Source organism: Salvia miltiorrhiza, chromosome 7, assembly GCF_028751815.1.
Source record: "Salvia miltiorrhiza cultivar Shanhuang (shh) chromosome 7, IMPLAD_Smil_shh, whole genome shotgun sequence".
Lineage (NCBI taxonomy): Eukaryota > Viridiplantae > Streptophyta > Magnoliopsida > Lamiales > Lamiaceae > Salvia > Salvia miltiorrhiza.
Window position 1 is genome coordinate 23000957 of NC_080393.1, and position 70223 is coordinate 23071179.

The 70223-nt window shown below is 39.1% G+C and overlaps 9 protein-coding genes and 1 long non-coding RNA gene across 10 annotated transcripts; 5 read left to right on the top strand and 5 right to left on the bottom strand.

The window, feature by feature from the left end:
• Nucleotides 1-11280: 11280 nt before the first annotated feature.
• Nucleotides 11281-12558, top strand: LOC130993978 (uncharacterized mitochondrial protein AtMg00860-like). Its single transcript, XM_057919016.1, has 2 exons — nucleotides 11281-11452; nucleotides 12125-12558. The coding sequence occupies exons 1-2, from the start codon at nucleotides 11281-11283 to the stop codon at nucleotides 12556-12558; spliced, it is 606 nt and encodes a 201-aa protein (XP_057774999.1).
• Nucleotides 12559-24962: 12404 nt separating this feature from the next.
• LOC130993527 (stamen-specific protein FIL1-like) lies at nucleotides 24963-25596 on the top strand. Its single transcript, XM_057918453.1, has 2 exons — nucleotides 24963-25285; nucleotides 25377-25596. Exons 1-2 carry the CDS (start codon nucleotides 25036-25038, stop codon nucleotides 25382-25384), a joined length of 258 nt encoding a protein of 85 aa, XP_057774436.1. The 5' UTR covers nucleotides 24963-25035; the 3' UTR covers nucleotides 25385-25596.
• Nucleotides 25597-29968: 4372 nt separating this feature from the next.
• On the bottom strand, nucleotides 29969-30997 carry LOC130993979 (uncharacterized). Its single transcript, XM_057919018.1, has one exon. The coding sequence runs from the start codon at nucleotides 30995-30997 to the stop codon at nucleotides 29969-29971; it is 1029 nt and encodes a 342-aa protein (XP_057775001.1).
• A 5463-nt stretch (nucleotides 30998-36460) lies between these two features.
• Nucleotides 36461-38923, top strand: LOC130993980 (zinc finger BED domain-containing protein RICESLEEPER 2-like). Its single transcript, XM_057919019.1, has 3 exons — nucleotides 36461-37236; nucleotides 37325-38628; nucleotides 38744-38923. The coding sequence occupies exons 1-3, from the start codon at nucleotides 36468-36470 to the stop codon at nucleotides 38783-38785; spliced, it is 2115 nt and encodes a 704-aa protein (XP_057775002.1). The 5' UTR covers nucleotides 36461-36467; the 3' UTR covers nucleotides 38786-38923.
• A 6831-nt stretch (nucleotides 38924-45754) lies between these two features.
• On the top strand, nucleotides 45755-49257 carry LOC130993981 (uncharacterized). Its single transcript, XM_057919020.1, has 5 exons — nucleotides 45755-46082; nucleotides 46822-47661; nucleotides 47742-48680; nucleotides 48769-49065; nucleotides 49138-49257. The coding sequence occupies exons 1-5, from the start codon at nucleotides 46062-46064 to the stop codon at nucleotides 49255-49257; spliced, it is 2217 nt and encodes a 738-aa protein (XP_057775003.1). The 5' UTR covers nucleotides 45755-46061.
• Nucleotides 49258-49424: 167 nt separating this feature from the next.
• LOC130993529 (uncharacterized) lies at nucleotides 49425-50083 on the top strand. Its single transcript, XM_057918454.1, has 2 exons — nucleotides 49425-49514; nucleotides 49598-50083. The coding sequence occupies exons 1-2, from the start codon at nucleotides 49452-49454 to the stop codon at nucleotides 50030-50032; spliced, it is 498 nt and encodes a 165-aa protein (XP_057774437.1). The 5' UTR covers nucleotides 49425-49451; the 3' UTR covers nucleotides 50033-50083.
• A 651-nt stretch (nucleotides 50084-50734) lies between these two features.
• Nucleotides 50735-54213, bottom strand: LOC130993530 (uncharacterized). The gene is made up of 3 exons (XM_057918455.1): nucleotides 53753-54213; nucleotides 51173-53397; nucleotides 50735-51100 (listed from the first exon to the last, which is right to left on the bottom strand). The coding sequence occupies exons 2-3, from the start codon at nucleotides 53395-53397 to the stop codon at nucleotides 50761-50763; spliced, it is 2565 nt and encodes an 854-aa protein (XP_057774438.1). The 5' UTR covers nucleotides 53753-54213; the 3' UTR covers nucleotides 50735-50760.
• Nucleotides 54214-59947: 5734 nt separating this feature from the next.
• On the bottom strand, nucleotides 59948-60830 carry LOC130993532 (uncharacterized). The gene is made up of 3 exons (XM_057918457.1): nucleotides 60677-60830; nucleotides 60481-60588; nucleotides 59948-60402 (listed from the first exon to the last, which is right to left on the bottom strand). Exons 1-3 carry the CDS (start codon nucleotides 60758-60760, stop codon nucleotides 60019-60021), a joined length of 576 nt encoding a protein of 191 aa, XP_057774440.1. The 5' UTR covers nucleotides 60761-60830; the 3' UTR covers nucleotides 59948-60018.
• A 34-nt stretch (nucleotides 60831-60864) lies between these two features.
• Nucleotides 60865-64855, bottom strand: LOC130993531 (uncharacterized). The gene is made up of 6 exons (XM_057918456.1): nucleotides 62632-64855; nucleotides 62448-62547; nucleotides 61650-62362; nucleotides 61287-61530; nucleotides 61088-61217; nucleotides 60865-61000 (listed from the first exon to the last, which is right to left on the bottom strand). The coding sequence occupies exons 1-3, from the start codon at nucleotides 64794-64796 to the stop codon at nucleotides 62006-62008; spliced, it is 2622 nt and encodes an 873-aa protein (XP_057774439.1). The 5' UTR covers nucleotides 64797-64855; the 3' UTR covers nucleotides 60865-61000; nucleotides 61088-61217; nucleotides 61287-61530; nucleotides 61650-62005.
• Nucleotides 64856-64927: 72 nt separating this feature from the next.
• Nucleotides 64928-66512, bottom strand: LOC130993533 (uncharacterized). Its single transcript, XR_009091695.1, has 3 exons — nucleotides 66091-66512; nucleotides 65899-65952; nucleotides 64928-65212 (listed from the first exon to the last, which is right to left on the bottom strand). It is a non-coding gene; the product is annotated as an uncharacterized LOC130993533 (long non-coding RNA).
• Nucleotides 66513-70223: the final 3711 nt, after the last annotated feature.

The window sequence follows — 70223 nt, forward strand, 5'->3', positions numbered from 1 at the left end:
CCGCCTGACGCACGTCACATCAAATGATAGTTGTCAGCCCCTACACCCCCAAAAAACCCTAAAAACCTCTACCCACGACGTCACACCCTAACTATCCAACTTCCCATAATCACCAACCCCTTTCTCGGCCTTTCGTATACAAAACCACCACCAGCCACCATGGTCTCCACCAGACCCAAAAACAAACTCCGAGGAATACCCCAAGGAACAGAAATTGATCTCACCGGAGAAAGCCCCCCACCGTCAAAACCAAAAGCTTCGAAAAAGAACCCACGCAAAAAACCACTTCCGATGGACACTACACCTACCCCCTCATCCAGAACCCTACCGCAAACCGAGAGCCCCTCGCCGGTGGATGAACATGCCATTGAGCAACTCACGACGGAGATAGACGTCCCTACTCTCGGCGCCAGAGACCAGCATGCAGCTGAAGGAGAAGGCAAGGCGACACCGGAAAAGGCGAAGGAAGGCGAGGAAGAGCTATCCAAAAAGAAGCGCACCCCCACTGCTCCGAAGAGGAAGAAATCGGCGGCCGAGAAATCAGCCACGCCGGCTGAAGGATCATCCAACGAAAGAAACGAACCCTCTGGTTCGGAGATGCAGAGCGAGCAAGGGGAGTCCGGCGAAGAGCAAGAGGAAACTCCGACGAAGAAGAGGAAGAAAGTGATCAACCTGACCCCGATCCGAATGATAAAGGGAGAGCCGGCATCAACATCGAGGAGCAAGAAGAAGACAGCGAAGAGAGGGATCGCTGTGCCCAAGGTCCCAGACATGGACGCATTGAAACTCTTGGGCATAGTAGACAAGGTGAAAGAGTACTTCAAGAACATTGGCTGGAAGGCGTTTCTGGAGTGGCCAGGGCACACATACGAGGAGGTGGTCAGGGAGGTGTTTGAATCGGTACAGGTGGACATCAATCAAGCCTGCGGACCTTTGGGCATGAGCTTTTCCATGAAGAGAGAAGTCAGAGATATGTCCGTAAATGAACTCAACCTCAACTTGGGAATGGCGGAACTGAAAGACCTGCAAAAGAAGGAATACAAGGACGCGAAGAGAGGAATCCCCACCTTTACTGCACAAGAGTGGGATGTGATGTGGGCAGAGATCGGCGATGGAGGCCAATTCAGAACCCAGAAGGTAAAAGGGCATAGGATTCGCGACTCAGCCCTGAGGGTTTGCCATCGCATTCTCTCGTACTCCTTCTTTGGCAAAATTGACAGCGGAAATGCTATGTCCAAAAAGGATCTCTACATCCTTTGGGCAATGCACAGCGGGGTGAGGCTCAACTTTGGAGCCTTTCTGATCGAGCACATCGATTCCATCATCAGCAAGCCTAATCAGAGGCTTTCCTGCATTCAGTTCACCACCGCTTTCGCCAAGGCGAATGAGATTGAGATCGAGGAGGGGAACACCAAGATTGAGGTAGAGAAGCTAAACATCGAAGCCCTGATCCGCATGAAGGATGTCAGAATGGATCGGGGTGTGCCCAAATTTATCAATCCAGATGAGAGGGAATTTTCAGCGGCCGAAGGCCAAAGCCCCGCTGTGGGCAAAGGAAAAGAAAAGGTGGAGGAGTCAGAGTCAGAGGAGGAAGAGGAGAGTCAGCTGGACAGAATCGAGTCCCTGATTGTGGAGACCCAGAAAGCATTGGCAGCGACCCAGAAGGCCCTTCTGGCCTTCTTCAAGTATCAAGGGTTCAGGTACCCACCTGCACCTGCCCCTTGAATTTAACCCTCCCTAGGATGTTAGTTTTTAGTTTGTTTTGTTGCGTCTTTATGTTTTTTGTTCTGTTTGTTTGTTTGTTCTGTTTGCGTTTTCCTTGACCCCCTCTACACACCCACTTTGCCCAAAGCAAAGTGTGTGTGTGTGGGGGGCCAGGACCTCTGTTGTTACTTTACCGGGTAATCCTTGTTCTCACACCCTTTGCCTTAAGGCAAAGTGTGTGAGTGGGAGGGAAGACCCGGTATCTTTTTATGTTTTTAAAAGTTTGGTGTCAAGCATGTTGTACAATCGATGTTACTCAGTTGTGACGATTTGAAAGTGCAATTTTGTGAGTGAGATTATGCAAACTTTGTGTCGTATGTAGTTGAGGACGATGGATAGGGAATTGGGCATACCTTGTGAGGATTTGAGATTTTAAAATTGCTTTATGCCCAAAACAATTCTTTCTTTCATTGTGTGAATTTCGACATCTTGATTTAGGGGTGATGCTAGAACTTGCCTTGATTCTTAGTCGAACCCTGTGTACATAGTCTAGGTGTGTTAAATGATTTAGGCAAATTCTTTCTTTAGCCCACTGAGCCAAACTGACCAACCCTACATCTATCACTTGCAACCCATTTTGAGCTTAATAATTCTTTTGAATTCACTTATAAATTTGCCTAGATTTGAGCCGTCCCGGTCAAAACTGAACTTAAGGGCAAAAGAAAGGGAGATAGGGTAGTGGATCCTAATGGGCAGGACTAGTGCAAAGAAATTGCAAAAATGAGACGTCTAATCCCGAAATAGAAAAAAGTCCATAAAAAGAAAAAGAAATAAAAAAAGAGAAGGAGAAAAAAAAAGAGAGGAAGAATAAAGGGAAGAATGTGCTTAAGCCCACAAGAATATGCAAGGATAAAAAGAATCTGGGAAGTCTGTTGCCCAGAATGAAGTTCAGAATGACCTTAGCCTCGTACCAAAAATTCTCACCTTATGCCTTAAGCCACATTACAACCCATGAAAGACCTAATGAGATGCACCTAGGGCTTTGACTAAAGGGGAAGACAATAGAAGATAGGCAAGCCTATGGTCAGAACCCCATCAAGATGTTCGGAGTGTAAACACGAGCCTAAACACTTGAGAGAAAGAGTGAAAGGGGAGGAACATCCTAATGCCCAGAACCCGATCTTGACTCAACTGATGGCATTTTTGATTGTTTGATCATGCTACTTTTTGTTTCTTTTGATCTTCATTTTACTGTTGGACTGAGAGAGTATAACATGCTGTGTGTTTTTGTTTTTCTTTTATGTTTACATGTTTGTTTCGTCCGTGTCTGTACTTGGGCAAAATATGCATGCACGCTTGAGGACAATCGTGTTTAAAGTGTGTGCGTGTGATGAGCCCAGGTTTGTGCTCTGTTTTTGTGTTTGTTTTAAGTCTAGATCGAGTCTTTTTCCTTGTGTTTGTGTCGTTTGGTCGCCTGGGAGGGCGTAATTCAATGGCGGGACCAGCTTGTGGGAAAGAGGCCAAAATGCCAGAGAAGCGGAGTGCCAGAGGATTCAAAAGGGCCAGAGGAATCAAAGTCGCCAGCGGATTCAAAAGGGCCAGAGGAATCAAAGCCGCCAGAGGATTCAAAATGCCAGACGAATCAAAGCCGCCAGCGGATTCAAAGGGCCAGAGAAATCAAGCTGCCAGAGGATTCAAAGTACCAGAGCAGCGGAGTCGGCTTTGCCAGAGAAATCAAGCTGCCAACGAAATCAAGCTAGAGCAGCGCAGTCGGCTTTGCCAGAGGAATCATCCGAGCAGCGGAATCAGCTAAGCAGAAGAATCCTCCGAGCACTCCAGGGGTCGATAGTGCTGTCACCTCTCGTGAAAGAGGTATGTGCCGGAAGCAAAGGGATTTTGGAGGCAAAACCATCCCTTATGCCCATAAGTACCGCACGAGAGCTGGCAGGCAAGAGAAGGAAGGAAGGCAAGAGAAGGAAGAAAGGCAAGAGAAGACGGAGGCACAACAGACGGGCGAGGAAGGAATGCAAGTGGGAGTCCGAGAAAGGCGGAAGGCGGCAGCTATCCAAAAGAGACCGATAAGGCCAAACCAACACCTTATCCAAAAGGAAACATATCTTCATGAAGATTAGGTCTGAAAAGGGATAAGCATCTCCATGCTTGCATGGATCCGGCCACACCTAATGGGCTGGGCCTTCGTACCCTAATGACTCCTATAAATACCCGACGAGCTTCACAAGTCAAGGGTGCTGAAATTCTGTTCTGTTGTGCATTATTTGAGAGTTGAAGCTAGCCCAGGCTATGGGCATAATCTCGTACTTTTCTGTTTATGATTTGCACGGCACTTTCGGCCGTAGGTACTTCGATTTGCGTTTAAGTAATTTCAATTCCAGTTATGTTTTCCTTTATATCTTTTGCTTGTGTTATTTACGTTATGGTTGGCTAAGTTTATATTCTGATTTGGGGAAGATGATCTAAGCATGAATGAATAAACTCGAGAGGTCTAATTTGAGCATAACAACTATATGAGTATACTCCCGATACACTAGGTTTGATTCCAAAAAGGTTGTAACAACTTGGTTAATTAATTGATCACTAGTTAACTAGGAAGTTCTAACCACAAGTAATACTTCGGGCATAAGGCGAGTTGCCATCGACCTCCAAAATAGTACAACTGGTGTTGGAGCCGTGACTGCTGTGAAATATCGGCGTAAGAGTCAAGTGGGTCTATCTAATTCTTAAAGCATTCTGGGCAAAGCACAACTAGCGATAGGCCATCGCAGAGAGCGTGGATGTTGCCTGGGGTAGTTGATTTCCATTAGCTGACCCTTCTAAGGGATCATAAACTGAAAGGATAGATTGGGAAAGGGGTTTGTTGTGTGCGTGACGAGTGACAATAGGGGCACAATAATTCTTATGCCTATAACCACTGGTATGCGAATATAGTGATTAATCTTTGCACCAATGATCGAGTGTTAATTCATGTTTAGTGATTCAAACCCAAGTCAGAATTGTTTTGTTATTTGATTTATCTCCTTTGTTATTCCAGTTTAGGTTGGATACCCGTTCTGCCCATAACCACGTTTTGGTCAGAACACTGCAGAAAACAAAACCCTTTTAGTGACACCCTTTGCAGGAGAAGTTACTGCTCAGTTCCCTGTGGATTCGACTCTGGACTTACCACTAGCTAGTCTAGTTGTGGGCACAGGATTATTTATTTGCACAAAGCTCAAACGACAGCTCCGTCAACCTCACCAACAGTTAAGGTTAATTCAGACTCCTTTTATTTCTAGAGAACTCGTGAACTTAGTACTCACAGACTCACAGTAGACTATGTTTCATTAAAATCAATCTGCAAACTCCTAGTCTAAACTTTTTTGGCATAATCTGACCTTCCCAACTCATAATAAATCATGAACAAACCACAAGAACAGAGACACACACACGGACTCATGTTTTTAATAAAATAAAAAACAACTCAAAAATCAAGTTTTTATTTCAAATCTGCAAAGTCTTTTACTTATCTTTATTTGGGAGTGTGGTGAGAGGTCAGTTCACCAACGTCCTAAAACTAGTGGATTAATGGAAGATAGAAACCTGAAGAGCAAGAGATGGATGCGTCAACGTTCTCCAATGGAATAGTTCTTCAAGGATACAAAATATATGTTGGTAAAACTTAGAATTCGGTCCCCTATTCTATTACAGATGCGTTATTTATAAGGGACAAAGATGGAGGGGTAGAGTTGTCTTTTTTCCTCATGGCACATGCTCAGTGCGTCCTTGATGTCGTTGTCACCGGTAACTGTCCTTCCTCCAACGGCTTTGCAGCTTTTGCCTCCTTCAGAGAGTAGTTGGGAAGCTCTTGCCCGTGCTAGCATTTTCGGGCATTCACCTTGAGATAAGCCTGCGCTGTCTTCTTGGCTACGCTGATGTCTGCGCTGCCTTGTTAACTATGCTGGTGTCTGCGCTGCCTTGTTGACTATGCTGGCGTCTGCGCTGCCTTGTTGACTACGCTGATGTCTGCGCTGCCTTGTTGACTATGTTGGCGTCTGCGCAGCCTTCTCGGCTACGTTGGCGTCTGCGCAGCCTTCTCGGCTACGTTGGCGTCTGCGCTGTCTTTAAGTCAGCGCTGGGGTCTTTACTCTTTATCCTGCACTGTTAGTTTCCTAATTTGTACAATAATGATTAATGCTATCAGAGTATGGAGTATGAATCAGGTGCTGCGCTGGTGAGGGCCTTATCCCTCATCAGAGTGAGTCGAAGAGAGGGGGGAAGGATATCCTCTATGTTTTGGGGTTGCATGCCAGTTGGGGAAAGCGGTGGCTCCGGGTGGCACGACGGATGGCTGGCGAAGGCGAAGCCGCATAGACGCCGGTGGCGATGAGAAGCGAAGCAGGCGTTCGAGGAGCGAAGGCAGCAGCCTCTCTCCTTGACCGCTGCTGCCTAGACCGTGAGGAGGAGAGAGAGATCAAGACACCGCCGAACGGGACGATGTGGCCAAAGGCAAGGCGCCGCTGGTCACAGCCGAGGGCGGAGCAGCTGCGGCGGCGGTTCCCTATGGGCGCCTGCGGTCCAATTTACGCGAAAGAAGGGGGCGATTTTTCCAGAGAGGAAGTCGAGGGGAGGGAAAGTCAGAGAGAGGGAGACGGGAGTGCTAGACTTGGGCGGCGGCACCACCACGAGGTGACGGGCCGAGAGAGGGAGAAATGGGCGGCTGCATGTGTGAGAGAGAGAGTTTTTCCTTTTTTAAGTGATTATAGTTTAATTAGGGCTCCTTATAATCTGTGTTGGACTCTCATTTTTTTTAAATCAGTTGGGCCTTCTTTTTAAACTAATGGGCCGATTTATTTTCTTTAAAGTTGTTAGACAGATGGGCCTTTATTTGTTATATGGGACATTTTAATAAACAAGCCTATTGATTATATTTTCTTGGGCTCTATTATTTCCAAAGGTGATCCAATTAGTCCAATGAATCCTTCGGATTAATCTTATATTTTAATTAAATTCATATTATATATATTTGATAATTATTTTATAAGTTCTGGATTATTTATGAAGTTATTAATTATTTTTGGAATTATTATTATTATTATTATTATTATTATTATTGTTGTTGTTGTTGTTGTTGTTGTTGTTGTTGTTGTTGTTGTTGTTATCTTTAATTAATGATTTATACTTATTTCTTAATACGGGCAAAGTGTATCAATAATTAGAAATTTCCTATTCTTTAGAGCTTAGAACAATACCTCGAGACCTATTTAAGAATAGATTTCGTGTAGGTTCGAGTAACCAAGCGCATTGAAGTTTCAAGCGAGCCTAGGATCGAATCTCCACTCTGAGGTGGGCTTTATTTTGCTAAAATCTATCTTGAGTTATATAAGCTCTGATATTTTATGAAAATGTCTGTTTATCCAATATAAATGTTTTTATGTTCGTTCTGTATTGTTTAATGCTCGCATAAGCATCGATCGAGATTTTCATTTGGCCTAACGCATTAGATGAGGATTGTGTACACAAGGTTAGTAGCTCGGTGGGTTGATCACCATCGTGCACTAACAAAGCTAAGCAGGTGATATAAGGGTGCTCCTGGACACGTTCCAAGCACAGATGATGATGAGTTTCGTCTGGGTAACGTCCCGGGTTCACTTAAGCGGCGGTAAGCGATCCGACGGTGGTGAAAGGCATCATAAGCAGGGAGTAACAATCGAACGTTACATGGGGCCCTCAACGTGAAAAATGTTTTGTCATGCTTAGAAGTGGATTTCTATTTTTGAAACCTTATAAGTTATGATTATGATATTGGATAAACTGCTCTATTTAATTATTTCATAAAATATCTTGTAAACTCCTGTTCACTGAGTACACTAGTACTCAGGCCAAATTCTTTTCAAATATTTTCAGGGTAGGCGGTTGGCGTGCACAGTTCTGAGCTGGGGAGTACTTCTTGATTCAACCTACCATCTATTTCTTAGTTATTCCATCCAGTATTCCTAATTAATGAATTGTCTGTCTATGATGAGCCGAGACTCACTTAATCTATTCCGTTGTTTATGTTTAATGATATGTATTGGAGCCGCGAAACTAAACCTTCTGAATTCCTTGGGATTTTCGTAATGCTATTCTCCTTATTTTATTATTAATCCCTTTTACCAAAATAATTCCCTTTTATTATTATCATTATTACTATTTTTCCAAAGTCAAGCTGTTACATAATGGTATCAGAGCGTAGGTTTTCTTTCGTATCTCTGATAACCTTGAATTCCTTGAAACTGAGTTTAGAATTGTACCTCTAGACTCCTAAAATGTCGTTAAAACTCACAGCTCTCCGTCATACAACTGCGTCAAGGTACGTTTTCATTTGATAGAATTTAAAGGTAGTTACAAAAATTTCAATAGCATTTTTAAAAAGCATTTTTAAAGAAATGAGGTGCCCCCAAAGAAAAGAAGTATTATAACAATGTTGATTCTCTATCAATTACTCAAGCAAATGACGTTTTGGGACATACCGAGCCCTCAACGACCCAACAAGAAATGTTTGTCAAGAAGATTTTCCCGAGTCCCCTTGACCCAACGAGAACTATAACAGGGTGGGATACCACGTATCCACTGCTGATAAAGAAAGCTTTTAAAAGAATGAAATAACCAAGAACCCCATAGATTATTACTTTAGTATAAGGAGCTAGAAATACCTAGGAAATAGCTATAAGACTCCCTAGGTAGGGCTAGCAGAGCCTTGAGGATCACATAGGGTGCTGAAAACATAGAAGTTGGACTCTAGGAGCTGTTTAAGTTTATTTACTCGCTTTCGCTTTACTACTAGTATTTGATATAGAACCTATCTTTTCATATGGAGCCACCACACCCACCTCCACACTTCTCCATCCTCGGGAGTATAATAGAGCAGTTGACATACACACACGAGATGGAGGAGAGACTCAGGCGATTTTAGCAGTTCTAGGACGGTATGTAGATGTTTGGCATACTACACGGACAGTAGGTGTTACTGATTATGAGGCTGGACAGCAGCTCGTCTGACTCCTACCACCAGACTGGCGGATTTAGGCAGACGAGCAGTTAGAGGTTTCATCTTTTGCGCAGTTGAGCACTTCCAGGTCGCTTGGGAACTTTCACATATTTGTCACGAGGATTTTTAGCTGATGGGCTGATTAGGGGCTCCTGACCCCACTACTTGCACCACCGAGTGGAGTTCCTTTTTCACTTCACCAGTTGTTTCCACTGATACAGCATACAGGAGCAGTATCCCCTACCTTGCCTTTATGCAGGAGTAGGGAAGAGTATGAGGGAGGACTACCTTTAAGCCCGATCGTTGGTATACCAACGCCCCCACTTGTACCACAACAGCGAGAGCCGTCCGACAGGGCTTCACAGACTGGGGGATAGGTTGTTGAGCCCCATGTGCCTAGATGCCAACGCATCCGTTTAGAGGACTACGGATAACCATTTGCTTTACCACCGACAGACGTGGTGGGCTTGAAGATCCACCTGGGGGATCCACCCGCTCCCCAGCTGCCCCAGCACTCGATGAGGCCGTTGTTCCAGTTATAGAAGTGGAGGAAGAGGAGGAGGAGGATCATGAAGAGGATCCCAAGGAATACTTCATAGAGCATCACCCAGAGCCACCCCATGAGGCAGCTGAGGACCCAGCACCGGTAGAGAATGGCTGGCTCACGAGATCGCCCTAGATGATATTTAGTATACTTTTTATGTTTATGCTAGATCAGGTGTCTGGGTTTTGGTTTGCTTGTGAAGTCGGCATTAGCTAGCCGTACTTTGCCTCGACACCATATCTCTAGCAGTTTATTTTGTATCACGACTGTACATTGATCCCACTACTGATACATATATATTATCATGTGTTATTTGTTTATTGTTTTGCACTTACAAGTGAATGGATGTTTATGCAATAGCAGGAGAGATATATATATATTTTGTATGCTAATTAGTTTTTACCTGATATAAATTGACGAAACACAGATTACAGAATGGGGGACAACGATTACGAATTCGAGGCTGAGATCCACGAAGATGACTTTATCATTGGTGGACGCGGACGCGGACATTTACTTGGTCGCGGACGTGGACGCGGTCGAGGCCGAGGACACGGAGGCCAAGAACAAGGTAGAGGATATGTCCATAAAAACCATGTACCCCCTGCAGTTCCTGATCGCACCACGGCAGAGAGGTTCCGAAAAGAGAAACCCCCGACTATTGATGGTATGGGCGGACCAGAAGATGCCGAGAAATGGATAAGGGCCATCGAACGTATTTTTCATTACATACGCTGTGAAGAAAACGAGAAAGTCAAATGCGCTGCATACCAACTAGTAGACGAAGCAGACTTTTGGTGGGAATCAGTGAAAAATATGATGGCAGAGGAACAGCTGGAAGACCTGACTTGGGAAGATTTCAAGGCCAAATTGTTTGAAAAATACATAACAGAGTGCTACAGGCAGAAAAAGCAGAATGAATTCTGGAATTTGAGACAGAGAAACATGACACTCACAGAATATGACCGGGCTTTCAATCAGCTGCTTCGATATACACGACATCTGGTGGATACAAATGAAGAACGAGCAGAAAAGTTTCGCAATGGGTTGTGCCATGAAATCTCAATATCTCTTGCTAGTCAAGGAGGACTCACTTATGCCCAAACTCTGAACAGGGCACTCACCATTGAATCATTGTTGCCTAAAGAGAAAGCAAAAACCTCTGCTCAGTTTGTTCATCCACAACAGTTTGGCCAGATATCTCACTCAGATACGGGAAAAGGAAAGAGAAAGTGGAATGAAGGAGGGAACTACGGACATGGGAAGAAACCATGGACTGGAAACCAGGGATAAAACTCTAATCAATAGTAGCAAGCTCAGCCAAAGCGACCGTGCCCAAGGTACAACAAGTTTCACTTGGGAGAATGCCTAAAGGGGGTGAATGTATGCTTCAATTGTGGTGAACAATGACACTATGCCAACAATTGTCCCAAGAAGAATAGGGGGACCCCACAGCAGTACAATCAAGGCTACCAGAAGATAAGCTTCGGAAACCCTCCGAGAAACCCGGGAAACCAGCCACGGAACCCAATTAATCAGCCAAGGCAGAACCAGGGTCCGGGAGAAAATCAAAGGCCACCATAAAATGCAAGGGCTTACTCCCTTAATCAACAGCAGGCAGCACAGGGGCAAGGAAATTTAGCAGGTATGATAAGCATACTTGAAACACCTATTATGGCTTTGTTTGATATGAGAGCATCCCACTCCTTCATTGCACATGCTACTTGCAAAATATTGAATCTAGTACCCGGAATTATCTAAAGAATCTTTGGAGATTAGTACCCCTGGAGGCGGGAGAATGACAACTAAGCACATCATTTCAAACCTAGAATTGGATATAGGTGCTGAAAAACTTAAGGCAGATTTGTATGTTATCTCTATGATAGAGTTTGACATAATCCTAGGAATGGACTAGCTCACTAGAACTGGTGCTACAATCCGTTGCAACGAAAGAAAATTCTCATTTCAAACACCAGAAAAAGGCGAATCAGATTTTCATGGAATCAAGATGGGTGCCATAGTACCGATAATCTCTGCTATGGAAGCCACCAGAATACGAAGAAATGGAAACTGTCAGGCTTATCTAGTTCACCTGACAGGGCTGCCCGGAGAAGAAAAGACGATTGATGAAGTTCCAATTGCTCGAGATTACCCAGATGTCTTTCCAGAAGTGCTACCTGGCATACCACCAGATCGATAATTAGAATTCACAATCGACCTGGAACCCGGAGCTGCTCCTGTGTCTTAAAGTACCATATAGGATGGCCCCACCAGAACTGCAAGAACTGAAAGTGCAATTGCAAGAGTTATTAGACCTAGGTTTTATACAACCTAGCGTGTCACCATGGGGAGCACCCGTCTTGTTCCTCAAAAAGAAAGACGGCTCGTTGAGGATGTGTATCGATTATCGGGAACTCAACAAATTCACGATAAAGAATAAGTATCCCCTCCCCAAGATTGATGATTTGTTCGACCAGTTGAAAGGAGCAAGTGTATTTTCAAGATAGATTTTAGGTCTGGATATCACCAGCTTAAGATAAGGAGGGAAGATATTCCTAAAATAGCTTTTTGGACTCGATACGGACATTATGAATTCACGGTAGTGCCTTTTAGTTTAACCAATGCGCCAGCTGTGTTCATGGACCTGATTAATCGAGTTTTTCACCAATTCCTTGATAAATTCATTTTGGTATTCATTGATGACATCCTCGTGTACTAAAAAACAAAAGAACAACACGAGGAACACTTGCACATAGTGTTGGAAACCTTGCGAGCAGAAAGGTTATACGCCAAGTTTAGCAAATGTGAATTTTGGCTAAGTGAAGTGATGTTTCTGGGACACATTGTTTCAGCTGAAGGAATTAAAGTGGATCTAGCCAAAGTAGAAGCTGTCAAGGAATGGAAAACACCAACAAATGCCCATGAGATCAGAAGTTTCCTAGGATTGGCAGGATATTACAGAAGATTCATAGAAGGATTCTCCAAATTAGCACGGCCAATGACACAACTGCTAAAGAAGGGAACCCAATACAAATGGTCTGAGGATTGCGAACGGAGCTTCCAGGAACTCAAGACAAGGCTTACCACTGCTCCAGTGTTAGCCATACCAGATGAGAATATGAGTTTTGTTGTCTACACTGATGCCTCGAAGTTAGGACTTGGGTGTGTTTTGTTGCAGGATAGGAAAGTGATAGCATATACATCCCACCAACTGAAGCCTCATGAAATAAACTACCCTACTCATGACCTAGAGTTAGCCACGGTCGTGCATGCCCTAAAAATTTAGAGGCACTATCTCTACGGGGAAAAGTGCGAAATTTTCACCGATCACAAGAGTCTGAAATATTTCTTTGAACAAAAAGACTTGAACATGAGACAAGCGAAGATGGTTGGAACTAGTGAAGGATTACGACTGCACCATCAATTATCACCCTGGAAAGGCGAATGTTGTAGCAGACGCCCTAAGCCGAAATACCAAGACAAAACTTGAATGTCTTATTACTCAATAGGAGAAGTTACTACGTGATTTGGCTGCACTTAATTTGGAAATAGTACACCCTCCAAACACCATATTAAGTTGCATAGCTGCTCTGGAAATTGTCCCGAATTTGTGAGCCAGGATCATAGAGGCCCAAAGAGGAGATTGGTTCTTGGAAAAGATGCGACTCGCTGCAAGATCGAGCGAACCCAAGGGATTTACAGAGGATAGGGATAACGCTTTGAAATTTGAAAACAAACTATGTGTGCCACACAACGAAGGGCTGAAGAATGAAATTATGAGTGAAGCATACGACACTGCCATACACAGCCCACCCGGGGAAGCACGAAGATGTATCAAGACTTAAAGAAAATGTTCTGGTGGAAAGGAATGAAGAGAGACATAGCATTATTCGTTGAAAGATGCCTTGCATGCCAACAAGTCAAACCACTACACCAGAAACCATACGGGACATTGCAACCACTACCAATCCCCGAATGGAAGTGGGAACATATCAACATGGATGTTGTAGTAAGCATACCACGATCAGCGCATGGAAACACTGTCATTTGGGTAATTGTGGATCTCCTGTCAAAATCAGCACACTTCCTTCCCATGCAAATGACCTTTGGGATGAAGAAGCTTGCAAAGTTATATGTCAAAAAAATTGTGCGCCTTCATGGTGTACCAGTATCAATCACATTCGATCAGGACTCCAAATTCACATCAAGATTCTGGAAAAGTTTGCAGGAGGCAATGGGCACCAAACTAAACTTCAGCACAGCATACCACCCCCAAACAGACGGTCAATCTGAGCAGACAATTCAGATATTAGAAGACATGCTTCGAGAAATTGTTGCAGACAAAGGTGGAAATTGGGAGGACCTGCTACCTCTCGTGGAATTTGCCTACAACAACAGCTACCAATCAACGATTGGAATGGCCCCTTATGAGGCGCTATATGGAAGAAAATGCAGATCGCCACTTTACTAGGATGAAGTAGGTGAACGAAATCTGTTGGGACCAGAACTAGTTCAGCAGATGATCGAAAAGTTAACCAGATTAAACAGAAGATCAAAGAAGCACAAGACAGACAAAAATTATATGCTGATACACGACGCACTGAATTGGAATTCAATGTTGGAGACAGAGTCTTTCTCAAAATTTCCCCAACAAAAGGAGTTGTTCGTTTTGGAAGTAGAGGTAAATTGCGACCCCGCTATATAGGACCTTTTGAGATCCTAGATAGAGTGGGCAACGTAGCTTATAGGTTGGCGTTGCCACCTAGCATTGGGGACGTACACAATGTGTTTTTATTTCAAATCTACAAAGTCTTTTACTTATCTTTATTTGGGAGTGAGTCGAAGAGAGGGGGGAAAGGATATCCTCTGTGTTTTGGGCTGCATGCCAGCTGGCGACGAGAAGCGGAGCATGTGTTCGAGAGCAAAGGCAGCAGCCTCTCTTAACCGCTGTTGCCAAGATCGTGAGGAAGAGAGAGAGATCGAGACACCACCGAACGGGACGACGCTGCCGAGGGTAAGGCGTCGCTGGTCACAGCTGAGAGCGGAGCAGCCACGGCGGAGGTCCCCTATGGCCGCCTGCGGTCCGATTTACGCAAGAGAATGGGACGATTTTTTCCGAGATGAAGCCGATGGGAGGGAAAGTCAGAGAGGGGGAGACGGGAGTGCTAGATTTTGGCGGCGGCACCACCACGAGGTGACGGGCCGAGAGAGGGAGAAATGGACGGCTGCATGTGAGAGAGAAGGAGGTGGGCGGCGTTAGAGAGAGAGGGAGAGATGGCCGAGAAGTTTGAGAGAGAAAGAGAGAAAGTGTTTTTCCTTATTTTTAAGTGATTATAGTTTAATTATGGCTCCTTATAATCTGTGTTGGGCTCTCATTTTTTTTAAATCATTTGGGCCTTCTTTTTAAACTAATGGGCCGATTTATTTTCTTTAAAGCTGTTAGACAGATGGGCCTTTATTTGTTATATGGGACATTTTAATAGACAAGCCTATTGATTATATTTTCTTGGGCTCTATTATTTCCAAAGGTGATCCAATTAGTCCAATGAATCCTTTGGATTAATCTTATATTTTAATATAATTCATATTATATATATTTGATAATTATTTTATAAGTTCTGGATTATTTATTAAGTTATTAATTATTTTTGGAATCATTATTACTACTATTATTATTATTATTACTGTTATCTTTAATTAATGATTTATACTTATTTCTTAATACGGGCAAAGTGTATCAATAATTAGAAATTTCCTATTCTTTAGAGCTTAGAACAATACCTCGAGACCTATTTAAGAATAGATTTCTTGAAGGTTCGAGTAACCAAGGGCATTGAAGTTTCAAGCGAGCCTAGGATCGAATCTCTACTCTGAGGTGGGCTTTATTTTGCTAAAATCTATCTTGAGTTATATAAGTTCTGATATTTCATGAAAATGTCTGTTTATCCAATATAAATGTTTTTATGTTCGTTCTGTATTGTTTAATGCTCGCATAAGCATCGATCAAGATTTTCATTTGGCCTAACGCGTTAGATGAGGATTGTGTACACAAGGTTAGTAGCTCGGTGGGTTGATCACCATCGTGCACTAACAAAGCTAAGCAAGTGATATAAGGGTGCTCCTGGACACGTTCCAAGCACAAATGATGATGTGTTCCGTCTGGGTAACGTCCCGGGTTCACTTAAGCGGCGGTAAGCGATCCGACGGTGGTTAAAGGCCCGAGATCATAAGCAGTGAGTAACAATCGAACGTTACATGGGGCCCTCAACGTGAAAAAATATTTTGTCATGCTTAGAAGTGGATTTCTATTTTTAAAGCCTTCTAAGTTATGATTATGATATTGGATAAATTGCTCTATTTAATTATCTCATAAAATATCTTGTAAACTCCTGTTCACTGAGTACACTAATACTCAGGTCAAATTCTTTTCAAATATTTTCAGGGTAGGCGGTTGGCGTGCACGGTTCTGAGCTGGGGATTATTTCCTGATTCAACCTGCCATCTATTTCTTAGTTATTCCATCCAGTATTCCTAATTAATGAATTGTCTGTCTATGATGAGCCGAGACTCACTTAATCTATTCCATTGTTTATGTTTAATGATATGTATTGGAGCCGCGAAACTAAACCTTCTGAATTCCTTGGGATTTTCGTAATGTTATTCTCCTTATTTTATTATTAATCTCTTTTACCAAAATAAGCCCCTTTTATTATTATCATTATTACTATTTTTCTAAAGTCAGGCTGTTACACTGAGACACACAAATGCCTTTTCCAGCGCTTGGCTAAGATCTCTGGAGTCAGAGCACTTGTCTGAACTACTCTCTAATCAAACACTCTTTTCGCTCGGTTGAAAAGGGGTTCGAAATTTTCCAACTAAGATTACTGAGAATAGGCTCTCAAGTAATCGATTCTAGGCTTTAGGATATAACATGAATTGCCTAGATTTCTAAGAGAGTTTAGGTAATCAGTAAGACTGATTTTACAACGTTTAAGTACTCTCTTCTTCGATTCAAAGTTTTGTCAAAGATAAAGTTGACTTATGATTTTGACAGAGCTTCAGCGTAAGTCTTTGAATCGGTAAAGATTGCAGTGTTCCTCGAGCTCTATTTATATGCGAAATCTTCAATAGATCTGTTGGCTGAGATGGTCTTTAAGAGTCCATCTGTTGTAAGAGTTATTTTGAATTTAGCTGAGGCTACAATCTTCGAGGTTCCTGTTTTGGTGAAGAACGTCGTCTCAAAGTACAACAGGTAGGGCCCCTCTGAAAAGTTTGCACCAAATAGGAACTCTCTGCAGAGAAATGATGATCCTCAAAATCTCTGCATTTAATGCGGTTGCAGGAGCATTTAGTGCTGGTTTCAGCGTTTCAGTCCGATGAAGAATGTCAACTGATACTTGTCATGAGTATCAGTCCGCTGATTCCACGTGGTCCGCATTAACACTTCAGTTATCACTGATAGTTCAGTGAAATTCTCGTCCAGTCACTACCTCAGTATTTGACTTTGTCTTTTCCACAGCTATCTTCAGTTGAGGTCTTCATTCTTCAGTCTTCAGCAGTCTAACTAGAAAACATGAACTCTAACACTTGAGTTCGAAAAGCTCTAGTCTAGTTACAATAAGAACTAGGAGTTTTGGTATCATCAAAACTAGGGATAGGATATTTCATTAAGTTCCCAACATTGGGGAAGAGAGGATGTCTTCAAATCAATCGATGAAATTATTGATGCAGTATTGAAGAGAGAGAAATACATAAAGAATATGGATGAAATTCCCAACTTCAATCTTGGTATCACTACAAAAAAATGCGCGAATTACCGGCGGCATTTGTCGTCGCTAATCGTGAGGCGGCCACCAAAAAAACAATTATCGGCAGCAACCCGTCGTCGATAATTTCGTTGTCGGTAATTATTTTATCGGCAGCAAACTACCTGCCGCTGGTAAATAACGGCAGGCGATACCGTCGGTGAATTTCGCCGTTGATCGGTGGAGCTTCGCCGGACTTTTACCGGCGATGGGGGCCGCCGGTGATTAGCGGCGGCGCTATATTGTTGACCGGACGGCGGTGGCGCCGATCGCCGGATGGGCCGGAGGAGTACCGGCGGCCTTATTAGCAGCGGCTCAGTGCTGCCAGTATTTGTTTTTAATTTATTTATTTTATTTTATTTATTTATTTTATTTATACCCCACAAGTATTTTCGTATTTCTACAGTATTGCATACGTTAGACGAACTTCTCAGTCGGTCACCCACCTTAGTTGTGCTCTAAGTCAAGCACGCTTAACCTTGAAGTTCCTTTCGAGCGGTCACCAGTACAGAACACTCGTAGTACCTATTAATTCATTTAAAGTTTATTTCAATATACAATATCATATATTCATAACCTTAGAATATGTCGAGATGATATCCAAGAGATGTTAATTATGGATCGGTCTCGTTTTCGTCCTTATTTTTATGTCTAAAAAATATTTATTTATTAATTTATTAGTATTATTATTATTTTATCAATCCAGTTTATACACCATAGGTATTTTAATTTGGTAATTGTAATGTATTTTGAATTTATTTGCATACGTCTTTATTTTTATGTCGAAAAAATATTTATTTATTAATTTATTATTAATATATTATTTTCTTATATCAATCTAGTTTATACACCATATATAAGTATTTTAATTTGGTAATTGTAATGTATTTTGAATTCATTTGCGTACGTTGAATTCAATCACAATAAATAGGGATGGAGAATGAGGTAAGTGCAATGTTATTTGAAAACATGAAATAAATAGTTCAAGAAAACATAAATGTAAAAAGAAAGTGCAAGTGTAATTTTGTTTCAAAACATGAAATAAATAGTTCAACCAAATATAAATACGTAGAAGTGCTGCTCGAGGTAGTTGACCCGACTGCCTCATGAACTCCTCGAACTGAGCCATACGCTGCTCAAGGGCCTCACGTGTTGCTCGTTCGGCCTCAAGGCGCTCCTCCAACGTGGATATCCGTGTCTCATACATCTGCTGAGACATCGCGGAAGTGCCTTTGCTGTGAGTAGACCCCCTACTAACCTGGCTCCGACCGGCACTTCCAGTGCCGTAGAACCTGTGACCTTTTCGGGCTGTACGACCTCCAAGTAGATCTCATCCAGCCGGTTCTCTCGCCCAGTCTCAACAGCAATGCGACGAATCTCCGCCTAATTCATACATAACAATGCATAATTGTTAGAAAATAAATACATTTCACTATATATTGCTAATATTTGATTAAACAAACACTTACTGTAATACCCCGATATTTCCTAATAGAATATTTTAGTAAGAATCTTGAATTTAGATTACTAAGTAGTTATGCCCGGAAAGATTATTTTTCTTTTATTTCAATAAAAGTTTATTTTTACAAAAGTTTTTGAAATCAAGTTAGTTGATTGTGGTGCATTGCATACTAGTTAAATTACGTGAATGTGTGAATTTTTTTTCATATGATTAGTGTAAAGATTAAGAATTCTATTGGGCTTTTTAATTAATAGAAATAGTGGCCTTCAATTATTTTAATGTTGGGCCTTATTTTACATATATATATGTATATATATTAGCCCGTTTATTTGAGCAGCACAAGCCCATGATTAGTTGTAGATATTTCTACAATTAATTATAAAGATAGATTAATTAGAATTCATTATTTTAAGTAGGGGTGTAATCGAATCGAACCGAATAGTGGTGTGCTCAAGTTTGGTTTGTTTAGTATCGAATCGAATCTCGAACTTTACTTACCGAATACTTTGAGGCTCGCGAGCCTATACGAACTTTCTAAATTTATATTTATATTCAAAATATTGATTATTTTATTTTAAAAATAAATTATTTTACTTAAAATAATAAATATATTAATTTTTTTCTTATGACAAATAAAATTAATCAAAGATTTAATACAATTATTAATATAAGTATATACTAATAATTTATATTTTTCAAGTTTAATCACTTGACGAACATGTTCACGAGCTAACAAGCCGAATATTACTAAGCTCAAGTTTGGTTTGTTTATTTATCGAGCTTCTCTAAACGAACTTGGACGAACTTTTTTCAAGGCGAGCTCCGAATAGTTCGCGAACGGCTTGGTTTTTCTTACACCCCTAATTTTAAGCATGAATGGAGAGGGTGAATCCACGTCCATCTTTCCTGCTCCGTTCTTCCTTTCCACGTTTCTTTCTTCCTTCTTTAAATTAAAAATCTCACTTCATTCATCTGCCTCATCCAGTTCAAGAACTTCAGATTGGTAAAGATTTCTTCTCTATATTCATTTTCTGCCACGCACTTATAACAAGTATTCTCTACAAATTATTTCTGCAGAATCAATACACCACAGCTCATCTTTATCTTCATATTTCTGCAGAACCAACACACCACTGCCTGCTCATCTTCTTGAAGGTCTTATCTAATTCTAAACCATGGCAAATATTGTTTGTACCACACACATGATTGAAAGAAACAGAACACACATACACTCACTTAATCATCCTTTACCAGAGACATATATGAATATATGAGACTCTTTGAATTAGAACCATATAAAGGAATTGAAACAATACATTGCAGAAAAGAAAGAAACCTATTGATCTTGTTAAATCTTCAATCTTTTTGTGCTTAATCTTTGTTGTGAGTGTTGGTTTGTGTGGCGTGAGTCCGGTCTGGGAGGGGACTGAAGCCAGGAAAAGGGGCGGCTGTAGTGGCTGCTGCCGATGGAAGGCCGAAGAGAGGAGTGAGAGGGTGGAAGCTGTTGGCGGACAATGGTTGCTGATAGGCTGCTGCTGCCCACTCGGATGAGAGAGCGATGGAGATGGAGGTGGTGGAGAGCAGCGGCGGCCGCCGTTGGGCTGGTGCTGTCCGACCAGAGGAGAGGAGAAGGCGGCGGCGATTCTCGTCGTTCGCCGTGAGAAGAGAGGGCGGTAGCCGTGGGTTCTCTTGCAGTTGTTGGTGCGTCGGAGAGAGGCGATGGGCGACGGGCGGCGACCAGCCGCTGCTGTCAGCCGGACGTTTGAGAAGGCGGCGTGGGTGAGAAGAGAGGGAGGAAGAGGAGAAAATTAGGGATTTAGGGAGAAGGGAATTTTGGGGGTTTTGAGGTGGATGGTCAGGGTTGGAAAGAGAGGTGGTGGCGGGCTGGAGAAGCGGCGACGACGGCCGCTGGAATTGCTGGAGCAGTCGGATCGTGCGCAGGGGAGAGATGAGACAGAGAGAGAGAGTGTCGGGCGTGAAGGAGAGAGAGATAGAGAGGGAGGGAGAGGGGTGAAACACCGGAGATGGCGTGGCTGAGGGTAGCGCTCCTCGCCGGTGAAGAAGGGGAGGCGGCGGGTGACCCTCTGCGTGCGTGTATTGTGTGAGTGTGCTGTAGTGTTGAAGATGAAGGGGTGATAGAGAATTAGGTTTTTGGGCTTTTGGTTTTTGGGCTATTTTGATGGGCTGTGATTTTAATTGAGTAATTTTGCCTAATTTATTTATGTGGCCAATGCTTACATTGATTTGTTTAATTGTTTGAACTTTTATAAATCTAGAAATGGGCTCTGTTAAGCTTATTTGGACCTAATTCAAGTATTTGATACTGTAATTGATTATTTAATTATGTAAGTAAGAACGGTTGAGGATTTTTAAGTCATGTCTTGATTCTACAAAGATAATTATTTCAGAAAAAGTTTATTTACTTGATTTATGAATAGACTAATCAATTGCATCTTAAATTTTTGTGTGCATACAATTATATGAATTATATGATGTGTGATTGGAGTAAAGCGATAATGAAGTTATATTATGTCTTTGAAAGGAAAATTATTTACGCATTGTAATTTATTTAAAAGTTTTATGAAGAGTCGAGCAAAAGGTATTGTTGGTGCCCTTAGCTGAAAATTGATTTTTTAGATTATAAAGTGAATTTTAAAAACTCGGGCATAGCGAATCAGAACTTAATAGTCTCGCTTTGCTATTATCTAATGCTAGTATCACGAGACCTATTAAAATTAGATTATCTTGTAGGCACAGTTGACCAAGAGGATTAGCATTGCTTTTACGAGACGAGTTACGCTTGACTTCGGATTTTGTCCAATCAAGGTGTGCTTTATTTTACAAATGTATATTGAGTTATATAAGCTCTGATATTTCATGAAAGTTGAAAATATTCGTTTATCCAATATAAATATTTTTATGTGCGTTCTGTATTGTTTAATGCTCGCATAAGCATCGATCGAGATTCTTATTTGGCCTAACACGTTAGATGAGGATTGTGTACACAAGGTTAGTGACTCGATGGGTTGATCGCCATCGTGCACTAACAAATCTAAGAGGAGTTATAAGGGTGCTTGTCTGGATGTGTTCCGAAGCACAGTTATGATTATTGATCTGACCGGGTGCGTCCCGAGATTGATAAATGGGAGAAAAGAAAGCGATCCGACGGTGGCTAGAGGTCCGGGATCATAAGCAGCGAGTAACAATCGAACGTTACATGGCGCCACTTAATAAGAAAAAGTTTTATCATGCTTAGAAGTGCATTTGTGTTTTAAATTAAACCTTCTGAGTTATGATTGTGATATTGGATAAACTGCTTTGGTTATTTCATAAAATATTTATAAAATGCATAGTCCACTGAGTACACTAATATTTTTAAATATTTTCAGGTTGATCGTTTGGTGCAGATGGGGTTGAGCTAAGGCTAGGGTTCCACTTCGTATTTTGCTTTCGCTAACGACTAGCTTGTTATCTTATCTTTCAATCCCCTAAACTAAGAACTTCTATTATATGGTGTAGTATTATCTTGTTGAGCTTAGACTCTTAATTCGTATTTCTATTAATGAAGTCCATCGTTGATTATGATCATAGCCACGAAACTAAACTTATGCGATCCTGTGAATTTGAATATTATCAATTGATTGGCATCACTCAATGCCTTTCATTTTATCTCTTCAAATTATGAATAACCATTTAAAAGGGTAAGTTGTCAAGTTTATTCAGCTCGGTCAAGTTTTCTCATTATTTTCCTATTTCTTTCTGTAAGGAGCTGCGAAGTAAACCTCTTTAAATCCTTGGGATTTTTCTCATAGTACAACCTTGTTTTATATCATCAACCTCATTTATTCTAAATAGTTCATTTATTTATTATATTTTATTTTCTCAAGAATGGGCCGTTACACTTACATCTAGTCTCTCATCCCTCGGTGACAAAAAAGTTTCATCCTCGCGCATGTGGAGGCGGAGGAAGGTGCTATAGTTCTGTGCAGCCCGGGAGAGTCCAGTCTCCAAGCTCTGTTCATGCATGTATATAAGATAAATAAGTTATTATTTGATATATATATATATATATATATACATATTACTTATGAACTTATTTGATAATTACTAACCAGACTCTTCTACAGGATACGAGTGGACTGAGACCCTCCAACGTGCCTGTTGATCCCTGTACCGGGTCCATCGGGCTTAGACATCCAGTTCGCACGTGCTCACTGGGAAACGGCCCGAACATCCTCCTGCGCCCAGTATACTTGGAGTCTCATCCAGAATTCGTCAGACATGCCCAGGGATCTATCCATCATCTCCCCTGCCTCGATCTTCGCCCTGAGCTTCCTCTTGTAGTCGCTCATCATGTCATTGTACCTTTTGCTGGCTTTATGCTCCCACATTGACCTAACCTCAGGCTCATCCTCAGACGACCAAACAAACTCTTTCTGTTGAAAGAAATAATTAATTTAATATATAACATTTTAACAATATATAATGATAAATTTATACTCCCTCCGTCCACGAAAGAACTTCCTATCTTTCCTTTTTGGGACGTCCACAAAAGGAACTTCCTACCTATTTTTGGACTATACCCCACCACTTATAATCCTCTTACTTTTCACTTTTCACAACTCTCAATATTAATTATAATACTTTTTCACCACTCCCAATACACTCAACTACCTTTTATCCACTCTCAATACACTCAATAATATTTTTTCTTAAAACCCGTGTCTACTCCCTCCTAGGAAGTTCTTTCATGGACGGAGGGAGTATGTACTAGAAATTTAATTAGACCTTTAATTCTTGAAAGTATGCCTCATTCACCGTTGGCGTAGTCAACCTCCAAGTGTACCGGTCTGGGTTATCAATCCTCCTAAATGCTCTTGTGCAGGCGGTGGAGAGGCTCGGTGGCTCCTTCAACTCACTGTGTAAAAATAATTTAAGGAATTATTTGTTATACGAGAAATAATGATTTAAATTAAAATACTTACCCAGTAGGCATCCTCTCAAAGACCATCCTCCCTCCGTCCCTAGTCCAGTGGGCCCTAATCTCGGCAACTGATTTTAATTCACAAATAGCAGCAGCAAAATGCCGCCGCTAATCGACGACTCGATGGGAATTACTAACGGCGTTGACCCCGTTGGTAATTCGCCGCCGGTAATTAATTTATTAATTAATATTAAAAATAAATTAATTTATTTTAAAAATACTGATGGCTCGCCGCCGGTAATTAATTTATTAATTAATATTAAAAATACTGATGGCTCGCCGCCGGTGATCACCGGCGGCATACTCGCCGTCGATAATGTCGCCGGTAAAATTAAAAAAGCGAGTCGCCTTGTTTGCCGTCGTTGTGACGCCCGATAATTCTCGCCGGAAATTAGGCAGTTTTTTTGTAGTGTATTGCAGACTTATTCCCTCAAACGCAGCAAACGGAACAAGAAACTACTACTGCAGAACATGTATAAAAGTCTTCCATTAATTCCATAATACATCATTTTAAAACTAAAGTTTTATCTTCAATCTGCAAGGATGTTCCTGAAAAAACTTCAATTTCGATTTTGATGACATGGATTTCACTCTCAACACGCCCCTAAGAAAAGTGAATGCAGATGCTCAGGTTGATAATTTTCAACAAGCACAAGAAGAAATAGAAATGATTGTGGATGGTGGATGTCCGTAGGGGTAGGGACGGTACGGTATACCTTAACAAATTCTTCATACCTTATACCTTATCTTTACCTTTGGTATGGAGAAATTTCTTACATTTACCTACGGTATACCTTAATCTGGTATATACCTTAGATTACGGTATGGAAAAGTCTCATATCTTTATCGTACCAATGGAAAAGTTGATCAATCCGTTGAATACGGATCAAATGACATCAAATATAAGAATACGAGGACTTACTAAAACAAAAAATTGTACTATAAATTATGGAATAGCCTAATAGGATCATTGGCTCTTAATAGTATTCGTTTTTAATATATAAATTTGTATTTGTAAATATTATTTTGTTAGATCATATCTTAAAAATAATGTTAACGATTTACACAAATTTGTTAAAAATGTATTTTGAAATGAAATTTAGAAATTAAGGAAGACCATAAGTACCCTGAGTAGGTTGTGTTCAGTGGAAGCTGCAATATTGGACATATGCGGATCAACAATACCCTGAGTAGGTATTTTCATCCTCTTTTTTTCTAAATTTGTATCAAAATATTCATGAATCATGTCACTATATCCTTATTTAATTCAATTTATTTTCTGATCATTCTTTATGTAGCCTAAAATGATGTGTGAGGCACAGATGATGTGATGACACACACATTACAATTAGGTTGGTCATGCAAAACTTAAGCAAGAGAGGCTAGCTCTCTGCTCTCTCTCTCCCTATAAATATACATGATATCGAAGGTAGAAAAATAGAAATACAAGTACTACATTGCATATACATATATAGAATAGGTGATTGAGATCAAGAACAAGAGCAGATAGCAATGAAGTCTGTTATTTTGGGTATGATATTGGTGGTTGTGGTGGTGGGTGGAAGCTCGGCACAAGACACATGCTCTTCTACTCTGTCGAGCCTGAATGTGTGTGCGCCGTTTGTGGTGCCTGGCGCTGCGGCCAACCCCAGCCCCGACTGCTGTGGCGCCCTTCAGGCCATCAACCACGACTGCTTGTGCAGCACTCTCCGCATCGCCTCTCGTATCCCTGTGCAGTGCAACCTCCCTCCCCTCGCTTGCCGTATGCACACTTCTACTCTTTTATTCTAATTTAACGTAACATCTTTTCTTATTTCAATCTCTTTATTAACTTGGAATTTTTTCTCATGCAGCCAACTGACTTTGGAATTTCAATCATCGACAATAATGCTACAAACTTGGGATTTCTTTACTATTTTCCTTTTTTTTTAATTACGTGTGTGACAGTGTCTGCTCTGCTGAAGTCTTTGAGCAATACCATGTAATGTTAGCTCAAGGTAGAGCAAATGGTCGCCAAATAACCAACAAAGATGGTTTCCATTTCCAGGAATAAAACTATTTTTAACTTCCTAATTATTTTTTTTTCAGTTTTGCTTTAAATATGCAAAAAGATTAACAATGTTAAGGGGCTCAAACCAGAATGGACGCAAGCCAGCAGCTCTGAAAAGATTTCATTGAGAATACTAAATATGTTGAGAATTGAGAATGCACCTAAACTCTATTAAACAAGTCAATAATTTTAATGAACAATTTAATGATTTTTATGAACAAGTATTTTGGTATGGATTCGAATCCTCGAGGGAGCGAGATTTTCATCACATGTTCATTAGTTTTATTGATTTATTCAAAAATATTATTGATTTGTTTATTATTCTCAATTCTCAACACATTTAACATTCTCAATAGAACAACACCCTATATATATATATATATATATGAATAAGTAATGTACAATAAATAATAAATAATATTATTTACAATACTCCCCCTTGGACATTACTTGATTATGTTCATGTCTCTCTTGCTGAAAAAACCATGTGGGAAAAAACAGTCAAAGAAAAGAGTACATGTAATATGTATAACTTTGTGTTGCATTTGTTGCCTCATTAAAAACCTTAACTAAGAAAACCCAATGGGAAAAAACTTAGTAAGGGAAAAAGAGTACAACAAAAATACACCTTCAAGGCATAATGAATTCGCTCCCCCTCAAACTAATAATCTACTAAGCCTACGCATTCCAATATTATAAACATGTTTTTCAAAAGTTGACGTAGGAAGGGATTTTGTGAATAAATCTGCCAGATTATCACAAGAGCGAATTTTATTTATTTTAATTTCGCCGCTCTTCTGGAGCTCATGCGGGTAAAAGAATTTAGGTAATATATGTTTTGTTAAATTTCCTTTAATGTACCCGCTATCCATTTGTGCAACACATGCAGCATTGTCCTCATATAGAACAGTGGGAGATTTATCATCCGCAATACCACAAGATCCGCGAATATGTTGTATCAATGATCTTAACCATGCACATTCTTTAGCGGTCTCATGTAAAGCGATAATCTCTGAGTGGTTTGAGGATGTAGTAACTAGAGTCTGTTTAACAGATCTCCAAGAAATAGCTGTACCACCACAGAGGAAAACATAACCAGTCTGAGATTTAGCATTATGGGGATCAGATAAATAACCAGCATCCACATAGCCTACCAATGTCATGTCTTGGTTTCTTGGATAGAACAAACCAAGATCTTTTGTACCTTGAAGATAACGAAGAATGTGTTTAACACCATTCCAATGTCTTCGTGTAGGAGAAGCACTGAATCTTGCTAGCAAGTTAACCGCAAATGCTATGTCAGGCCTTGTGCAGTTTGCGAGATAAAGTAGTGCTCCAATTGCACTCAAATAAGGAACTTCTGGTCCTAAAATATCCTCATTATCTTCTTTAGGTCTAAATGGATCCTTATCTACTTCTAGTGATCGGACAACCATAGGTGTGCTAAGTGGATGTGATTTATCCATATAGAATTTCTCTAAAATCTTACTCACATAAGTTGACTGGTGTACAAGAATTCCTTCAGGGAGATGCTCGATCTGCAGGCCGAGACAAAACTTGGTTTTACCCAAGTCTTTCATTTCAAACTCCATCTTTAAGCATGAACGAGCTTATTCAACTTCTTTGCGTGTTCCAATTATATTTATATCATCAACATAAACAGAAATGATACAAAAACCATTTTGTGATCTTTTAATGAACACACAAGGGCATATATCATTATTCACATATTCCTTCTTCAAGAGGAATTCACTAAGTCGGTTATACCACATCTTTCCCGACTGTTTTAAACCGTACAACGATTTTTCTAATTTCACACAATACATGTCACGAGTTTCATTTTCCTTCATATGAGGAATTTTGAATCCTTCAGGGATTTTCATATAGATATCAGCGTCTAGTGACCCATATAAATATGCAGTCACGACGTCCATTAACTGCATTTCTAAATTCATTGATGATGCCAGAGATATCAAATAGCGGAATGTTATGCCATCTAAAACAGGAGAATATGTTTGATCAAAATCAATTCCAGGTCTCTGCGAAAACCCTTGAGCTACTAATCTCGCTTTATATCTTGCCACCTCATTGTTCTCATCTCTCTTTCGTACAAATACCCATCTATATCCCAATGGTTCAACATTGTCGGGTATAAGTATTATAGTACCAAGAACTTTTCTTTTCTTTAGCGAGTTATACTCTGCCTCAATTGCTTCCTTCCATTTCAACCAATCAGAACGCTTCCGGCACTGTGCTACTGTTTTTGGTTCTGGATCCAGATTATCATTTGAAATAGTACATGCAATTGTAGAGACAAATACATCGTCTATTACAATAACATTTCTGTTATAAGTTTCTCCCGTATTTATAAAGTTCATAGCAACTTCAATGTTGACATCAACCAGATTTTTATCAATTCCCATTATATTATGATCTGGTTGTTCCGCAATCCCAGTATTAGTTAGTGCACTTTTAGAAGTACTGGGAATATCATCTACAGGATGATCCTCTTCAAGAGGTTGTTGGAGTGATATCATATTCTTATTTGATTTTGTTTTGCGGGGATTTTTATCTTTAGCACCAATAGGTCTCCCACGCTTCTGGCATTCGGGATTATCAGCTGATTTATTTTGTCCATATGGAACTTCAATCCTTTGTGGTGCATTCATAGCAGGAATATGAGATTTTGTCACTCCTTTATGATCAGTAAATGCATCTGGCAAATTACTTGCTAAATAATGCAAGTTAATTATCCTTTGAACTTCCAGTTCAGATTCATTAGTACGTGGATCTAAATAGTGAAGATTCTTTTCATTCCATGAAATTTCTCGACATTGTGTTAAAGTTGGGCTTTTGTCTCCCCCTAATATCGGGAAATGATCTTCATCAAAAATACAGTCAGCGTACCGGGCAGTAAATTGATCCCCAGTCATGGGTTCAAGAAATTTAATTATAGATGGAGATTCATAACCCACGTATATACCTAGCTTACGCTGAGGGCCCATTGTGGTACGTTTTGGTGGCGCTATTGGAGTATAAACTCCACAACCAAATATTCGCAGATGAGAAATGTTTGGTTCTTTACCACGTACTAATTGTATTGGGGAATATTCATGATATGCAGTTGGTCGGATTTGGAGCAAATTTGCAGCATGCAAAATCGCATGACCCCAACAAGTAATAGGTAAGTTTGATTTTTGTAGCAATGGCCTAGCTACTAGTTTTAAACGTTTGATTAAGGATTCAGCTAGACCATTTTGCGTGTGGACATATGGAACAGGATGCTCCACTTTAATACCCAATGACATACAATATTCATCAAAAGATTTTGATGTGAATTCACCAGCGTTGTCCATTCGAATAGACTTTATTGGATAATCAGGAAATTGAGCTCTTAATTCGATTATTTTGGCAATAAGCTTTGCAAATGCTTTATTGCGAGTAGATAATAAGCATACATAAGTCCATCGAGTAGAAGCATCAATTAGGACCATAAAATATTGAAATGGTCCAGACGCTGGGTGGTCCACATATATCTCCTTGAATTCGTTCAAGAAAAGAAGGAGATTCTAATTTAATTTTGGTACGAGAAGGTCGTACTATAAGCTTACCTTTTGCACATGCTTCACAAACAAATTCATTTGAATATGATAGATCTTTTGTTTGTATATTGTGCCCAATAGCATTATTAATAATCCGACGTATCATATTTTGCCCAGGATGACCCAATCGTTCATGCCATAATATAAAAGATTTTGGGTCTTTAAATTTTATGCTTAACGCAACATGATTGTTAGGTTTAATGTGAGTATAATACAACCCAGTGGAGAAAGAAGAGAACTTCTCAAGAATTTGTTTTCTACATCCAACATTCTGAGTGATGATCAGAAATTCATTATTGTTATCGGTTTCAGTTTCAATGTGAAAACCGTTTAGTCGGATGTCTTTAAAACTAATAAGGGTACGTTTTGATTGTGGATACAAAAGTGCATCATTGATAATTAATTCTGTACCCATAGGGAGTATTAGAGAAGCTCTTCCAGAGCCGACAATAAGGATATTGTCATTTGCAATTGTAGTGACGCTCCCCCTTTTTTCAGTAAGAGTTTGAAAATATTTTCTATCAGTAAGTATAGTATGTGTTGTGGCACTATCCACTAGACACAATGTACTTTCATTCTCCATGAGTTGCAAGTTTGAGTTTGACATTCTAAAAACAAAGAAGTAGAATATAAATCAAGAAAATAACAAATAAAGATAGCAAATAAGTCACAATAATAATAGAATTTTAAGTATTGCAAACACACGAAAACAAATTAAATTACTAACAGTTTGCAAATAAAACATGAACCATAAATAAAATCCTAAAATGTCTGAATAGTTCAACAAATCAAATTACTTTTGATCTCCATAATCTTCAAGATCAAGTTGCATTAAATCATCATCATCGGCATTAAACTCCAAATTTGCTTCAGGCAAACTGGCATGATGTATTTCACTTCGAATTTTCTTGCCTTTTTTGTTCTTTTGCAACATTTGATATGCTTCAACGAGGTGCTTGGCGGTGCGACATGTACGACTCCAATGACCCTCGCACCCACACCTGTGACAAGTTTGTTGTGTTTTTGGAGTTTGCTGAGATGTACTTGTTTCTTGTGGATGCGATGTCTTATGAAATCCTTTTCCATGAATTTGGAGTCTAGCAACATGATTGTATCCACGACCTCGACCTCGACCTCCTCTATAGGACCAACCTCTTCCACCACGTTGTGACCAATTCACTTTTCCTCGGCCTCTCCCTCGACCACCTCTATAAGTGGTAGCATGTGCTTCAGGCACTGCTTGTGAACCAACTGGTCTTGCATTGTGGTTTCTCATCAAAAGCTGATTATGTTTCTCTGCTACAAGTAAAGCAGAAATGAGTTCAGAATGCCTAGTATAATTCTTGGCCCTATACTGCTGCTGGAGTACAAGGTTACTGGCATGAAAAGTAGATAGAGTCTTCTCTATCAAATCAATCTCTGTAACTTCTTGCTTACAGAGTTTCAGCTGTGACACAATACGATGTAAGGTAGAATTGTACTCAATCACGGACTTGAAATCCTGAAAGCGTAAATTCAGCCAATCATATTGTGCCTGAGGGAGAATAATGGCCTTTTGTTGATCAAAGCGATCCTTCAGGGATTGCCATAGGACAACAGGGTCCTTTTCAGTAAGATACTCATTTTTTAAGTCCTTATTCAGATGATGACGCAAGAAAATCAAAGCTTTCGCCTTCTGGGCGGAGCTACATGAAGAATCTGGAACTATAGCGTCGCTCAGATCACATGAGGCAAGGTATATTTCAACATCCAAAGCCCAAGTCAAATAGTTACCACCATCAATAGCAAGTTCAGTGACTTCTCTTTCGTTGATATCAGACATATTCAAAACTATAACAAACAATGAGAAAACAATAAGGAAAGAGAGCATTTTAATTTTATTTTGTTTATGCCCTAATCTAATGAAATCAGCATAAGGAGTGTCTAACAAGATGAAAATTCCCCATGTCTTGAAAACTGAGATCAGATCAAAATCGAACAAACAATACATATTATCAAAGCAAGAATAGGCAACTTCATCATGGCAAGTAAATCATGTATCTGCTGCGCAAGGTTTTATGAAAAATTGAAACAAATAATCAAGAATACTCTGAAATAAACGGACTTCACAATCAATAAATGCACTGACTTCAATATATGTTATTTACGATATTTTTTAAATTATTTTCAGTTTATGATTTACAAAAACCAATTCGAGTTTATGTTTGTTTCAAAAATTCTCGACAAAACTTCAATCACGGCAGGCGTTTTTAAATTCATCAATAATGGCATTAGATTTTCCCCAAATCTAACGAAATAAAGTCTCCCCCTCTCACGCTCAACATTCAGTAATGCTTTAACATATTTTTCCAATCTTATTCATCTCGCTGCCTTCAATCATTCAATGTTAGACACTTCAATCAAAACAATTCTTTTCAAAAACCACCGACTCGAATCAATTAGGATTTAAGTTTTCAAAAAAAAAATCAAATCCGTTTCTAAATTTTCTAGAAACATAATGTAAAATTACCTTGTAAGAAAAACACGATTTTTTCTTATGGTCTATCTCCGTGTTCACTCAATTGGTTAGAGACTCGTGCTGATAACGTGTTGTAATATCCTCTTGAGCAAGTAATTCCAAAGTAAAAGAGTAGAGAAGATGCAGAGAAAAGAGAAGAAGAGAAAACAGACAGAAAACGAGATTCTGTATTATGTTAACCGTATCCATCCGTTCCATCATATATATATATATATATATATATGAATAAGTAATGTACAATAAATAATAAATAATATTATTTACAATAAATATGAAGTCCAAATATGACATTCTTTGTAAAATAATATGCAAATGCAAGCCTTTTGATAAAATAAATTAGTGCAATAATTAATCAAATTATAGCCCAATCAGTTAATAAATTGAGCCCATTAACTTAAAACCAAACTAAGCCCAAAGCCCATTTCATTTCCCCATTTCCCCTACTTTAATCACACTCACCCTAATTGCTCACAAAACTCACGCAGCTCCCACTTCCCTTCTCCCTCTTTGCCGCTCACTCTCTCTCGCTCTCTGTGCCCTCCTGCCGCCGCCACCGGACGGCAGCGCCGTCCCCGGAGGCCGGCGGCTCCGCCTCCTCTCTCCTTCCCTTCGACCTCTCTCCTTTCCTCACCTCTAGTCTCTCTCTCACTCTTCCCCCACCGCACCCAACAGCAGCGTCCACCCTTCTCCGGTGACACCTCCGCCAGCCACCGCCACAACCACGCTTCTCCCCTGTCGCTCGCCCGGCTAGCAGCAGCATCGCCATCGCCGCCTCTGCGTCGACAGCAGCACAGCCCAGCCGCCGCCCCTCATTTCTCTCTCTTCCTCAGCCGAACAGCCATCGGCGAGGCCGAAGCTGCCGCCTCCTTATTCCAGATCTGGCGCCCTCTCTTTCCTTCGGCCGGCAGAAACGGCTGCCATCGCCGCCGCCATGCCAGGCAGCAGCAGTGGGCAGGTCGCCGCCGCCGCCTCCTGCTTCCCTCTTCCGACTACAGTCTTCGCTCCCCCCAACCAACCTTCCATTTCTCCCTAATTCTCCATTTCTTTCCACACTAATTCTATTTCCTTATGGAAATTACAGAAAATCGATGTATGCATGTTTTGATTTGAAAACAGAATTCTGTTGTAAAGTTTTGGTTTTTGGGCAGATATGAAAACAATGAAGAAATCATTGATGTGCTGGAATAAAATTACATAATTTCTGCATAAGAATTAAAATTACCACTTGAATCGAAAGCAACAGAACAATAAGTTGATTTGCTGGGTTTTGGTGGTGTGGTGTTTTCAGAAAAAGAAAGAGCTTAATAAGCTAAAATGAGGCGGTGGAATAGATAAAATGAATTCCACAAGATTGAGAAAATTAATTGGATGGCTGAGGAGAAAACTTGGCTGCCAAGAATTAAAATTTGTGGCTGAAAATGGAAAACAAATTGTGGCTTCTTGAGAAAGGAAACACGTATTGCAGTCACAAGATTAGGAAACAGTACAAACAAAAGAATTACTCCATTAAGCTATTAAAATGTTATGGGCTCTTTTAAAAATCTAGCCCAAAAAGTAAGTAAATAAATAAGTAATTATGGCCCAATATGGATGAGCTAAATAGGCTGCAAATAGTTTATTTAGGCCCAAATTCATATTAAAAGAATATTTGGGAAAATAAATTTCTATTTTTTTATAGATATAATTTATAGTTCAAAGTCATATCTAACTAGGGGCGCAACTAAACATGTTCATAAATTCGACTCATAGATATGTATATTAATAACTCGAAAATATAATAATTTCTAAATAAAATTTGCAAAGGAAGTAAATGGTTTTGGGCTGTGACAGGATGTCTACAAGCTTTGGTGTGATTATGTTGCGCGGAGGTACAAGGATTTTGTTCATGACATCAAGGAAATTAAGAGGAACAAGAGGCGTTCTTTTATTCACGAGGATCACTGGCCTAATTGGATTAAGTATTGGGACTCTGATGAAGTAAAAGCCAACTCAGAGATAGCAAAAAAGTGTAGGATGTCTGAGACTTTAGGTCCTGGAACCGGTCAATTGAAACACAAGGGAGGTTCGAGGTCTATTCTTCAGTATGATGAAGAAGTGGTACGTTGAAATTGTATTCATATAATTTTTTTCATTGACATTCATATTAATAATATTTATATTTGTTATATTTTTTAAAAGGGTAAAAGGAAATGAGTGGAGCCGACTGAGTGTTTCTACGAGGCTTAGAGCATCAGCAGTGGGGGTGACCTGATAACTGACCTGATAGTGGGGGGACCACATTGGGCCAGTGAGGCTGCAGTGGGATGACATGATAGCTGACCTGATCTTTTTAGTTTGATTATTGTATTTTTCATTTAATTTTAATTGCAAAAATTTAAACACAATTGACTTCAAATTAAACTTCATTTAATTTTAAAAATCCTAAAGATTACATTAAAAAAAAAACCTAAAGACATAATTTAAAACTACTTAATTAAAAACTAAAAACATAAAATCCTAAAGATCTCCAGCTTCTCTCATCCTAGCGATGATCTTCGCGCAACGCTGCTTGTGGAGGGCGAGGGTTTCTGGACTCATGTTGTCGGTCTTCATGAATAAAATTCGTTCGTCGTGCATCTTCTTCTTGAGTTCGTTCGACTTGGCGACCTCGGCCATCATTTATTTGATGTTCTCGTCCGACCTGTCCATCCTCTCCACGTATTCGGGTGGAGGCCCGAAACTTTGCGACGCCTTTCCTTTCCCCTTCGCCGCTCTCGTCGCCGCTTTCGCCGCCTTGTTTCCAATCGGTCGGGAAGACGTGATCTCCTCGTCCGACGCCGAGGTAGTGAAGTCGCCTGTCTCTTACGTCTTCGTCCTCTTGGAGGAATGGACGTCTCCCTCAAGGTACATGGATTTGAACCTCCGGTTGATCCGGAGCATCCTCCATGCATTCCAGTAGTTGAAGGCGCCGTTAGTTGGGCTCTTTGCTTGGAAGATGACTTGGGCCTTTTGTTGGAGCATGTCGTCGGAATGGCCGGAAGGCCACTTCGCGCAAACCTCCACCCAAACATTCTCCCACAACTTCACATCCTAGACCACTGGGGAGAAGTGTCCCTTTATTTGGCGGGGCTTCAAGCCGAGGCCGAGAAGGGCGTTCACACGCTCTAGAATCCGACCCCAGTAGGCCTCGCCTTTTTGATCGACACCCCGGATGGAGTCGTTCGTCTCCTCCGCCCAAATACGGACAATAAGGTCCGTCTCTTCGAGGGCGTATGTGTGTCGAATGGTCCTTTCCTCCTCCGGCTCTCTCGCCGGCGCCTTCTTCTTGAAGGCCATAGCCTTCCGTCGCCCGCCTTTCTTTGGCTTCGACGCACTGTGGGCAGCCGGTGGGTCATCTTCTTCGCTTGGACGAGGTTCCTCCTCCAAGTTAATATCGCCTAAATCAGGATGGTAATCATCGGAGAGGTCGGGTACCCAATTAGGGTTGTAAACGAATCGAATAATTTTGCTCGATTCGAGATTCGATTCGAAATTGCCCGATTCGTATTCGAAATTATTCGATTCGTATTCGATAACAAATATTCTATTCGATTCGATTATTATTCAAATACGTATATGAAATTATGATATTCGATTCGATATTCGTAGATATTCGATTCGATATAATATATATATATATATATATATAATATTTTAATTATAATTATTTATATACATATATATATATAATATTTTAATTATAATTTTATAATATCTTATTCTGATCCTAATTGTATATATATATATAGAATATTAACATTTTAATTATAATTTTTGTAGAATTTAATTTTTTAACCCTCTTTTTTAAAAAAATTGTAAAAAAAACTATTCTAACCCTAATTGGTTTCTACCTATCGCGCCCCCATTCCCAAAGATTTGAAACCATTTCAATTTCCAAATTCCAAGCTTCCAGCGGCGCTTCTTCTCCTCTTCTCCACGCACGCCGCGCCGTCTGCTGCTGCCGTCGACGTCTGCCAGGCTCGTCGCACGCCGCCGTCTGCTGCCCCGTCGTCTGCTGCTGCCCTGTCGTGTGCACCACGACGCCCTCTCCGTCTGCTCCTTTCGCGTCGTCTGCACCCGCCGTCTGCTGCTGCCCCGCCATCTGCACCCACCGTCTGCTGCTGCCTCGCCGTCTGCACCCGCTCGTCGCACCCGCCGTCTGCACCCGCCGTCTACTGCTGCCCCGCCGTCTGCACCCGCTCGTCGCACCCGCCGTCTGCACCTCTTGCGTCGCCTTCTCCGTCTGCCTCTCCGTCTGCTGCTACCGTCGACGTCAGCCTCTCCATCTGCTGCTGCCGTCAATGTGAGTTCTTGCTGAATTCTTGTTGTTTCTACTTATAGAGTTTGGGGAATGTGAAAAGAGAATTGATGCACATTTTGATGAATTCTTGTTGTTGACTTGCTGAATTCTTGCTGACTTAATAGAAAATATGTTGAATTCTTGCTGACTTGGGGAATATGTTTTTAAAAACCCTTTTTTTCGAAAAATATGTTGTTGACTTGCTGAATTCTTGCTGACTTGGGGAATATGTTTTTAGAAACCCTTTTTTTCGAAAAATATGTTGTTGACTTGCTGAATTCTTGCTGACTTGGGGAATATGTTTTTAGAAACCCTTTTTTTCGAAAAATATGTTGTTGACTTGCTGAATTCTTGCTGACTTGCTGAATTTATAGTGTAAATATGTTGTTGAATTTGTAGTAAGCCTATAAAAACGTTTCTTTTGACAGGATGGAAAATTTAATAGAAAATGAGACAATGGAGAAAGAGAATGAGGTGGAGAAAGAAGTGGTCGATGTAAATGATGATAAAGATGATAATATAATAGAAGGGGATGATGGGGAGAAAGATAAACAAGAAGGTATTGATGGAGAAGATGATAAAGATGGAGACAAGGAGGAGGAGAATAATGTGTTTGATAAGAAGAAAAGGAAAAAATGTTCCAAAGCTTATGATGATTTCATTGAACTGACAGCAGATGATGGGACTACAAAGTTTCAATGCATACATTGCAAGACTTTTCTTGCTAAGACGTCTACTGGCACAACATCTCATCTTTGGAATCACTTGAAAAGGTGTCTGCAAAAGAAGCTTCACTTGAAGAAGCAAAAGACGTTGCAATTTCAGCCTGTCAAATCCAAGTTTGAGATGAATCCTTTATCTGATGGCAGATATGATCACATGAAGCAGAGAGAGGCCGTTGCCCATTGGATTTTAATGGGTGAGCAACCATTTAATGCCGTGGAAAGTGATGGTTTTCATTTCATGATGAGTATAAATCAACCCCGATTTCAGAAGATTTCCCGTGCCACAGCAAAAAAAGATGTCATCAATGTTTATAACATTGAGAAGAAAAAATTGCAGTTGGAATTGAAAGACATCAATAAGATTTCATTGACCACCGACATTTGGAAGTCAAAGGTGCAAAAGATTTCTTATATGTGTGTCACTGGTCACTTTGTTGATTCACAGTGGCAACTTCAGAAACGGCTTCTTAGCTTCATACCTCTTCCTCCTCCACATGGAGGTAATACTATTTGTTTCTTTACATAATGTTGTCTTTTATTATATTTATTGATTTATTGATAATGACTCAATACTTATATGTTTTTTAGGTGTTGATATCTTTGATGGGCTTATAAAGTGCACAAAGGATTGGGGAATAGAGCACAAGGTTTTCACTATCTCTGTGGACAATGCCTCAAACAATGATGTGGCAATTCGAATTGCTAAGGAAACATTCTCTAGGAGCCGTAAATTGCCATTGGAAGGTCAGTTGTTTCATGTTCGGTGTACTGCACATATATTAAATCTCGTTGTTCAAGATGGTCTTCTTGGGATTAAGACAATCATTGAAGATGTCAAAAACAGCGTGCGATTTATTAATCAATCAGAGTCTAGGTTGAACAAATTCTCTGATGTTGTGAACCACTTAGGAATTTTTGTAAAAAGGTTGATCATTGATTGTCCAACTCGTTGGAATTCTACATATGAGATGTTACTTGAGGCATATAGAGTTAGAGATGCATTTCCTATATTTCAACAAAGAGAGCCTTCATATCATTGTTGTCCTGCCGTTGATGATTGGATGAAAGTGAAGGATGTCATTGATATTTTAGAGATCTTTTATGAAGCTACTCATGTGATTTCTGGAGTTGATTATCCTACTTCTAATGTCTATCTTGCCGTCATTTGGAGAGTCAAGCATGTATTGAATGAAAAGGAAAATCATGTTGATGAATTCATTAGAGTAATGATTAAAGAAATGAAGAAGAAATTTGACAAATATTGGGGAAGTTGCAATCTTTTGATGACAATTGGAGCAATACTTGACCCTAGGTTCAAAATGAGGTTGGTTGATTTTGCTTTTCATAAGATATATAATGAGGTTGATGCACGTGCAAATATTATGAAGGTTCGAGATGCATTGTATAACTTGTACTTTGAGTATGTTGAAGTTGATAATGCAAAATCTCGAAAGGGTACTACTTCAGAAAGATGTTCTGCTACATGCACAAGCTCCACATCTCAAGGAAAATTAGTGCCTAGTGGTTTGTCTATGTTTGATGAGTATCTAGACACTATAGAGGTGAATGGTCCTTTGAAATCGGAGTTGGACATTTACTTGGATGAGGGGGTTGTTAGAAGTCAAGATGGGGATGGAGCTGTAGCCTCTGAGTTTGATGCATTAGCTTGGTGGAAATCTCAAGAATTGAAGTTCAAAATTCTATCCACTTTAGCTCGTGATGTTTTGGCTATTCCGATAAGTACGGTTGCATCAGAGGCCACATTTAGTGCAGGAAGTCGAGTATTAGATCCTTACCGTTCAAGGTTAGGTTCTGATATGGTAGAGATTTTAATTTGTGGAGCAGACTGGATTCGCCAACTTCACGGAATCAAGAAGCCCATTATGTCACATGTAAGTTAGTTTTCTATTATTTAACACACACACACACACACACACACACATATATATATATATATATATGTTTTCATAAAATTGAGCTCTAATATTTATTTTCTTCATCTTGTAGGAGGAAGAAGAACATTTTTATGTCGTGTTGAACACCACTTAATTTTACAAGCTTGGTGGAAGATTGAGTGCTTGACATTTGTTCTATTATCATGTTATTTTGATGAATTTGAAACTTTTCGTGATGTATGCACTAGATGGATATTGTTGATTTTACAATCTGTTGAATTTGTGGCTTATATTGAGGATTTTTTATTATTTAGTTATTGTTGTGTGTTTATTAGGTAAATATATTGAAGATACACCTATATTATTTAACATATTTTTTCCCTTCAGAATTTCGAATCGAATCGAATACAAGTCGAATACGCGAATCGAATATTCGAATCGAATATTCGTAAAAAAAATTAAGGTAATTTCATAAACCGAATCGAATACTCGAATCGAATCGAATAATTCGAACATAGCAACGAATCGAATATCGAATCGTATTTAATATTCAAAATCGAATCGAATACTAGTATATATTCACGAATACGAATCGAATATGGTGATATTCGCTTCGATTCGATTCGATTACAACCCTATACCCAATTTGGATTGTACCAATTAGGATTGAGTGGATCTATTTTTTCTTTCTTTTGTGAGAGAAATAGAGAGAAGAACAAGAAGATGAGAAGTGAAGAAGAAGAACAATGAGAGAAGATTTTATAGAAGAGGAAAAAAATAAAAAAATAAAATCAGTCAATTGACAGAAAAAAGGGAAACAAACAAACAGCAACGGTCCAATGCATGCAACATTCTTAAATTTTAAAATTAGATTTTTTTTTTAATATAGGCGCGTGCCTACCTTTTTCTTCATCGTGGTTGCCCCGTTCCATCAGGTCGCACTCGAGTCGCTCATCGCTGCAGTGGGCGACCCGATCTCGGGGGTGACTCCAGTCCCCCCTATCGGGTCCCCACTGCGGATGCTCTTATGAGATCCTTCATAAGAACAAAGATGTTACTTATATAAACGAGAAGTCTAGACAGATTGGAGTGCGTAGTAAAGTATTAATTACTTATTTAAGTATTATTTTTATTGCTCTAATTCTTAAGTATAACTCCTAATATATATATATATATATATATATATATATATATATATATATATATATATATTATTGTAGGAAAAAATGCAGGAATTAGTTGCTTCTCAGAGTCAGCCTGTGGATGATGATTCTGATCCGCAGAGATCGATATGAACAAGGTGTACGTGGAGGCTGTTGGTGGACTCGACAAGAAGAAGAGAATGTTTGGAGTTGGTAGACTTGCAGCCAGCTATAGGAGTAGTGAGCAGTCGAATGGTACATCTCAGTTTCAGGGCCCTACTATTGATCCACAGCGACTTGTGGACGTGGAGCAGCAGTTGTAGGAAGCTTTAGTTGAGATAGCACGTCAGAAGGAGGAGATGAGGCAGAAAGATGAGCAGACTGATGCTCGATTTGAGGCTCAACAGCGTCTTTTCGAGCAGATATTGGCTAGGCTTCCACCTGGACCTACTGGACCATCATCTTGAATATTATGTTTGTGTTTTTGTACTTTGAATACTTGAATATTTCTATTATGTTTTTGAACACTTGAATATTTCTATTATGTTTTGAACACTTGAATATTTTATGTTATGTTATGACTATTTGAATGCTAGTTTAAAATTTTAATATTTTATTGATTTGGTGTTTTGGAGATTGATGTATTGATAATACAGTAGAATAAAAGGGTATAACAGTACGTCGATAACTGGGTAGAGCAAATTATAATTTATTTATTTTTTATATTTTAAAACAGCGACGGAATCGTCGTCCGTCATTAAAAATGGAGCGAAAGAATAGCAACGGAATCATAGTCCGTCGTTAAAACTGGAACGGCCGAGTAGCGACGGAATCGTAGTCCGTCGCTAAAAATGGAACGGTTGAATAGTGACGGAATTCACGTTCGTCGCTATTGCCAACAGATAGATCGGTCGGTAATTCTGTCGTTGATTTCAGACGACGCCTTCGTTATCGTCTCCGTCGAAACCTTCGCGATGGACGTAAAATTCCGTCGATAGTCGACTTAGCGACCACTTTCACGGCAACACACGGTCACCGTCATTGATCCGTCGGTGATCGGTTATAGCGATGGAAATTGGGGCGTTACCAACATAATTTTCGGTCGGTAATCACCCAATTTCTTGTAGTGCTTGGCCTAACCCCTCTGACAAAAATAATCTTGTGTAATCTCAGACCGATTCAATCTCGAGCAACCGAACTCCCCCAAAATAGATTAGGGCATCTTTTTATAGATAGACCAAAATGACAAATTATGACATCTTTTTGTGAACGGAGGAAGTAATAAAATTTTCAGACTTGCAAAAGTGGAACACTAATTAATAAGTAATGCATCCGTAGGACAATTCTCGATCCATTTTAAGAGTTTCGGGCTTACTCAAAACTAAAATAGGAAGAAAATTAAATTTTCAAGCTTGCAAAAGTATGACACTAATTAAAAGGGATCGAGACTTATTCTGTGAATATATTACTTATTAATTATTGTTATATTTTTAAAAGCTCAAAATTTTTTGTTCTACTTTCCAACCAATCTAAATTAATGTGCCAAAAGCCCTCCAGTTCTAACTAATATGAAGTAAGAACCAATTATTTTTGAATTTATGAAATAAGAACCAATTAGTATTGCAGTTAGGTTCCTCCCAAAAATAAGTATTGTAGTAATAAATAAATTTTTTAGTCGGACACAATCTAATTTTCTCTTCTTTGCCCCTTCTTATTTTTGGATTAGGAATATGAATATATAGAGTTTTTGAATCATTAATTATTATCTCATTCTTACTTTACATTGACAAAAATGAGATCTCTTATGCGAATATTTACACGATATGGATCATTCACATATTTTAATAAAACACTCATAAATATTTTATTAAACACTCTAATCCTAATTGAGAAGAATTATAAATTAAATTGGAATTATAAACCCCTAGCTAGGAATAATTTTACAAAAAGTAACCAATAACAAGTCTGAAAAATTGCAGGATCTTTCTTAGAGTTTAGTAGTGATTCATTTTGATATATTTTTTTTAAGTATTTATATGTGTTAAAAACAATATCCAATGGACCAGTACTACAAAGAACCTGCAATTTTCGTACTTGTTATTGGTTACTTTCTCTAAAATTATTACTAGGGGTTTATAAATTCCAATTTGATTTATAATTCTTCTCAATTAGGATTAATATAATACTAGTATCTTAGATCTCTTGCGTGATACTATATATCATGCGCTGAGCAGTCAATTGTTAAAGCAACACCTGAAACATTTTAAAATAAATCAGAACCCACCTTACGTATTACTACATCACAATCACAAAGATAGGAAATGTATATTAGTTCTAGGGATGACAACGGGCCGGATCTGGACCGGGTCTGGCCAATACCAGATCCAGATCCATTTTCATATACTAGATCCAGATCCAGATCCGTGGATCTGAAAATTTTGGATCCAGATCCAGATCCGTCAGATCCGCGGGTCCACGGGTCCAGATCCATGGATCTACTATTTTCAAATTAAATTAAAAAAAATTCACAAAATCAACAACATCTAATTTTCATCATGAAAAATATAACACAAAATACTTTTATCTAATTACTTTTAGTTTTTTATTCTTTTGAATATAATTTATTTATTATTTTTAATTTAGTTAATATTATTAGTAAACTAAATATAAAATATAAAATATATATATAAAATAAAACGGATCCACGGGTCGGATCTGAGCCGGATCCGGATCTAAAATTTCAAGATCCAGATCCAGATCCGTTTTCAAAACTGAGATTCAGATCCAGATCCAGATCCGTCGAGTCCAAAAAATTGAGATCCAGATCCGTAACGGATGGATCTGTTCCACGGATCTGGACCGGGTCCAAGATCCACTGCCATCCCTATGTACAACAACGTCTGAACCGCCTTCCTTTCGTCTTTCTTTCTTTTTCTTTTCCTTTTTGCTGTTTTTATAAGTTTGACAATGCATGTCTGTATTTCTTATCAACACACATATACATATATATGGAACGAAAAAAGAGGGGAGACGTAGACGTTTATGAATTATGATATTACTCCCTCTGTCCCAATATTGTTGGCCACATTTCCTTTTTAGTTTGTCCCACTATTGTTGGCCACTTTCCTAAAATGGAAATACTCCATCCGTCCCAATAAAAGTGGCCACATTTCCTTTTTGGGTGTCCCATTAAAAGTGGCTACTTTCTAAAAATGGCAAAAGTTTACTTTAATTAAGTCAACAATTACTCACTAATTTGGTCAACAATTGTAGGCCACTTTCTAAAAATGCCAAAATTACTCACTAATTTGGTCAACAATTGTAGGCCACTTTCTAAAAATTACTCACTAATTTTGGTGGGTCACACTCAATTAAAACATAACAATTCCTTTCTTAATCTCCGTGCCCAAAAAAAAGTGGCCACTTTTATTGGGACGGAGGGAGTATTTATCACATTCAATCTCTTACTTTATCAAATTATCTCTCTTACTTTATCACTTTATTACATTCTCTCTCCTACTTTATCATATTCTCTCTCCTACTTTATCATTTTATTACCTTCTCTCTCATACTTTATCACATTCTCTCTCCTACTTTATTACTTTTATACTATATTACCCACACACTTAAAATACTAATCTACAACTCCTTAATTCCCGTGCCGAAACCAAATATGGCCAACAATATTGGGACGGAGGGAGTATAAATTATGTGCACTCATACACTCCGATTAATTTAATAATAAAATTTGTTCCATCTATATATATAACTCTTGGTCAATTATATAAGTATATTATTACAAGGTGTAGTTACTTGGAGAATATTATTTTTTGTAATAAATAAAAAATATAAATAAATTAATTAATTAATAAATTTTAAGAATAGAATAAATATAACTAATGAGCAGACGTGTTTATTTAATATGGTGAAAATCTCGTCCCTTGAGGATTAGAATTCAGACTGAAATGCTTGTTTTCATCAAGATTATTGACTTGTTCACGAATGTTCAGACGAACTGAATTCTTAACACATTTAGTATTCTCAGCAGAACTTTTTCTTATTACTATATATGTCTATAGTAATAATCTAAGAAATTCAGTCGCTATATATATATATATATATATATATATATATATATATATATAGGGGAAGACTAAAATAAGAACGCTTCTTAAAATATAAATTAAGAACCATTTTCAGCCCTTAGATCATCAAGATCTACGGTTGATTCATCACCTTGTTGGATAAATTCATGGTCCTGAGTTCGAATCCCAAAGGTAGCAAAAAATTATTTTTCGCAATTCATGCCTTTATACAGTTTATTCATGCTTGTTATACATAAAATTCATGCATTTTTGCTGGTTCGTAATTCTTAAAATAAGGGTGGTTTAGTGAATAACCGCCCCCTATATATATATATATATATATATATATATATATATATATATATATATATATATATATATATATATATATATAGGAAAAAAGTTCACTTGAGAAACACAAATATGTTGAGAACTGAGAAACAATCTAAATATGTGTGAATAAGTAGTACATTTTTATGAACATGTCAATTAATTTTTATGAACGTTCAATAATTGTGATGAACATGTTAATAATTTTGATGAACACGAGTTCGAATCCTGGAGTGAACATATTAGATAAAATATGTCGCGTTCATCAAAATTATATACACGTTCATCAAAAAAATTCAGCGAGCCATTAGATTACATAAAATAGATGGATGCGATCCAATCTCAATTCTACAAATATTTAGAAATCTCCATTGAACCTCTCTCACTCTTGAGTTATATGATAGATTGATAAAACTAATCAATTTCTCAATGTAAATTGTTGATTAGCTTAAAGTATTTTTATCTATTTAACCTTATCATTCAAATTAAACGCCCCAAAGTATAATGATTATAATGATAATCATTATAATGGAATTAAATCTACCCACATCAATAAAATGTCTTGCAAAACTACCCACTTTGAAAGTCAAAGCCGAAAAGTACACTTGATGGTGATGGGTTGCTTGGTTTTTTGTAAAAGTTCTTACACTTTTCTTACACAAGTACAATTGTGTAAGAAAATGTGTAAGATAGGTAGTTAAAAATGCACAAAACCAGATAAATGTGCAATTATTGTAAGATGATTGACGTATAATGCCCTAAGTTTGAAAATAATGAAGGTAAGTTTGTGTATAATAAAACAGTAATACGAGGATGACAAAAATTGTACTTTAAGTATATTTGGAAACAAAAAAAAATTATGAACCTAATGTATACATTATCCGCCAGTAAAACATAGCCGCTAGCATTAGCCGCCGGGTTTTTTAAACCCGGCGGCTAATGCTAGCGGCTATGTTTTACTGGCGGATAATGTATACATTAGGTTCATAATTTTTTTTTGTTTCCAAATATACTTAAAGTACAATTTTTTTCATCCTCGTATTACTGTTTTATTATACACAAACTTACCTTAATTTTGTATTTCTTTTTTTAAAATATATTCTATGAAGTAGAAATACATAATAGGCTTCTATTTAGACAAATTTGGATTATAGTGGTGTAATAAGTCTCGAATTTTTTATTTTATTTTATTTAACAGGAATTAATATAGCCTAACACATAAAATAATAGAAAATGTTGGATAAAAATAATATATAATCATATATTATGAAACAGTAAAATACTAGAGAGCCTTCCATATAATTATCCGCCAGTAATTCGTATCCTCTAGAATTAGCCGCGTGAAAGAAACCCTAAGCGGCTACTTCTAGCGGATACTTTTTACTGGCGGATAATAGTACCATGTCATTTATTACTGCTTTTTATATCACAATATATATAAATTTTATTTATTATCGTTCCAATTAATGGTTGTTGTATTTTTTTCAATTTTGAAGAGCTAAAGCTAATTTAATTGTGATTGGACAATTCAACCGGCAAGGGTGAAAGCTTTATAGGGTGGGAATCTATAGGCTTTGCAGCAAATTAAGTCACGGGCGGCTAGAATTGAGCGGGCACGGCTTTTGTGGGATTTGTTTGAAAAAATTGAAGCTTTGATAAGAGAGATAAATTGGGTAGGGCCCATTTACACAATATTTTATGTTAAATTAGGGTTAAGAAGTAGAGAAGCAGCCGCGCACTTGAGAGAAGGAAAAAATCAGCCGCTGGAGGAAAAAATCCATTGTTTTGGTTCCTCTTCTTCAAATCAGCCGCACTCCACTTGAGAGAAGGAAAAAATCAGCCCATTTACACAATATTTTACACAATTCACGCCATGGCTTCTTCTTCAAACCAAGTAAGTATACTTGTTATTTGTTTTGTATATGTTAGATATATTTATATGTTAAGAATCTATATGTTTTGTATATGTTTCGAATTTTGTATATTTTTAAGTAAGTATATGTTTTGTATGTTTCGAATTTTTATATGTTTTGTATATGGGTGAATTTTTATGTTAGAATCATTATGTTAGAATTTATATGTTTGTATGTTACAATTTATATGTTTCGAATTTTCATATGTTTTGTATAGTATTGAATTTTGATTTAGATATAGTATTTGTTAGATTTATTTATATGTTTCGTATATGTTAGATATAGTGTAGTTGAGTGCTGTTACAAGTTTGAGTATAGTTTCAGTGTTGTTAGAATTTTTATTTAGTTGAAGCATATTTAGATATATTTAATCGTCTATTTAGATCATTAGGTTAATTTTACTGTATTACGCATAAAATAATAACGTTTTTTTGGTTATTCAGAATTTAACAATTTATAACATACTAATAAAAACATATAGAACCATAATTACCTAATATCCGCCAGTAATTAATCTTTTTAAGAAGTAGCTGCCGGGTTTGAAAACACCAGGCGGCTACTTCTTAAAAAAATTAATTACTGGCGGATACTTGTTTATTGTGGTTCTATATTTTTTTATTTATGTTTCTAGTAATTTAATAGTTAATTATGCCTTATTATTAGTTGATGTTTGTTAATTCATTATGTTTTGTAAATTGAGTTATTTTTTGTATTGAATAGGTCCCTTATTCGAGGCCCGAGCAAATCAATCGTGTGGCAGTTGAGATCAGTACGTACAACAATATTAGTTACCTATCGACAGTAGTCTCGAGACTAAACGAAATTGGCGGTTTTGCACTGGAGAATACGTTCAGGCATGGGTGCTTTGGGATGATGTTGGATTGGCAGCCGGGCCAGAAGTGCAATGCTGCATTGCACCATATTGTCTCTCGTCATCTTAAGATCACGAGAGACGATGAGGATGATGAGATCTGCTTCTACATCAACGGGAGGAACGTTGAGTTTACTCCGAGAGATTTCGCTCTCGTGACAGGATTGTCCTTTGGGGATGATCCTTTTGACCCCGAGGCTGAGCACGATCTGAGTCGGGCTCATACATTTAGACAATTTTGCCGCTCTCAACCGGTGTCAGTGCGGGAGCTGGCGGATATATATTTCGACACCGTCAATCCAGTGGTTGACACCGACGGCGGGTTGTACCTCCGTGTGGCCCACTTGTTGGTGCTACACGCATTTGTATTAGGAGTGGACGTGCGCCGACCCGTGCAGTCCTGGACTTGGAAGCTGGTGGATGATTTGCCGACCTTTTCCAGATTTCCTTGGGGATCGTGCGTGTATAGAAGCTTGAACTACAGGTTGAAGCACAGCACAATCAAAAAGGATTGTAAAAAGTATCACTTCTACGGTCCTTCTTGGGCCCTATTCATTTGGGGTCTTGAGAAAATTCCCTATTTGGGCCCAGCCATAGCCATATGCAATGCGGGGGTTTACCCTAGATTTCGGAGGTGGACGTTCGTGAAGACCAAGTTGGATGGGTTACAGAGTTATTTTGAGTCTCCGGTAATAATTTAGTTGTTTATTTGTTAATATTATTTTAGTTTATGAATATTAATGTTTGACTACATTTTTTTGGTTTCTAGGAGAACGGGATATGGGAGATGGTCCCCGATGAGTACGAGGCCAAGACATCTTACTGGCTATCGGTGGCAGGCGTCAATGCCGGGATAGGGGTTCGAGTACCAGAGCCGGTAGTCTTTGGTCATAGGCAGCCTCGGCAGCGCTACACTGGTGGGGACCACAACGAGGATGCTCCTGAGCATCAACCTCGGCGTCGCAGTATGAGACAGGATACTGGCAAGCGCCCGAGGGGACAAATAGTGGACACCTCATCGAGCAGCAGCCATCACGATCAGAGCATTGGGGGCGATCACCCCGTTGATTCTGGTCGAAGGTCTCACAGTCACAGAGCCCCGAGGCCTAGGCACGAGGATGCTCCTGCACCTTCACAGTGGAGCGAGGAGGATTGGCAGCGCATGCAGCACATGATGCGCGAGAGTGAGGAACGGGTAGCGAGGACCGTGGAGGACAGCCTGTTCAGGAGGATTAAGAGATATTTCGAGGACAAGTTCGATGCTATGCGTTGCCGATGCTCGCATAGCACTGATGTTCACGTGCCCAGACCTGCTCCACGATCTCACTCTGACAGGAGACGCGAGCCCCAGCCCGAGCCCGACTCCGATCCGGCGCAGCCTACATCCTCAGAGGCCCCATCGCATCACCAATCCCCTGCACATGAGTCTCCTGCACGAGAGGTGGGACAGACTACTGGTGATGCCATGCACACCCCGCAGTGGCAGCATGATCCGTTTGGTGGCCCGACTAGTTTTGGTCATGTGCAGACTCCGCACATGGGTGTCCACCACATGCCCACATTCGAGGCGTCCAGTTCTTATGGTGGGCCACGCTACTCGTGGGCTGAGCCGGGCACGAGTTCAGCATACCCTTTTGAGCCGGCCCGTTCTTCGGCTCCGATCCTGACTCAAGATGAGATGCACGAGTATTGGAAGCAGTTTAGAGGGGTATGTTGTCGTTGCATTAAATTTACAAGTCATTTAATTTAAATTATGTCAACATTGTTTAACTTGCGTTGTTTTATGTGAATTATAGGGAGTTTCTGAGGCAGTTTCTGAGGCAGTAGCTGCTGTTCCCCTCAGTATTTGTGCACCGGAGGCTCCACGCAGAAGTCGCCGAGAACGGAACCCGTCGGCTGCACTTCGATCACCATACGTGCACAGCGCCGTGCCGAGACCCGTCGACTCACAGTATGTTGACGGGTTTGACCGTATGATGAAAGCTGGCAACCGTGGCAACTACCGGACGATGTCGGTGGCAGAGAGCGAACACCCTCTCCCGTTTAGCTTTTGGACCACTATGCAAAACACGAGAAGAGACCTCTCGTCCAATGTTGGTTAATTTATGAATCAGTTGTTATCATGTAAGTCTGGTCACTTGTTACTAACATTTAAGTACGTGCAGGCTGTTGATTGCTACATGATGACGATGAGATCGAGGTTGATGAGGGGTGATGACTTGATAGACGGTGTTGATGCGAGGACCACCATCGTATTGGATACAGAGTTATTCGTAAGCATTTAATTAAATATTATTATTGGATACAGAATTATAATCAAATATGCTTTTAATATAATGTTTAATTGCTGCAGAAATATTTCTATGATGAATTCACGCAGTTGATGTCAGCGTGGCGGGAAATGTTTCCCGCGAAGGCAGAAGGGCGGTTTATATATTTCGACGGAGTTTTTGCGTCGTGGCAACCGCATTCCAAGAAGATGTATATGGTGCATGGGCAGGGGGTATCTTCGACTCATGGCGATTGGATGAATGCCACAACGGTACACATATATATCTACAGTATCAATATGTTGGAGTAGTTCATTTTTTATTTCCTCTTCACCAATTGCATTTGCGTGTGCAGCTCATTTTGCCTATACATGTGTGTGGACGTTACATTACATGCCGAGTGGATTTGCTGAGTGGAGTTTGCGACATCTTCGATTCGCAGTTGTTCAAGACCATGCCGCAGCCGCGCTTCGATGTGATCGCCGCCCTATATCCGCTGCAGTGCCTGTTGGGTAAGATGCTTGAAGTGTCCCAGTGGTTCGCAAGGACCACGATTGTCGACAACCCGTTGGAAAACCTCCAATGGCGAAGGTTGAAAATCCAATATGCCGACGAGAATGAGCAGTTCCAGCAGCCAGATCAATGCAGCTCCGGTGTTTTTGCGTGCATGTATGTGGAGCGTCTGATATCAGGCTCGCCGAGCCTTGCGTGGGGCAATGGGCACGCCGCCGACTATAGGCGCAAGATAGGCAGTAGCATCTACGAGTTTTGCATCCCCGCATCGAAATAGCTTATGTATTTGTACATTTAAATGATAATTATGCAAATGACGTTTTGATTAGAGGTTGCAGTATCTTTTTGAGTATGTTTCTATGATTTTCCACTTGCATCCTAGATAAAATTATGAAATAAGATGATTAATGCAACTAGCCGCCAGTAAACAATTATCCGGAAGCAGTAGCCGCTTGAAAACATTTCAGCGGCTAATCACGGCGGGTAATTAATTTCTGGCGGCTACTTGGGCTAAACGTCTTATTTGATAGTTTAATGCATAAAAAAGCATACTTTGGGTGTTTTATGCTATGAACTAAACTTTTATATAAAACATTGTTCACTTCTCCAAAGTCTCATTCATAATTTCAACTCATAATTGTTAAGACATGTCCATGTTGGTCATTACTAAAGGCGTGTGTTTTCTGCTTCAAATATTTCAAATCAGGCAACACAATAGCTTCTAAAACATCAAAAAACCGATAATTATCAAAGTATCCGCCAGTAAATACATATCCGCGGCCAGTAGCCGCTGATGTTTATTGTTGGGCGGCTACTAGTGATAAACCATTAATTACTGGCGGATAGTGAGCATTCCATGGTGTTTGCTAGTTCATCGATATTATGCAAATGACACCGCTTCGAAATTTGTTCAATCAGTATCCAATACTCTCAACTTCAGAACATCACTTACTGGAATGAAAAAACATCAATATCCATCGAAATTTAATATAAAAGGAAATTAAACTACTGCTCCCAGCCCGTACCCTTGCATGCTCTACGTGTGTGGCCAGGCGAGCCACATAGACCACAGGTTTTGGGTGCTCGTTTTCCCAGACTACTTGATGCATCCGCTGTAGTAGTCCTTTGAGTCGGCCTCTCACCAGCTGAAGGAATTCTAGATTCTCTTGGTCGACCAGCTTGTCGCCGAGAAAGGTTTGGCAAAACAATATCAGTTGCAACTTCAAACGGAATTTCCCAGTGCTCTAAGGGAGGCAAGTGATTTACTGGACCGGAGTATGTTTGAACCAGTGAACTCCGCAGGTAGTAAGCTTCCACGTAATCTTCCACTGGCTCTTTCGCCTCACTGCGAAAAGAAAGATTATATTTAGTAGGCATCTAATAACTGTAATTTTATAATAAAATAGATTTAGCATACGTAATGGCTGCGATCGCATGAGAACACGGCATGCCGTCCAGGTCGAATTCATTGCATTCACAGCTCTTCGCTTGAAGGTCAACCATGAAGCGACGATCACCAGCACGAACCCTGTATTTTCTCTCGGAGGTCCTCTTCGCAGTGTAGCGACGACTCTTTGAGATCTCCGCACTTATCTTCTGTTTTGCCTCTGGAGTAAGAAGGTCATCGCTCTCTTCCGCAGACGCAAGTCTGTCATTGAACCACTGCTCCAGAACCATCCTGATTGCCTCCAGCATGGAGCATATAGGAAGGCGTCTGGCCCACAACAAACGGGCATTCAAAGCCTCGGCAGCATTAGATGTAAGAAAACTATAACGGGTCACCGGACTTTGTGATCGTGCCCACTTCTCAGGGCCTACGCGCATCAACTTCCCGTACGCCGCCGGCTTCAATTGAGCCATAGCCGACATTGCACGTGAAAATTCTGAGTCCGTGTAGGCGTATGCAGCCTGGCGGAAAAGCTCCACAACAGCTTGCCCGTAGCCCTTAATTTTGTTCTGCAAGTGGTAGTAGCAAAGACCGTGAGTAGCATTTGGTAACTCGCTCTTCACAGCATTAGCAATGGAGACATGCGCATCAGAGACAACTAGTAAGTTGTCGGGCTGACCAAAAGTTTGTCTCACATTTGAGAGGAACCACTTCCATGACTCATCATTCTCGATCGGCCCGACACCAAATGCCAACGGAAAAACTTGCTCGTTTGCGTCTTTTGTCACGGCGACGAACAAAATGCCATTGTTCTTCCCCTTCAAGTGTGTGCCGTCGACCACAATCACTGGCCGAAGCGAAAAGAAGAAAGGTGTGATGGAAGCCGCAAGAGCAAGAAACAGATGCTTGAACCGGTGGTTTTCGTCTACTTCCAAATCCATCACGGTGCCTGGATTCGCTTGACTTAGGGCATACAAATATTTGGGCAGAAGAAGGAACGAATCATCAATTCGACCGTATATCTTCTCTAAGCTGAGATTTCTTGCACGCAGCGCGACATCATATTTGATTCTGACGCCAAATTCACGTAACAACTCCGACATAATAGATTTCGGCTTAATGACCTCTCCGTCATCGCGTATTCTTTTTTCCACATAAGCTGCAACCACATTCGAATGTGCCTTTATTCGTTTCAAAATGCCCAACTCCCCTTCGCAAGAGTGCTCTTTAAACTTATGCACTCCCCACATCCCTCCGCCGTGACAAGATGCACGCACATCGAACTTGCACTTATCAGAGTGCTTGCACTTGTAATAGAGGCGTCCCTGATCTGAGCGTACAACTTTTGCCTCAGCCCCTTGCTTCATATTCCAGAAGCCAACAGCAAGGACCAATTCTTCTTTACTGTTGTAAAAAGAGTTCTTCCCCAAATCAGCAACTCTGGACAGCTCACTCTCGCGAGCAACGAGCGAAGTCGTGGCGTCCACTGGAATCAACGGAACTATCCAATTAGATAGATCACCGGTCGAGTCCGTCGGATTTCCGTGACGGGTTCTACTTTGTCGGATCCAACCTGCTCGCTCGGTCGCCGTGAACTCTATCAGATCATCGTCTAATAAATCCTCAGAGGCGGCAGAATCTGTGCCCGACTCGTTCGTTGGATCGTATTCTTCGTCTTCTTCATCAGAATCGTCATCAGGTTCTTCGGCTTCGTCTTCAGGTTGTACGGCTTCTTCATCAGAATCGTCATCCGTCCGCACCTGGTTGAATCTCCCGCACATTTCATTCAGATTCCATGCGGATTCGTCCAACGGTTGCCCATCCCATGAAAAGTACTGTGTTGGAGGCGCGCTCTCGCGAGCATGATACGACGTCTCATACTGACTAGATTGTGCTTCATCATCTCCGTATCCCGAAGCCTGGCCAAAATCAAAAGTAGGGATGTACACTTCTTCGACCGGGTCGTTGTTGTGCTCAACGTACACCATGGGATATTCGGCAGTTTCCAACAAGCCTTGCACATCATCGTCGTCACTTATTACGCATTTCGTCTCCCTTCCAAATCGATTGGTCGCCAAATAATACAATTGATAGTTCGGGCTCAACGAATGCGTTGTCAGCACATTGTTGATGCTGTATATCAGGCTCGCAACTGTTTCATTTAAGAGGGGAAGGACCTCCGTAGCCCCGCCAACATAGTGTATACCATCGACGACTCCGTTGTATCTCACATATATGTATCTCACGAATTCCATCTATAAAACCACATAAAATACAGTATTAAAATACGTTTAAAAAGTTCAAAACATCACAATAAGCTCGAAAAATGAAGTATCCGCCAGTAAATCATTATCCGACACCAGTAGCCGCTGACCTTGTAGGGTCGGCGGCTATTATCGTTTTCTAATGATATTCTGGCGGATACTTTATTTTTTGGGTTCAAAACATTCAATTATATTAGAAAAAAGTTTAATATTTCCCTAACATGCTTTTAAATTTCAGATAATAAAGAAATTCATTAAAATAACGTAAAACATGCTCTCAACGTTAAAAACAACGTACGATTAAACATGCAAACTATAATTTATACAAACAATACAGGAGAATCACCTTTTCGGGCTGAAATTCAACACAAATTGCCTCCTCTCGCACAAAACCACTCAAATCTTTAGGGTATGCCTGAATTTATGAAATTCAAGGTGAGTATTTCAATTTGTGTTTTGGTCATTCACAAATGCAGCCTTATAAGGACTAAACTTGATTCCTTACAAAAAGTTCACGTGAAGTGCAGTGTTCATTCAATACGGCTTCAATCTATTATTGCATGTCACCTCACGCATGCATAAAATTAGCATTAATGCCCCACTACAACCAAATTTTTTGCAGAGTCACCTTCTCAGTATGTACTTTTAATTTTTTACTAAAAAATTAAAAGTAAAAAATCGCAACAAATACAAAAGGGGAATGCGTATGTTATATTTAAACATTCATAACAAGCTGAAAAATTAAAAATTATACATAATTTGACATAAAATATTATTTTCTGCCTAACAGACCAAGTATCCGCCAGAAAATCGTACAAAAAGCCCAGTAGCCGCCATATATTTTTTGTTAGCGGCTAGTGATAAATCAAATAATTTAATGGCGGATACTTTACTTTTTGGCTATATAATATTATTTCATTACCGAATATATGAATTTCCAAATAATTGGTATATAATTTCTTATTATTTTATGTGCAAGTCTATTATTTTTTGTGTAGTCAAATCATGCATAAAGTGAGTGTTATTACCCCCACTATAATCCAAATTTTGGCAGATTCACTATCTCTCATATTTCCCATCCATGTGTACTTCTTGTACTGTACATATTTCACTATCTCTCATATTTCCCCTTGTAAAATTAAATAAAAATCTAAAAATAACGGTGCATATGTAACAATAAAAAATCACGAAGGATAAAAATTCACAATCATGCTAATTATGAACAAAGTATTTTTTTTGAAGCGAATAACACAAGTATCCGCCAGTAATTAGTAGCTGTTGAATAGTAGCCGCCGGTCACAAACTTCAGCGGCTACTTCGGCCGGCTACGAATTACTGGCGGATACATAGTTTAATGGTTTCAAAAAAAAAAATCTTAAGAATTGACATATTCGTGATTTTTTTGGCCTTCGTATTAATGTTTGTAACACACAAACGTCCCCTAATTTATTCAAAATTTGCAAATCTATTTAATCTTATAATGCATGAAAGTGACGTTTTCTCACATTTTGTACCAATTTTAACTGTTTTCTTACACAACTCTTACACAATTTCCATCATCATCAACTTTTACACAAAAAACCAAGCAACCCATCACCATCAAACTTGCTTTTCGGTCTTTGACTTTGAAAGTGGGTAGTTTTGCAAGACATATTATTGAAGTGGGTAGATTCCCCTATTAACACATTATTGTATCTACTATAAAAAAAATATATCCGATATAAAAATTAATGCAATAATAAAAAAAAATTCGTTCTCTGCAGGATTCGAACCCAAGTGGAGCATTCATCTAGTAAGATAATGCATCCACCTAGTGTTATTCACGGGCCGAAAACAGCCGGTTTCGAGCCAGAACCGGCGGTTCACGCTTCATCGGGAAGATGAATCGTGACCAGCCCGTGTGGAGAGGGAGAAGGGTCATTTCCAGCCAGGTTGGAAACCGCCAGTTAAGGGTTCGAAATGACCATTTTCATATTTTTTATATAGTGTATATATATTTTCTTATGAAATCATATTATTTAATGCATTATATGTAACAAAATTGTTGAAAAATCTATAAACGAAATAAAATTATAACTCATTAACACCCAACATGTAATAAAATTCATATTTTTATTAAATTTAAAGTAGAAAAAATTACAATTTATATGTACAAACCACCAAATAAAATAAGAATGGAGAAATTCATGAACAAAAAATAAATTACATGAACAAAAAAGATTGGAATGCGAAAGAATATTCATTTCTAAAAGAAATAAAGATATTGAGAAAATTAATAAACTTGTGAAAATAAGAAAATGTTTATAATTATATCTTAAGCAATAAGCTGCACTAGTTCCCTCTCAAAAAAAAAAAAGTTGCAGTAGTTTGGTGGTGGTAATTCGTCACTGATATCTGGATATTGACATATTGTAGATTGTGTATATAGGGGGCATTAATTTGTGTTATTTCCTTTCTAATAAGAAACGATTATTTACTTTGCTTGATAAGGTATATAATTAATTTTTTCTTTAAATTGAAATTATGATTATTTTTTTTAATTTTCATCCTTTTAATGAGATATGAATCAAGTAAAATAGCTCAAATAATATATTAACAAAGACCTTGGGATATTTTAAAATTTTAATAAGTAATTAGTTTTACCATTTTTTTTTATCTAAACTAAAAATCAATAGTAAACACTCCCTAATAGTATTATACTGTAACAGTCCGGCTCCAGACTTGACGGCTGTCCCACAGATCAACACGAGTCTTTTCTAACGTGTTTTGTCCTCACTCGCACGCTCCTTTAGAAACTTTCCAGGGGGTCACCCATCCCGGAATTGCTCCAAGCCAAGCACGTACGCTTAACATTGGAGTTTCTTCCACGTGGGCACCAGAAAAGAAGATGCATCTTGTTGATATGAGTAGCACCTATCAAATCATTTAAGCTCTCCTCGAATATGCAGTCTCATACCTGCATATTCTCATAATTCCTCTCGTTCGGGTGTGTTCCGGTTCATCCATGTGCCCCTCCGCTTGGAAGTCTTAATCGGAGCCGCTCCTTGTCCGTGCCTCTATTGCACCGGCAATCACTCCTCACTTCGTCCTCGGGCGTCACATATACTCAATCCCCTAAATAACTTCCTAGGAGGGAGGGGCCCAAATTTTAAGATAAAGTAATTGAGTATATTGAAAGTAGTGAAAATGCATTATAATTAGTATTAAAAATGGCGAAAAAAATGTTATAATTAATATTTGGAAAGGTGAAAAGTAAGAATAAGTTGTGTATTATTAGTGATGGAATAGTATCCCAATATTAATGAATAGAAAGTTATTCGAGAAACTATTCAAAAAAGAAAGATAGAAAGTTATTTGGAAGACGGAGTATATAGTGACGAGATCAGCCAGAATCTGATAATTATTTGATCAATCGTCACTTCATATGCGTGTACGTAATATAATTATGTTTTAGTAGATGGAGGGGATAAAGTCGGGACTCGGGATGAACGTGAACATCAAATCTCTACTAATCATTAATTTTATAGAGAAGCGAGCGAGGTCAAGTACTCATCAATCGGTATAATTTTCATCCTACAGTAAACAGAATATTATTTCCCTTTTAATTATTTAGTTGGTAAATAACTACAAAAAATAGGAATTGCATACAAATTGGAAATTTAAAGAATGAAAGGTCTACCTTATACCATCGTTGACGTTGTTTTAATATTGATATTTGATAATATACTTAATCAGTTTACCAAAATAAACCAAACCTTCCTTTAAATTAATTCATTATTAATTAATGGATCGATGCTTCACACCTTACATGCATATTTCCAATAATTGTTAGCAATATAATCGACCCGATCGAAAATATGCTTTAATCATATATATGAAAAAGAATTCAAATTAAATCCCTTGGTATAACTGAATATTAATGTGACTTCTGACTTGGTACCATATCCTGAAGTTGAAGAAATACACAATTATGATGAAAGACAAGTTGGTAAAATAATGGAAGTTCCCCACCTAAGTGCTTAGGTGGACCATCTATAAAATCCCACTGAATATATATTTATTCAATTCAAGTGAATCATATAGTAAAACCCTTCTCTTCTCTTCTCTTCTCCTGCGCCCAATTAGTTATATAATGGCAGTGCCCTCGAAAGACGGCGCGTGGCTGTGGTTTGGCGTGGGTTTGGTTGGTCTGATCCTCCTAACGACGGCCTCCACAAATGAAGAAGCGGCGGTGAGAGGAAGGCCGCAGTGGCTGGTGGAGAAGCCGTGCGACGAGATATACGTTGTCGGAGAAGGTGAAACCCTACACACCATCAGCGACAAGTGCGCCGATCCTTACATAGTCGAGAGGAATCCGCATATTCACGACCCCGATGATGTTTTTCCCGGCCTTGTCATAAAGATTGTGCCTCTCACACTCTAAATTAACACACACACACACACACAATATATATATTTATATGCCTGTATTATGCATATGTGTACATGTTTATATATATATATAGATTAGAGCGTGGATGGTGGATAATTAGCTTTAATTTGCTGAAAACCGATTAATAAAGCAAACTTCGGGTTATTGTTTGAGGGTGGGTTTTTCAAATTTACATTAATTTACGTACTTGTTAGCTACTTCAGTACGTTTGTATATGTAATAGAGGAAGAAATTCAACAATACGTATTCCCTTTCTTATTCTTTTTTTTTTTTTTTTTCCTTTTTTCTTTGTCAAGGTGAAGGATGATTTTATGTCTTATCTCTGTTATTATATATGTAAGTTTAACTTGGTCTTATTTCTGCCCTTTTTATTTTCAATTTATAAATTAAAATGTTAATAATTTCTCATTCAATGCAATATATATATTCGTTTTATTAGAACTCATTAATTATATGTGATTGATTAAGTGTTGGAAGTGGACAAGTGGTTTTCTTTGAGCCACTTTTTGTTGGTAAGAAAGATAAGTTGAAAGAGCTGTTAGGTACACGTATATATATGTATGTCAATCTTCTTACTGAGAATTGGGTATCGCAATTTCGTAATCCAGTGCACAATTTATTTATTGATTCGGTTGTCGATGTGTATAACCTACGTTTATTAATTATATATATAGTTCAGCAGTCATTTTCTGTACAACAACACGCATTTTAATTTATTTATCTTTTATAAATAACAAATAATTTAAAATATCGTGCTTGATGAACCTAAATTTAAAATTTTAACATTAAGCATTAACCACATTATCACTAAATTAACAGCTTGAAATTCAGTATACCACAACTAGTGGTCTACATGGGCCGAAAACTGCATGTTCAAGACCTGAACCGGCGCTTACGGTTTACTGGAAAGGCGAATCGTAACTGGCCCTTGTAATGTTCTTGGTGGGCCAGTTCCAGGCCTTGAACCGACAATTTCGAGTCGGGCTGAAAATCGGCGGTTCAAGGTCCGAACCGGCGATTTTCGGTAGTTTTTTTATAAAAAAATATTTTTAATGTCACTACAAAAAAAGCGCTGATTACCGACGGCTAAATGCCGTCGGTAAAAAAAGACGGCCGCCGGTAAATAGTGTTACCGGCGGCGATAACGGCGGCAATCTCCCGCCGCTAAACGGTTCGTCGGCAACGACAATAACGGCGGCGAACATCCGCCGTCGGCAGTTAACGGCGGCGCTGCCGCCGGAATTGTCGCCGTTAAACGGCGGAGCCTAGCCGGAGAAATAGCGGCGGCAGACACCGCCGCTAGTTACCGAGGGCTATCTTGCCGTCGGTAGAGAGCCACCGGAGTCCGGCTGACCCTGCCGGAAAACTACCGACGGCGAGTACCGCCGCTAACTAGCGGCGGCGAATCGCCGTCGGTAAAAATCTACCGCCGGCCGGTGGTTCACGCCGGAGGATGGCCGGGTATTTACCGAGGGGAAATTGCCGTCGGTAACTACCGACGGCGTTTTGCCCACGGTAATAGTTTTTATTTTATTTTTTTATTTTATTTTATTTTATTTTATTTATTTATTTATTTATTTATTTTATTGTATATTGTATATCCACAATTTATTTCCGTATTTATACGGTATTGCATACTTTAGACGAACTTCCCAGTCGGCGACCCGACTTCCCAGTGGGTCACCCATCTTGCTTGTGCTATGTGTCAAGCACGCTTAACTTTGAAATTCTTTTCGAGTGATCACCAGTACAGAACACTCGTATTATTGATATATCTACATCTATTAATTCATTTAAATGCTATATACTCACTCATATAATTATAATCTTTGAATATGTGGAGATAATACCTTAAATATGTTGTTAATTAGTGAGCGAGTTCGTTTCGGTCCTTATTTTTATCGTCGGTAAAATATTTAATTAATATTTAATAATTAATTAATTAATTAATTAATTTTTTTTTTTTTAACATTAATACACCAAAAGTGTTTTAATTTGGTTATTATAATGTGATTTGAATTTATTTGTTTATGTTAAATGCAATCATCATCATCATTGCCATAAATATATAAAACATTTATAGTTTTAATAATTAAAGCACTTGAAATATATAGTTCAATAAAACATAAATTTGAAAAGAAAGTGCAAATGTAATTTTGTTTGAAAACATAAACATAAGTCTAAGCATCATCATCATCATCATCATCGGCATCAGGGTGTGGAGGTGGCGGAGCCTTATACATCATCATAAACGCCTCCAATTGAGCCACGCGGTCCTGCATCTGTTGGCGTTCTGCTTGCTCTGCCGCCATGCGCTCCTCTATCTGTTGGCGTTGTGCTTGCTCTGCCGCCAATCGCTCCTCCAGCGTGGAGATCCGTGTCTCATAAAGCTGCTGAGACACCGCAGAAGTGCCCGTGCTGCGGATAGACCCCCTACTAGCCTGACTCTGCCCGGCACTCCCGACGCCGTAGATCCGTGACCTATCAATTTGCACCACCTCCAAATACACCTCGTCTAGCCGCTCCTGTCGTCCTGTGGCAGCGGCCAGTCGATGAACCTCGGCCTAATACATACATAACAATGCATAATTGTTAGAAAATAAATACATTCACTAAATATTTGAATAAACTTAAACACTTACGTCAATTCTAGCATCTCTCTCCGACGTATAACTTCCGTCGGCGTACGTGTGGAGGCGGAGGAAGGTGGCATAGTTCGGTGCATCCTGGGGAGTACCAGGATCCAAGCTCTGTATATGCATTTATATAAGATAAATAAGTTATATTAGTCAATATATTAATTTAATTTATATACTTAATTATTTGTTAATTACATACCATATACTGCTGCAGGATACGAGTCGACTGGGACCCGCCCACGTGCCTACTGATCCCTGTACCCTCCCCATCGGGCTCGGACATCCGGTTGGCACGAGCTCGAGTTGAAACAGCCTCAACCTCGGGCTGATGCCAGTAATCCCGGAGTCCAGTCCAGAAATCGGGAGTCATCCAGACGGGCCTAGACATCTCTCTCCCTTGGCTGATACACTGCTTGAGAGTTGACTTGTAGTCGCTCATCATGTCGGAGTACCTTTTGCGGGCTTTTGTCTCCCACATGATCCTCACGTCATGCTCATCCTCGGGCTTCCACGTAAACTCTTTCTGTTGAAAGAAAGAGAATTAATTTAATATCAAACATTTTAACAATTTAATATGATATATTTATATGTATTATAAATTTAATTGTACCTGTAATTCATCAAAAAATTTATCCTTCATCGCCGGGGGCGTCAACTTCCATGTGTACCCGCCTGTGTTTTCAAACATCTTAAATGTGCACGTGCAAGCTTTGGACAGGCCAGTGGGCTCCAACAAAACACTGTGTACAAGTAATTTTGTCACTTAATCATGGTGTACGAGAAACAGTAATTTTAACTAATGTACTTACCCAGTCTCAGGATGCCTCTGAAATACCGTCCTCCCATCAGGTGCCTTAACCTCTCTCTCTCTGATAGCGGCAGCTGTAGGGCCCCTAGGCCTTCTAGCCCGTGAACTACTAGAAGCATTGGGAGTCTCGGGAGTCCCAGAAATATGCGTCCCAGACCCATCAGATGTATCTGCTGTAGCTTCTGGCGCATTAACGCCAGATTGCCTCCCAAATCCCAACAAACCTCGAGAGGTAGACATGATGCCTGTTGCATACAATTAAATTAACAAACGCTTTCACGAAACGTAACATTAATAGTAACTAACAAACATAAACATAAACATAACAAATTTGCAATCAAATTCAACCAAAATGTGCATTTACATTTATTCATAAGCATCACTACTATCATCATCACTATCGTTAGATGTCAACGGGGAATCATCGTCTTCTGCTTCATCGTCATCTTCAATCTCAACGACTCCACCGAGGGGATGAAGGAGAAGTGGTTGTTCAATGCCTACACTTGTGTGAGTAGGCATAATAGTAACCACTTCTTCTTGAAATGGTTGATCTAATGTTGATGTAGATGCTGCAGTAGACACTTCAACCTTAGATCTTGCGTTGACTTTGCATGCTGACCACCAATTTTTCTTTGATTGGTTCGTACTGGGATAGGGACAGTAAAACACTTGAACTACTTGACTCGCCAAAACAAAGGGATCATACTTCCTATATCTTCATGTGTGGTTCAGTGAAACTAACTTGAAGTCTGTATCAATAGAAGTTCCCTGAGCCGACAAATCAAACCATTCACAGTTGAACAAGACTGTCTGCTTAATTGGATACCCCGGATACTCCAGCACGCAAACCTCTTGCAGACGCCCATAAAAGTCTAGCACATCTCTATCACTACCATAGACCGAACCTTTTATGCAAACGCCACTGTTCACAGTCGCACTCTCTCTATCATGATCAGTTGTGTGAAACCTGTAGCCATTCACGAAATAGCCGGAGTATGTTTCAATCTCCCTTAATGGTCCAGCTGCAAGCGACCTAATATAAGGGTTCAACTCGTCGTTACAAGGACGACAAACCTGTTTCACACAAATATCATTTAAGTTTGCTAGCCAATTTTAGAGTAAGTAAATGTATATTTAACATAAATTTATCGTCTCTTACGTAATGGTTAAACCACAGAATAAACTCGTTGTGAAACGCGACTTCAAACTCTGCATCAGTCATGTAAGGATTTGCATATCGTTTTTCCTCCTTGAAGATCCTTGGATACAAAGAATCAAATAAATATGTTAACACCTATATATGATGAACACTTCTTATACGTAAATTGAACGAGAATACTCACTTGCTATATGTCTCTGCAACCTCTGCACAATTGCTCAAAATATACATGTGTGCAGCATGCCATTCGCGCTCATCCATGTATCTCTTCGTCCCTCGGCCAAGTGAACGCCCAATAGGTTTGAATATGGCGAGACAAAGAGGATCATCATTTTCAGCAACGGGCATCTCAATATTGCGAGGCAAAGTTGTCCACTTTGTAGATATTTGATCTTCAAAGTAAAACGAAGAGAAGGTTGACATTTCTGCATGTAAGTATGCATTGGCGATGGACGCCTCAACCTTGGCTTTGTTCTTTATATGATTTTTTAATGTCCTCAAATATCTTTCAAAAGGATACATCCACCGATATTGCACTGGACCAGCCAATCGTGCCTCATCTGCCAAATGAACTGGTAGGTGCTCCATTGAATCAAATAAACTAGGCGGGAAGATACGCTCAAGTTTGCAAAGAGTAACAGCTATCTTCTCACTCAGTATTCTCATGTCATATATGGCCACGTTGCGGGATGTTAATTCTCTGAAGAAGAAACTTAACTCTGTAATTGCCTCCCAAACATTCTTAGGAAGAAGTTCTTTAAATGCAACAGGCAGAAGGATTTGCATGAACACGTGACAGTCGTGACTTTTCATGTTGTGCATCTTCAGGGCGTTCATGTCAACGCATCTACTAATATTTGACACGTACCCATCGAGAAACTTAAGACTCTTGATCCATTGGAGTAAGATCTTCTTCTCTTCCCTGTCAAGCGTATAACATGCTTTCGGATACCCTCGAGTTCCATCCACTTTCTTCAACTCTTTCCGCTTGCAGAAGGTGTTCAATTCTTCTCTAGATTTTTCTGTATCTTTTGTCTTCCCCTTCACATTCAGGACAGTATTAAACACGTTATCAAACACATTTTTCTCAATGTGCATAACATCCAGATTATGTCGAATCAAAAGATATCTCCAATAGGGTAGATCCCAAAATATGCTTTTCTTTTTCCACCCTACATCTTGATATTTGGCGAGTTGAGCGTTCCTGCCATCGAAGTCTTCGGTAACCTTCATGAAGCCTAACCCCTCGATTTGATTCAAGATTTGTATTCCTGATCTTTGTTCTGGTGGACCAACATTGCATGTCTTATTCCTCAAGAATGAAGTTTTGTTTCTCCTAAACACATGGTTAGGAGGTAAGAACTTCCGATGATTATCAAACCACGATTGTTTTCCACTCATCGGCAAAGTGAATGCTTCTGTATTCTCCATGCAATGTGGACATGCCAATTTCCCAGCTGTACCCCACCCAGACAACATAGCGTACGCTGGAAAATCACTGATAGTCCATATCAGAGCTGCTCGCATCTGGAAATTTTGCTTCAACGATATGTCGTAAGTGTTCACACCAACCTCCCACAGAGATTTTAACTCGTGTATCAATGGCTGTAAGAATACGTCCAACTTCATCTTTGGGTTTGATGGGCCAGGCACGAGGACTGTGAGGAACATGAATTGTTCTTTCATGCACAACCACGGAGGCAGGTTATACGGCGTGACAATAACTGGCCAAGAAGAATATTGACGCCCTGATTGTGCAAATGGGGCAAAACCATCTGTAGAGAGGCCCAACCTCACATTTCTAATCTCATCGGCGAATCCAGGAAAGACTGAATTCAAATGTTTCCATGCCGGAGAGTCGGCCGGGTGGCGCATTATCCCATCGTCTGTGGAGGTCGCATGCCACCGCATATGTTCAGCAGTTGCAGGAGATGCAAACAATCTCTGCAATCGGGGCGTCAAGGGAAAATAGTGCATCTGTTTAGCGGGCACTTGTTTCTTTCTGCGACTCCCAGATGCACGCAAGCTGTCCTTATATCGTGATTGGTCACAGAACATACAACTATGTAGCTCACTAGTTTCCCCCCAATACAACATGCAGTTATTAACACAGCAATCGATCTTCTCTACTGGCAAACCCAAACCACGTAGATTTCTTTTCGTACTATAGAAGTCTTCTGGACAGTTGTTACCCTCTGGTAAAGCAGCTTTCATCATCGAAGACATCTGATTGTAAGTCCTCTCTGACATGTGGCTTTCAGTCTTTATGCTCATGAATTGAGTCATCCAACTTAATTGTGAGTACGTGTCACATCCTGCGTACAATGGAGTATCCGCTGCATCCAACATATTATAAATCTGTTGAGCGTCATTATTGGGCGGCTGCTCCAGATTTGGAGGATCTTGATAATTACTAGGTCCAGCATGGTCATGCACCATCCTTTCGTAGTTATTATATAATCCATCATCCTCATTCATTATAGCATGTTCTCTCGGCATAGACAGCGGTGCTTCCCCGTGACAAACCCAAACTTTGTAATTCAGGACAAATCCACGCCTACTAACATGTTCTCTGACCGTAGGTACATCTAAATACGCTTGATTCTTGCACTTCTTACACGGGCACCTAATGTTACCTTGTCCATCTGTGTACGCCGTTTGATTGAACGCCCACTCAAGGAAAAACTCAAGCCCCGTTTCAAATGCGGTACGATCATTGTATCTCGCGTACATCCACGTACGATTATCACTCATTCTTGCAAATTCTAATTGAAAAAAACAAATAAAACATAATAAATTACTTGAAATCTAACAAAATTTCGACAGCATAACCCCACTATCCTAACTACCAAGTGCTCGACTCTACCAGCAACTATAGTGACCATAGTGGTCCTAATTTACTAAGCCTATACTAGGTCTACCCGACCCCCCAATGTCGAAGCAATAATACAATACAAATAAAAGCAATAAAAATCATGGTAATTAAATTAAAAACAATCATTTGTAGGGAGAAGATCCTTAAGAAATAATCAATTTCTATCCCAAAGGGAGAAGATCCTTAAGAAATTGATTAAATCTATCCCACAATATATATATATATATATAATAATATAACATTTCATAAACACATAGCACATAACATTGAATTTAACAAAATTATCCAACATATATAAATTATTCTAACAAACAACTTAAACTAATTGATTAAAATTAATATAATTTAAAATTAATCATGCTTCATAATTTAAAATTTAACTAACAACATCATATATTAAATGGATTAATATAATTTAAAATTAATCATGCTTCATATAATTTAATTATAAACAAAATCTATTATAAATTAATTAACTATATATAACAAATAATTAAATCTATTTAATTAATATATAATTAAATACATAAATAAATTCATAATTAAATAATTAAATAAATAAATTAGAGAGCGTACGGTGGTGGTTTCCGGTGGGTGTCGTGAAGAAGGCGGTGAAACGAGGTCGTCGAACTACAATAAATAATATAAGTGAAATTATATAATTATATATATATAATTAAAATTAATTAGATATATATATATATATATATATATATATATATATATATATATAGATCTAGAGAGAGAGAGAGAGAGAGAGAGAGATACCTGCTGGGTCGGCGGCGGTCGGCGGCGGTCGGCGGCGGCGGAGGCGGCGGCGAAGGAAGAGCAGCAGCAGCAGGGGAGGGGCTGGGGGGGTAGTTTCTGTTCGCGTGGGGGGGTTGGTTGCGGCGCAGATACTGAAAAAATGGGCAAACCCGCTGCCCTATATTTTAAAGGTTACCGACGGCAAATGCCGCCGCTATATAGCGGCGGGGATTTTGCCGCCGCTAAGTCTATAAATTTAATTAAATAATGCGTATTTTAACATTAACGACGGCGACGCCGCCGTTACATACCGGCGGCGAGTTTGCCGTCGGTAACTGGCCGGTAATTTCGAAATTTCGGGTCGCCTGCAATGCCGCCGCCTTGCCGCCGTTATCTACCGACGGCAAAATCGCCGCCGGTAGTTTTCGCCGGTAAATACGCGCTTTTTTGTAGTGTGTATTGTGCATATTTTTCTTATGAAATTACATTATGAAATACAATATATGTATTGAAATTATTTAATTCAAGATAAAGATACAATAAACTATAGTATAAACGAAATAAATTATAACACATTTAATTTTGGAGCCAACTTTTGAGATAGCCATATTGAGCAATAGAACTCAATATTTGGCCATCCATCTTAAAACACAAATTTTTGTCATTTTTTGCAATTTCAGACTGTATTGCCCTTCAGAAATACAAAGTTTACAAATTTTAGCCCTATAACACTAATGTTATAATTTGTGTCAAAAGTACCAACAAAAAGAAAAATAAAAAAAATACTAAGTAATTTGGTACTTTTGGCACTAATATGTTAAAATTTGTGCCAAAAGAACCAATAGAAATAAAAAAAAAATAAGAATATTAGTGCCAAAAGTACCAAAAGAAATATAAAAAAAAATCAAGTAATATGATATTTTTGGCACAAATGACAATATTTGTGCCAAAAGTATCAACTACTTGGTATTTTTTGGTTCTCGGTAATTTGGTAGTTTTGACACAAATTATAACATTATAGGATCAAAAGTACCACCCGAACCCGCACCCAACCTGATTCGGTCCCGCCAAATTAAGGGCTATACAATCCAAAATTGCAAAAAATTAAATGGTCAAAATTTTTATCTTTAAATTGGAGGACCAAATATTGAGTTCTAATCCCCAATTTGGCTATATGAGTGCATATTCTCTTTAATTTTGTTTATTTTATTATATAGTTTTTCTCCAATTTCAACTTTTTATATTCTAGTTTAATTTTGTGATTATTAACTAGAATTATTTTATTTAATTAGGGCATACATTATTTTTTATTATTTAATTTCACTTTTTATTAGTTAATAGGTTGTAATTTTATTCTATTTACAATAACTTTATTAAAACTCGTTTCCACCCTCAAACATGATTCTTTTTCGTGGACGGAGAGAATAATAAATTTTATTTTTTATAAAAAATATTATTAAAATAATACTATCTCCGTCCCCACTAAAAGTGACTTGTATTCCATTTTGGGTCGTCCCACTATAAGTGACCTATTTCCACAAATGGCAAAGTTTAACCCTTTAAAAAAGTGTGGGACCTTACCACTTTTAATACATTTACACATTCTCCTTAATTCTCATGCCGAGTTTTGAGTCACTTATAGTGGGACGGATGGAGTATATAAGAGTGGAACATAATTACACATATAAAATTATGAGACACTGAATCTCATCTTCTAAATCAGCTATATAGCACTCATGTCCACATTTTAATTTAGAGTCAACTTGTGAGATAGTCATATTGAGCAATCAAACTAAATATTTGGCCTCCCATCTAAAAAATACAAATTTTGGTCATTTTTTACGTTTTAGGACTATTTTGCCTTTAATTAGGGCGGATCGGATTCGGGTTTGCACGTAGGTTGGAGCGCGTGGGTTATGATGGTATACAATTCGTACAAATGGATAAATTCGTGTCAATTGTGTCATTCATTAGGTACACGTAGACATAATTATATCCATTTGTGCCAAATATGACTTAAGATTGAATGATATATTTATATATATATATATATATATATATATATATATATATATATATAGGGTGTGGTTCTAGAGAGAACTACATTATTTGTGAGAACGTGAGAACCATCAAATCTAATGCATCCACTATAAAAATTAATGCATTCGCTGTTAAAATTAATGCACTCAAAAAAATAAAAAAAAAATTGCTCCCTTTAGGATTCGAACCCAGGATCTGCATTCATCCAACAAGATGATACATCCACCGTAGATCTTGATAATCGAATGGCTGAAAATGGTTCTCCGTTCTTTTTTTATTTATGGTTCTTTCTTGAACCTCTCCCTATATATATATATATAGGTGGGCTATAATATAAACACTTTTAAATGTATAAAATAGAAACCAATCCCATTCATTGGATCTTGAAGATCTTATGGATTGTAATCGTCCTAAATTAGAGCCTCCTAATTCACGTCTGCAATAGTGGAGGATAATATAGTAAATTATAGATTCCTAATCGGTTACAATATCTATGTAATTAATATTAAAATTCTTTTCATATCTATTCAAATTTGTAATGATACTTATTAAATTAAAATTCGTAAACAAAACACGACAGCTGAAGTAACGAATTAATTCATGACATACCCTACATAATGATTGGACTGTAACACTTATGGCATGTGCTAAATCTGGCCTAGTGCAAATCATTGTATACATAATGCTTCCAACAATGTTAGCATATGGAATTTTTGCCATAAACCTCCTTTCTTTCTCATCCATTGGTTTTGTTAAACTGTAAGCTTGAAGTGTTGTGCGAACTTTAATACCCTTAGACTTATCCATATTGAATCTCTTCAATGCCCTTTCTATGTAAGACTTCTAAGATAACCATAGTCTCTCATTCTCCCTATCTCTGTCAACATCTATACCTAGAATTCTTTCTGCCTTTCCTAAACCTTTCATTTCAAACTCTAGCTGTAAGTCAGACTTTACTTTCTCAATATCTACTCTATCCTTACTAGCTATCAACATATCATCTACACAAAGTAGTAAATATGACATGACACCTGTGTCACTTTTAATAAGATAAACATAGTTTTTTGTGCTCTTTTTGTATGTCGTTTAGGCCTAGATCGAGTCTTATTTTTTGTGTGTTTTGTGTCTTTTGTGTTTGGGAGGACACACTTTGGGCATAAGGACAAGTGGACGAGAACTTGGACAAAGCAGGCTGCATTCCAAAAAAGATGCAAAGATTTGAGATCATTCATGGGCACAATAATTGTACTCCTGTGCCCAGACCAAGTACCATGCGAGATCCAGTTGCGTTCAAAGGCACATCGACGAGACAGAAGCAAAATCTGGCATTCCAGGGCACAACGGAAAAATCTGGCATTCAAGGGCAAAGCGCCAAAAACTGGTGTTCAAGGGCACAACCGCAAGTCAGAGGTTAAGCAAAAATTGTGCAGAAATTTGATGCTAACTTTGGGGCACAACCTGGCGTTCGAGGGCACAGCGGTGCACCCATCACAACATAAGGAAAGAAGAAGGTGGATATCCACTTACCATATACAAAAGGATCTGACTTAATTTACTTACCAAAGTTATGGGATGCATATCTGATTTGGGCTAAGCAAATAAGGAAAGAAATCTCAGCAACTTGGCTACGCCCAGAAACCCTAGCCGCCGTGTCCAGAGACCCTAAGTGCTGCGCCCAGAAGCCCTAATATGCATGGACCTGGCCCAAGGCCCACTACCATTCTCTATATAAGGATGCATACTCTGCGCCCAGAGGACGGATTTTGGAGAGTGGGAGTTTACCACACATAATTCCACACCTTAGATTAGTTTGTTTTGTATTTCTATTTTCAATGAGAGTCTAGCCAAGGAAGAAACAAGCCATTTGGGGCACCTTTTATTTTATGTATTGTTTTTATTTGCTTTGAGCAGAGTTGATGCTGCCCAAAGATTACTTTTTGAACATCTATTTCAATTCAAGTATGTTTATTTCGTTTATTTATTTTATTTAATTATGTCTAGGTAATTGTTTTACTTGGTTTGGGCCATAATCGAATTATGTATGAGCATAGGAAATTGTGAGGTTGTATCTGGGCAAAGGAGCTGTGCATGTGTGTTCCCGAAGAATTTGACCT

What these genes read in the sequence shown, in the direction of transcription:
- LOC130993529 (XM_057918454.1), top strand. Translation starts at nt 49,452, where the DNA reads ATGTATATGGTGCATGGGCAGGGGGTATCTTCGACTCATGGCGATTGG. An exon ending in ATTGGATGAATGCCACAACG is followed by an intron (nt 49,515 to 49,597) that starts GTACACATATAT and finishes TTGCGTGTGCAG; the next exon opens with CTCATTTTGCCTATACATGT.
- LOC130993532 (XM_057918457.1), bottom strand. Translation starts at nt 60,760, where the DNA reads ATGTCCGAGCCCGATGGGGAGGGTACAGGGATCAGTAGGCACGTGGGC. An exon ending in GTATCCTGCAGCAGTATATG is followed by an intron (nt 60,589 to 60,676) that starts GTATGTAATTAA and finishes ATGCATATACAG; the next exon opens with AGCTTGGATCCTGGTACTCC. An exon ending in AGAGAGATGCTAGAATTGAC is followed by an intron (nt 60,403 to 60,480) that starts GTAAGTGTTTAA and finishes TGTATGTATTAG; the next exon opens with GCCGAGGTTCATCGACTGGC.
- LOC130993531 (XM_057918456.1), bottom strand. Translation starts at nt 64,796, where the DNA reads ATGTTGGATGCAGCGGATACTCCATTGTACGCAGGATGTGACACGTAC. An exon ending in GTTGCAGAGACATATAGCAA is followed by an intron (nt 62,548 to 62,631) that starts GTGAGTATTCTC and finishes TTTGTATCCAAG; the next exon opens with GATCTTCAAGGAGGAAAAAC. An exon ending in TTCTGTGGTTTAACCATTAC is followed by an intron (nt 62,363 to 62,447) that starts GTAAGAGACGAT and finishes TGTGTGAAACAG; the next exon opens with GTTTGTCGTCCTTGTAACGA.
- LOC130993527 (XM_057918453.1), top strand. Translation starts at nt 25,036, where the DNA reads ATGAAGTCTGTTATTTTGGGTATGATATTGGTGGTTGTGGTGGTGGGT.
- LOC130993530 (XM_057918455.1), bottom strand. Translation starts at nt 53,397, where the DNA reads ATGGAATTCGTGAGATACATATATGTGAGATACAACGGAGTCGTCGAT. An exon ending in CATGCGATCGCAGCCATTAC is followed by an intron (nt 51,101 to 51,172) that starts GTATGCTAAATC and finishes TTCTTTTCGCAG; the next exon opens with TGAGGCGAAAGAGCCAGTGG.
- LOC130993981 (XM_057919020.1), top strand. Translation starts at nt 46,062, where the DNA reads ATGGCTTCTTCTTCAAACCAA. An exon ending in AGAGTTATTTTGAGTCTCCG is followed by an intron (nt 47,662 to 47,741) that starts GTAATAATTTAG and finishes TTTGGTTTCTAG; the next exon opens with GAGAACGGGATATGGGAGAT. An exon ending in GAAGAGACCTCTCGTCCAAT is followed by an intron (nt 49,066 to 49,137) that starts GTTGGTTAATTT and finishes AAGTACGTGCAG; the next exon opens with GCTGTTGATTGCTACATGAT.
- LOC130993978 (XM_057919016.1), top strand. Translation starts at nt 11,281, where the DNA reads ATGGGTGCCATAGTACCGATAATCTCTGCTATGGAAGCCACCAGAATA. An exon ending in CTTTCCAGAAGTGCTACCTG is followed by an intron (nt 11,453 to 12,124) that starts GCATACCACCAG and finishes ACATTGTTTCAG; the next exon opens with CTGAAGGAATTAAAGTGGAT.
- LOC130993979 (XM_057919018.1), bottom strand. Translation starts at nt 30,997, where the DNA reads ATGTCTGATATCAACGAAAGAGAAGTCACTGAACTTGCTATTGATGGT.
- LOC130993980 (XM_057919019.1), top strand. Translation starts at nt 36,468, where the DNA reads ATGGAGAAAGAGAATGAGGTGGAGAAAGAAGTGGTCGATGTAAATGAT. An exon ending in TCTTCCTCCTCCACATGGAG is followed by an intron (nt 37,237 to 37,324) that starts GTAATACTATTT and finishes TATGTTTTTTAG; the next exon opens with GTGTTGATATCTTTGATGGG. An exon ending in AGAAGCCCATTATGTCACAT is followed by an intron (nt 38,629 to 38,743) that starts GTAAGTTAGTTT and finishes TTCATCTTGTAG; the next exon opens with GAGGAAGAAGAACATTTTTA.